This window comes from Quercus lobata, chromosome 2, assembly GCF_001633185.2.
Source record: "Quercus lobata isolate SW786 chromosome 2, ValleyOak3.0 Primary Assembly, whole genome shotgun sequence".
NCBI classification, from domain to species: domain Eukaryota; kingdom Viridiplantae; phylum Streptophyta; class Magnoliopsida; order Fagales; family Fagaceae; genus Quercus; species Quercus lobata.
In genome coordinates this window covers 90,300,915-90,372,843 of record NC_044905.1, presented here as the reverse complement: position 1 = coordinate 90,372,843, position 71,929 = coordinate 90,300,915, and the positions used below count along the sequence as shown (strand labels likewise).

At 33.7% G+C, this 71,929-nt stretch overlaps 5 protein-coding genes and 1 non-coding gene across 6 annotated transcripts; 4 read left to right on the top strand and 2 right to left on the bottom strand.

Annotated features, from left to right (window-relative positions):
* Positions 1 to 2,426: 2,426 nt before the first annotated feature.
* Positions 2,427 to 7,750, bottom strand: LOC115977132. The gene is made up of 3 exons (XM_031098810.1): positions 7,588 to 7,750; positions 5,241 to 5,593; positions 2,427 to 4,921 (listed from the first exon to the last, which is right to left on the bottom strand). Exons 2-3 carry the CDS (start codon positions 5,582 to 5,584, stop codon positions 2,548 to 2,550), a joined length of 2,718 nt encoding a protein of 905 aa, XP_030954670.1. The 5' UTR covers positions 5,585 to 5,593; positions 7,588 to 7,750; the 3' UTR covers positions 2,427 to 2,547.
* Positions 7,751 to 14,488: 6,738 nt separating this feature from the next.
* On the top strand, positions 14,489 to 14,562 carry TRNAR-UCG. Its single transcript has one exon. It is a non-coding gene; the product is annotated as a tRNA-Arg (tRNA).
* Positions 14,563 to 38,103: 23,541 nt separating this feature from the next.
* On the top strand, positions 38,104 to 41,888 carry LOC115977130 (monogalactosyldiacylglycerol synthase 2, chloroplastic-like). Its single transcript, XM_031098807.1, has 8 exons — positions 38,104 to 38,752; positions 39,559 to 39,731; positions 40,198 to 40,359; positions 40,456 to 40,597; positions 40,691 to 40,915; positions 41,000 to 41,062; positions 41,159 to 41,233; positions 41,339 to 41,888. Exons 1-8 carry the CDS (start codon positions 38,471 to 38,473, stop codon positions 41,597 to 41,599), a joined length of 1,383 nt encoding a protein of 460 aa, XP_030954667.1. The 5' UTR covers positions 38,104 to 38,470; the 3' UTR covers positions 41,600 to 41,888.
* A 3,772-nt stretch (positions 41,889 to 45,660) lies between these two features.
* LOC115977131 (actin-related protein 2/3 complex subunit 3) lies at positions 45,661 to 50,495 on the top strand. Its single transcript, XM_031098809.1, has 5 exons — positions 45,661 to 45,776; positions 45,928 to 46,033; positions 46,197 to 46,305; positions 47,053 to 47,322; positions 50,183 to 50,495. The coding sequence occupies exons 2-5, from the start codon at positions 46,031 to 46,033 to the stop codon at positions 50,323 to 50,325; spliced, it is 525 nt and encodes a 174-aa protein (XP_030954669.1). The 5' UTR covers positions 45,661 to 45,776; positions 45,928 to 46,030; the 3' UTR covers positions 50,326 to 50,495.
* Positions 50,496 to 53,385: 2,890 nt separating this feature from the next.
* LOC115977129 (ubiquitin C-terminal hydrolase 22-like) lies at positions 53,386 to 58,085 on the top strand. Its single transcript, XM_031098806.1, has 3 exons — positions 53,386 to 54,631; positions 54,858 to 54,982; positions 56,767 to 58,085. Exons 1-3 carry the CDS (start codon positions 53,673 to 53,675, stop codon positions 57,537 to 57,539), a joined length of 1,857 nt encoding a protein of 618 aa, XP_030954666.1. The 5' UTR covers positions 53,386 to 53,672; the 3' UTR covers positions 57,540 to 58,085.
* Positions 58,086 to 59,402: 1,317 nt separating this feature from the next.
* LOC115977128 (uncharacterized transporter C405.03c-like) lies at positions 59,403 to 66,118 on the bottom strand. The gene is made up of 8 exons (XM_031098805.1): positions 65,666 to 66,118; positions 63,176 to 63,565; positions 61,840 to 62,054; positions 61,372 to 61,442; positions 61,123 to 61,224; positions 60,480 to 60,597; positions 60,232 to 60,367; positions 59,403 to 59,694 (listed from the first exon to the last, which is right to left on the bottom strand). The coding sequence occupies exons 1-8, from the start codon at positions 65,744 to 65,746 to the stop codon at positions 59,587 to 59,589; spliced, it is 1,221 nt and encodes a 406-aa protein (XP_030954665.1). The 5' UTR covers positions 65,747 to 66,118; the 3' UTR covers positions 59,403 to 59,586.
* Between the last annotated feature and the right edge of the window lie 5,811 nt (positions 66,119 to 71,929).

Here is a 71,929-nt window from a genome sequence, read left to right as displayed (position 1 = left end):
CCGACCCAGCCCGACCCGTGGACACCCCTAGTTGCCATGGTAGTGAAAAAAATGCTTGAAAATTATGTGATTTCTCTAGGCTTTTAAAATTTATAAAAATTATTTATTTATTTATTTATTTTTAAATCAAGATTGCTATTTTTACAAATTTGTTCCATTCAGCTTATTTTAGTTAATTATTAATTCTCTTATATAAGTAGTGAAAATATGCTTGAAAATTATGTAATTTCCATATTGTGTGTATATATATCATCAAGATTGTTCATTTTTAAAAATTGGTTCTATTTATTATATTTTAGTTAATTATTAAATTGATTTTGATGTCATCACGGATTAAATTTTGGTTGCACCCCAGTCCAACCTTAAAACCCTCCTCACCGCTCTCCAATTCTTTGAACAGTTCAATTTTTAAAATCTTGATCAAGTGTCATGTTATTACAATTTGGTCTCCAATTGAACCTCAATCCGATCTTAAAACCTTACCATAAGCTCCTTTGTTTTTCTTGTCTAAGAATGGTCCAGTTTTTATTAGCTTGATGAAGTGTAGTGTAGGAGTGGTTTTTTTTTTTTTTTTTTTTTTTTGAGAGAGAGAGAGAGAGAGAGAAAGATAAGTAAAGCAAGGTGTTAGTTGATTGACTGGATCCCAAGGAAGAAGTAGTCTAGTCCCAAAATTTGGCAACCCAACTCAAATACTCAAGGATTTATTTAGCATTTGACCCGTTAATTGCCGAAGGCCCAAAGGAATTCACTTCATATGGAAAAGGAAACGTAGCTCCATAAATTCACTTTTTGAGAGTTGAGACATAAGTTTACTCCAAAAAGTCTGGAGACACATTCTTGCACACTTTGTCACAACTAGTATGTGTATCTAATGACAATTAGATTAATTTTCATGAATACTAGTGGTGGTCTCATGTATACGTAATATAATCCGATCACAAGTTGACAAATGTACAAATTGTAACAAAGTGCTTGGCAAAGTGTCTTTACAACTCAATTTATTCAAGTTGGATTGTGTAACTTGACTAAAATAAAAAATTGAAATTAAAGGTTAATAACCTGTAATCTATATATATAATAACAGATAGTTTCAAAAAAAAAAAAATATATATATATATATATATAATAACAGATGAAACTGAGAGAAACTCATATTAGAATTTCAAATTAGAGTTCTAATTTTGCGCCATGTGTCCTAAATTATTTATTCTTAAAAAGTTTTATTTCTTAATTTTAGAATCAAATGTAGGACCACATCATAAATATTCATTCAAATGAGCTATTGAGTATAAAAACCAAAGAGTTTAGAATAAATAAATCATAAAAAAAAAAAAAGTGTTTCACAATAATTTTTTTTTTTTTTTAAAAACATAGACAACTTATATTTTATACCTAATAATATCCTTACAAAATTTTTTAAAGAGTTAACAAAATATAAAAATGACTATCAATAGTATTAACTTATATATATAGGTATTATATTATGTATCTTATTGTATATCTTTAAGTGTATCCATGCATATACATAGGATTACAAGCTAATATGCATAATACTAAAAGATTACAATATGTTCTTTTTTATTAACTCGAATCAAATGGATAAAATAGATTCACAAAACAAGCAAGGCAGAGAGGCCGACATTCCAGATGAGTATGGTATGGGACTTAAGAGGCTGTTTGGCTAACCAAATTTGATAACTCAATTCTCAGTTTCTATAACTCATAACTCAAAAATGGTGGGACCCATAGCAAAAAGGTTGTTTGACCAAACGATAACTCAGTTTCCATAACTCATAACTCAATGGCATTTTCGTAAATAAATACACATGGAGGGACCCACAGCCGCAACTTTTGACCACCTTTTGACTTTTTTTTTTTTTTTTCACTTGATCGATCTTCAGTTTTGGGTTTTTTTTTTTTTTTTTTAATTTTATTTTAGCTTCGGAGAGTTTGGGTACTGGAAAGAAAAAAAAAATGAAAGAGAAAAAGTTACACCGACTGACAGGTATGGACCCATAAATAGTGTGAAAAATATTGAGTAATAAAAATTGGGTGATGATGCCAAATGGGTGTGAAAAATTGAGTGATGAGTGATGAGTTATGAGTTATGAGTGATGAGTGATGGAAATTGAGTGATGAAAAATTGTTGGCCAAACAGGCTCTAAGTATCTCTATAGCTTTCCTGCCTTGAAAAAAGTCAAATTTTATAGCATGTTCCAGTGACAATGCAATCCGTGGACACACTAGAAGTATAATCAATATTAAAGAAATTCATCATCCTTCTCATAAATTATTGATTAGAATCAAAATCCAAAATAGGTGTAAGTTGATCATTTTCCCTAAATATACCACAAAGACACTACTTGACTAGTCAAAAAAAAAAAAAAAAAAAAAAAAAATCAGCAAATGGGTTTTGGAAAAGGGCAAAACTAAGAACATAAGAAACTATCGATAATCAAACAGACTGGCTTGAGACAATGTTAGAAAACAGTAATGACATTATTACCAATGTACAGTGTCATACCTACTAAAGGAAGTACACAAGAACTATAAGTCTGCCTTGCATGTAGATTTATTATGTCCCAGTTCCTTGCATCTAGTGCAAGAAACTGGCCTTTTGTTGGACTCTCCCTCAGGTTTGGTACTGGTAGGCTCTCTATGTTGGCTTGGCGGCCGGGAGGTGCAAGGAGGAAGTACTTGCGGAGAATCTAAGGCAGTTTTTCCATCACTCAAAGGCTTGGGAATAGCAGATACAGGGTTTATGGATTCAGAATAAGTTAGACGGAAGCTATCAGCTGTGAAGTACCCTGAACAATAATCATACACATTCCTACCTGTAGAATTAAAGACAGCAATAGCATGGTGGCAAGGTAGCCCAGTTGCTTTCCATCCTAGACAACTACACTCCCATTTATCAATATCCACAACATTAATTAAATCATCGTGAACCTCAAATAGGGTATCAGATGAGATTAAGACTTTAAGGCCATTTGCTTTAGGAGTTTTTTCATGTAATTTGTCCTCCTTGGATGGAGTAAGTTTTGTAGACCACCTACTTGCTTCAATTTGACGAGTATGAAGCAACTCCATCATCTTACTCCTTAGCACTTCTATCTTCTGTATTATGGGTAACTCCCGCACTTCGTCTATCCAGTTGGTAAATAACTCAGCAACATTTACTGTAATATGATTATAGCGCTCAGCTTTAAATGCTGCATTCGTCCAATATTCTGGCTCAATTTGCATGACCCAATCATATGCTTTTGAAGAAACCCGTTTAATTTGCTCAGTACACATTCTAAAACCATCAAGTCGGACTGCTTGGGCAGCAGCAACAAAAGTGCCAGGCAAAGAACCCCTTCCATCTCCATGAAATGGGCCTTTCAAGTTTTTCTTGAAGCTTTCCATAAGGTGGTAAATTGAGTAACCATAACCAGCATCGTGAAATACTGCAAGTACTACCTTCTTTAAACCCTTCTCTCTGTCAGAGACAAAAGTTATGGATCGTGAAGTTGATATTGCAGATCTCAACTGCTCCAAAAACCACTGCCAATTATCATCATTTTCGGAATCTACTATAGCAAATGCAACAGGGAAAATACCATCATCCCCATCCAATGCAGTAGCTGTCAACAGAATCTCATGGTACTTTGATTTTAAAGATGTAGTGTCAAGGAAAAGAAGGGGGCGACAACCATTCTCAAAACCATATATTGAGGCATGAAATGATATAAAAAGACGCTGAAATCTTTTATCTTCAGCAGTGCAAAGCTTAACAAAACTACCAGCATTTGCCTCCGCCATCTTCTCACAAAGCTCAGGCAACTGATTATATGCCTCTTTATACGAACCCAGAAGTTGCTCCCTGGCATCCTCAATTCCGCGCCATACTTGAGTATAATTCAGCTCAATTCCAAAGTCCTTAAGAATGCTGTTAGCGATTTCCTTTGGTTTGTGATGTGGGTTATCTCGTAATTTTTCCTTAATGATACTCACCAACCAATTCTTTGATGGATGAGCTGACTTCCACGACTCCCCTCCACATGTATGTGATTTATTCATCTTTTTTATCCTGAATGATTGTGAAGATGAGTCCCAGGATGCATGAATCCTCCAAGAACAGCCTTGTGCTGCACATATGCCACTTGCACGATTAGTATCATTCTTCTTCAACCTGTACATAAAACGATGCGCAATAGCATATTTCTGCAGTGCATCACGAAATTCCTTCACACTTTTGAACTCCTGACCTACACCAACAATACCAGCTTTCCAAGATTCAACTAGTTTGTCTGGTGGAACATCATTTGAACTAGCAAGAAAAAGTGAACTGTTGGAATCATCTTCACAGGGTACTATATCTCCTTGTTGCTTCAAATCATCAGCTACTACTGCAATGCTGAGATTTTGGATATTCTTTTTTCTAGAGGTAATTTTCCTTTTTTCCTCAACATAGTCAGTGACAGCGACAATGGCAGGACCATTTGCACCAATTTTCCAGGATGCAGTTCGCCTACGTTTCTTAACAGTATCAGCGGGTGTAGAGCACATGTCAATTATGGTTGGGTCATGGGCAGTTGCATCAGTGGCAACAGCAACGGAACCAGAAGGACTAGAATTAGCAGCATCCAGATTCTCAGTGGCAGTATAGGCAGAAGAAAGGTTTGAATTAATGATCGCCCCAGTAGGACTTTTTGCAGTTGCTTTGACAGATCTAACAGAATCAGCAGGTGTTCCTCCAGGAAGAGGGACTGCAGCAAGTGGGGTGATAGCTTCAGGACTCGTGGAGGAATTAGCATTACTGGGTGCTGCAGTTGTATATGTTGCAACAGGGGTAGCAGTAGCAGCATGACATGCAGCTGCGGAGGTAGTACAGGCAGCAATAGGGGTTACAGTTTCAGCTAGTTTTATCCCACATGCCCTGCAAGGGATGACTAATGTGATTCAATGCAAGCAAAACTTGCAAATTTACCTCAATGACCAACCTATTATCAGTTACCATTCACCATATAAAGTACAGGAGGTCATTGCCATCATTTTATTAAAAAGCAACAGGATTTTAGTATTCTCCAGAACTAGTTGGGCAGAGATTATAAAACAAAGAATCAAAATTTGATCTTTCACAATAATAATTCAAAAAGAAAGAAACATAGAGCAAACCTGCTTGTACAAACAGGAGAGAATAAACAAAGCAGAATATATGGAAAAAAAGAGAGGGGTGGGGAGAAAGAAAGAAGTACCTGTTACCATTGTTCAAGGCTTCACGATCAAAACCAGTTCTCCCCATGGCAAAAACATCAGCAGTTACTGAACTCCCATGAAAGTCATACATCCTTTTGAGGTCTTTGTCATTAGATAAAGTGATTAGAGTTTGCTTGTTTCCAGGGAGAAAATACTTGATGGATAGGGATTTATATTCCAAATTCCACATTTCAGCTAATTTTAATTTCAGATCATCAAATAAGGTTTCACGATTGATATCTACAGCGTGTGCTTCTCCTCCAGTATATGACATTGATCCATCCTCATTTGTGACAAACTCACCACCAGATTGGCAAATTAATATAAGCTTTCCCCTTGCCATTGCAATGAACTTCAGTTTTAAAAAGAAAAAGAAAAAAATAAGTTAAAAACTTGTCTTTATAGTGCTTGGTGATGGTAATAATGACCATGTATATAAAGGCCCATCATGCATATAAACACTGGTGGTTATAAAATGCATCAATAAGTTTTCGTTTGCAAGAATGTTCCAACGAAATTGAATTTGTTCATTTTGTCTAGAAAATCTATAAATTCATAAGTTGACTGAAATATGAACGCATGACCAAACTGTCCAGAATATTTATTCATTATTAATTATAATGCTCTTTTTAGACAAGTGTATAGAAGGGGGGGAAAAAGAGTTAACTTTAAATTCAGAGAACAAAATACATTTAATTTTTTTTATTAAGTAAAATACATTTCAATTTATAATAAAACAGAATGGATAATGGAATAATCCACTTTCTATGGGACATCCAAAATCCAGATAGGTAATGGTTTATTGGAAGTGTATAGGCTATTGAATTGATGAAACTGCCACAGAATGCAAATAATTATATAAACAGTTCTCCACATAAAACAACAACATTAATAACCTTAACACTGATATATCAGGATCTATTACATGAAAGCAGACCAATGAACTCTTAGCTCAAATGGCATTTCCTTCTCCCATAAGAATGAATGAAGGGTGAGGTCATGGGTTCATAATACACTAGGTGCATGGGTAACTTACCAATAAAAATATAAATGAGTGAAAGCATCGGCCAATTGGTAATAGAGTCATAATTATTTTCAATTGACAAAAAATCTGTCAAACCAACTAAATGGTAATGACAGGCACAGCAAATTACCGTATATCTAGAATCAAGATACCAGCCCAATGTAAGAGGAAAACTAATTAACCAAACACATCATTACAACAGCCAAATTAATCATTAAAGTGGATTTTAGAAGGGCAAGGAGAAATTCAATAACGACTGGGTAATATTTGACACTCAAATTACTCTTTTTTTCTTTTATCTTTTTTCTTTTTTTTTTTTAATTATATATAACACTCAAATTATGTATTATGAAGATGTTTTGTAAATATGTAGTGAGAGGCCAAATGTAATTTCACACTGTGGACAAATTTTCCATTAAACAACATCTACATAATCCAGTATTTCAGTGATCAGTAAACTACCAAATATCATTGACACCATTTTCCTACTTCCTAGACATTTATGTTTGTTAATCTTAAGTAAAGCACAATATAAAGGTAAACAAGATTAGAACTTTTTTTTTATGGCTTGACACCTTAACAGTTAACATGCTAACATCATACCATGCAATGCACTGAGGGGTATATATGGGCAAACTACACTAATTCTGATAATTTACTTTCCTCACTACAAGTCATCAGAAAAAATATCATGTTAAAATTGAAAAGCATGATAAGCATCCCTTTTGTCTTTTTTGGGAAGGTTACACATAAAAAATGTGAAACCCAATTCAGTTTATCATCTAATAACCCAATCAAATGCAATACCATCACAAACACTGCCAACCAAACAAACTCAGATTGCATAGCCCCATTTCTAAAACACTGCACCACCAATCCAAAGCACAAACACATCATGTTACAGTACTAAAGTTACAACAAAACCCCATGTCTTTTTATCACTCTAAATCATATCAATGTCAAAATTATGCCAAAAAAGCAACTGGGTAACCTTAATTTTCATAGGTGATTAACTTAAATGTTAAATCAGCCCAGCAACAAAACCAACCAATCCAAAGGCTATATGATTATCCAACCAGCAATCAAAGAAAGACCCTTTTTTTTATCAAAAACCCATGAATTTTAGTCCATCAAATTCATGATATTGAATTACAGAACAGAACCACATTATAACTTTTTTGAAAAATGGATTAAACCCATGAAGAAGAATATCATTACAGGTAATTAATAATTAAACAAAAAATAATAAAAATAAAAGTAAAATATTGGGAAATATATATTAATATTAAATTAAAATCCTAATTTAAGAGAAGAAGAAATACCAGAAATGGTGTTGCAGGGACTTTGAGGTTGATGGAAACCCTAGAATTTGGGGCTTTTCGGAAATTAGAGAAAAAGAGTGAAAAGGTACGAGAATCGAAGGGCAAGGGTGTGTTGGAAAAGTAAGTGTAAAAGATGGGGCTAGTGTTGGAACAGAAATTTGATATTAGGGGCTCTTTTGGAATTTAAAGGAAATAGGATAAACCTTAGAAGAGAGAGATATAAACTATAGATGGATGGGAATACAGGTTTTACTTTTACTAGTCAATAATGCAAGAGAAAATAAAATATGATTTATGAGTAATGAGAGGACTACACCTTTTACTACACACTTTTATTCATAATTACCTTATATGGCTGACTATGATGATTATCTATTACTTTTATATATATGTACTATTTTTTTTTTTTTATTTATAGTCTATCATATTAAAATTGTAACACAAAAACTAATTAAAGGCTCGTGCATTGCACGGTTTTATGATAAAATTTTTAGAATATATGTAAAAATAATTATTATATTTTAATAATTATTATAATAAAATAAATAATTCTTATGAATAAATAAATAATTCTTATTAGTTGTGTTATAATATTATTTTTAGTTACATGTATCAAACTATTTTATATGAATTTTGCATTTAATGAATCTATATATGATTACAAACCTTTCTTAGGATATGCTTGGAATCTTTTATGACAAACCTTAAAAAAAAAATAATAATAATAATCAAGAAGAAAATTAAATTGAATTAAATAGAACCACATAGATTGTAAAGTTGCATATGAGTCTATGACCACTTTAAAATAAAATTTTAAAAAATAGCTATCATTTCAACTTTGATTTTACTATTTTAGTCAAATAAGTTTTATAATTACATAGGAAAAAAACCTTATTTTATAGTGATGGCTCAAGAGTAAAACTAATCAATGCACAAAAAAATTGATATTGGAAGAATGGTAACTTTTTAAAGATTATGAAATTCAGGAATTAAAGTTCCAAAATTTTGCAATTAAAAACCAAAATAAAAAATGATTAATGAAAATTTTTTGGGAATAAAAAATTATACTAATAATTAGCAAAAAATATTAATTAATGTTGCAAACCAATACATAATACTATGCATACTTTACATAAATAAGTATTAAGTGATAATATAAAAAAAGAGAACAACATGAATAAATCCAATTTGAAAAAATAAATTTTATTTTGTTTAGAAAAATTATATAAAAAATCCAATTAACTTAATAGTGGTGTGTTTAAATGATCCAAAAAAATAATAAAGCATATACTTTTGTGCCTAATCACATCTGGCAAATAATAAAGCATTCAAAATATTGAAAAGCAATTTAAATTCATGTATACTTGCATGAGATACGAACTTGTCAACCATTGTTGGAAAAAAACACCAAAACAAAGAAGAGAAATACATACCTGTAATACTTTGGATGGTAGGTTTGATAAAAACTTGTACTGACCCCCCCCCCCCAACACACTGAGGTCCCAAAAAAGGGGTCCTCAGGCCAGGCCGAGGACCAATCCCTCAAATTAACCCGGTCCGTCTCAACTTGATCGTAAAGAACACTGTGATGATCATTGTCCATACACTATAGCCTAGCTCTTTGGCCCACTCTCTACAAATTCATTGTACCGGGCTCGCTGGTTTAATGTTCCATGCATTTTGGGCTTGGCCTGAAAAATGTGGCCCTACAGATTTCATAGACATCAAATTGCCTAAGGAAAAAAAAAAAACAAAAAACAAAGGAGAGTTAGATTTCTAAACAACATAGAAATTATGAAAGAATGAGAATTATTAATAATAATGGGGGGGGGGAGAAAATAAGAAGTTGTTATGCCTAAGAATATATAAGAATACACCGAAAAATGGAATATATATAGAAAATTTTCAATTGTAAGGAAGTTAGATTTCTAATCACTCTAGGAATTATAAGAGAAGAAGAGTTAATTTAGGATATATGTTTTATCCGCAAAATAAAAATGTCATATAGATTGAATGAAAAAAAAAAATGTTGACAACAATGACATGAACGTAAGTAATAATAATAAAAAAATTTAAAATTTAAAATTTAAAATTTAAAATAAATAAATAAAAAAGGAAGAAGAAGAAGAAGTAGGTAAATGTGAATGATGCTAATAAGGAAATAGGATAGATTTTTTTTTTTTTTTAAAAAAAAAGTTATAATCAGTTTAGAATTTTAAAGTTATCTAAAGAAGAAGAAGAAGTAAAACTCAATGTAACTTATTTTTTAAAGTTATCTAAAGATGATTTATTTACAATTTAAAAAAAAAAAAATCCAGGCATCTAATTTGAAATTTTTTAGATAAAAAGGTGTCATCTGTATCAATTAACGTAGACCTGGGCCTCATGCGTATCAATTAGTTAGAACTCTACATTAACGTTAATCATAATTCTATATTAAATTTTAGTGTTTATCCAAAGAATAAAAAAGCGAAGGAAGGGATTGGATGAAGAGTTTGGATTGTAATCAACTTAGAAGTTATAGGAGAAGAAGATAACAACATAAAGAATTTATATTTATTAGCTAGATTGATATTACATTTTTTTTTTTGTTTAGGTTAAAATTAATATAAATATATATATATATATATATTCTTATGTGAAGCACTATTTTTTTTTAGAGATAAAAATGAATTAGAGTCTTGATTTTTTGAATTAGAGATAAGAATGAATTAGAGTCCTGATTAATCTAATATTAATCTGTAGTTTTTTTTAGACATGAATTTTAGTATACTATTCATTTTTAGTTCGTTAAAAATCTAAAAATTTAATAAAATTTCTATAATTTGGTAAAGTCACGTGAAACAACCACGACTTCTAAGCCCAACTTTTATTATATATAATATGATGTGTAGTCTTAGATTTTTTTTCATTATCTACAAAAAAAATATTCTCTTTTTTTTTTTTTTTGCATATAAAATATCAAACTTAATAGTTTCTTTAAAAAAAACATGAAACTTGATAATTGTGATAATTATTTATAGAAATTTATTGTGATTATGTTTGTATATGAAATTCAATATTTATGACATTTATGATAATGGTTTTGTTAGATAATGAAACTATTCGAGATAATTTAATATAATATTATAATAATTATTAATAGATTTTTATTATGATTGTGTTTGTATATTGAATTATTTGTTCTATTATTTAATTGGGGTTTAAATCTATAATAGAATTTAAGTCCAATTCAAAAATATATATTAGAATTTGACATGTAAAATTGTGAGACACAAAAATTTATGTGGTAAAATATTATAAAGTAAGTCAAAAGTCCTATTATAAATTATAGATTATAGACTAGTCCCTAATCAATGTATGACAAAATCAAATTAATAAATATTAATTAATGAAAAATACAAATTAAAATATTATTTTTTAACAACTTAATACTTACAAGTTACAACATAGGGGGAATTTGAATCTTAATTCTCTATATAAAAGAGTGTCCAATACAGGTTAAAATATCAATCATAATTTAATTTGAATTTTTGTTTAATATTAAGTTTCTTTATCCAAAAATACGATAAGTTCTAATTAGTTTAATCCACACTACCAAACCTACCCTGGTTGGGTTTTGTTGGATCATTAGGTTAGAGTTATTTTGTTTAAACTTGGTTTTACTCAATTATTCAAGCTCATTATTCAATTTTAATAAATAATTAGAGTTACACAATTGGTCTTAAGATTCCAATTTCATCTAAACTATATCTCAAAATAATCATTTACATTGAATTTCATTGTCTTGTTTTATATTGTATTGTATCACACCAGATACACCTATAATGAGAGAAAGGAAGAAAACTCTAATTATACTTTTTTTTTTTTTTATTGATAGGGAACCTCATCAATTCCTAATTTAAATCACAAATTTAAATCAAGTATTAAAATTCTAAATAAATCAAATAAATTAACTTAAAATGCTCATATTTTTTTAACTATTAATAGAGTGGGTTGGGTTGTGTTGGGTTACTTGGGTTAAAAAATTTCCCAATACAACCCAAGCTTTAAACAAATTTTAAGATCCAACCCAACCTATCAACTCATGCAAATCCAACCCAAGGCATTAGGATGTGTTAAATTAACGATTGTCCCAAAAATTTAAACTATTGAGATAAAGTAAATTTAATCATTTGACCATGTACTTTTAACACTCCTCCTCACATGTGGGCCAAAAATATCTTTTAATAGGTAAGGCTTAACCTGTGAAAATTTAAATGGGAGGTAAAGTGAATGAGACATTGATCGAATTTAGAACATCTTGGTCTGATACTATGTTAAATTACCAGTTGTCCTAAAAACTTGAGTTATTGGAATATGATAAATTTAATCATTTAACCACATACTTCTAAGAGGGTGGATTGATTTTTTGGAGTTTGTGAGTTGAATGCACACTTTTTTTAAAATAATAATAAATTTTATAATATTTATGGAGCACACACCTAAATATTACTAGTAAAAAAAAAAAAAAAAAGAAGTTATTCCCTACTTTTTCCAACTTTTGTACTAAAAGAACTTATAATTAGTAATTACCAATATTTCTTATAATTGCGTAATTTTAGTTTCTAATAAAGCTTCTTGAAAAAGGAAAAAAAAAAAAATTATTTTGATTAAAAAATAAGTAAATGCGTTTATATTGATTTATACTTTTTATTTATTTTTTATTTTTTTTTAAAAAAACCTCTAAACATGCACATAACACGTGTGGAGGGACTAGTGTTTACATTTTATATTATTTTATCAATATAGATATAGATGAGTATTATTTTTATTATCTTTGGACAAGTTATGAGTATTCAAAGTGTGTGAGATGATTTCTAGATCTCAATTCTTTGTAATTTTTATTAGCGTTATCCTACTACAAGTGTGAAGTAAACAATCGGTCATGCAAAGCAACTACTTGGCTATATTTTTTTGACAAAAAAGTTTTGTGGAAGATATGTCGTAACAAAAACGAAGAAAAGGGAAATGATGAATTAAGTTTTTTTTTTTGGTAGGATAAGGCATAGCACAGATTAAATAGTCATAAGTCTATTACAAAATACACCCTCCCAATTGAGGACTATTTATTCACCACGGTGGATTTTCAAATAAAACATAAGTAGAGTCATTGGAATTTTCAAGTTTTGATAAGGCATTCATATAACAGTTAGCTTCTCGGAAGATATGCTCAATCCGCTTATGAAAGAAGGTCATTAAAAGGTTCCTATAATCAGTGAGTAGAGGTTATAATGAATTATTTCCAATAAAATTATTCCTGAGCATCCAGCTCCATTATCAAGTTTGAAATTTCTAAATCCTTTGCTAGTGGAAGACCATCTCTAAGCAGGGGCGGCTCCACCTTAAGACCAAGGTGGTCCTAGGACCATCCTGATCTGAAATTTTTTTATATATAATAATTTAAAAATTTTTATTTGTCTACCCTTCAAAAAAAATTTGGGAACACTCTTAGTTATTTTTATGTCAATAAAATTAATTTTTGCTTCATAATTTGTTCTACATTTAGTGGATGAATGATTATTTAGTTGTGTACATTAAAAAAGATATAGCTTGTAGTATCAATAATGAGACCATCATGCACCAATTTTAAAATATGAAAACTCGTAGAAGACAATTGTAAACTTTATGTATTTGCATGTTTTTTTATTGTTGTTGTTGTCAATATATGAATTTATCTTTTTATTAGATTGCATAATTTATGCTTCTTAAAAAACAATCTAAGAAAAATTCTTGGAACCGCCACTGTCTCTAAGAGCTTATACCCATGCCATAACACTATTTAGATAATACTTGCAAGTCCTTTAATCCATCCACCAACATTGTCTCGCAAAAGCCTAACTCCTCCAGCCTTATTTGGGTTTCCAATTGAAGATCCATCTTTATTAAGTTATTTGGTATAGTATGATATGTTTATAAGTTATTTTTAAGCATTATCTTGCTAGGAATATAGGATTTTTTTTTCTTATTAGAGGGACATCACATTTTTGGATTAGACATAAGAGGCTAGTTTTTTTTTTTTTTTTCCCCCTTTTTTTCCCCTTTTTTTATATGCAAACCCTTAACCAAATGTCAAATTTTATTTACTTTTCCACTAGTGTTTAACAAATAAATATTAATGACTATTGTGTGTTTGGCATCCACAAGATGTCTATTTTTTTTTTCTTTTTTTTGGGGGTAAATAGGAAAATATATAAACAAACAAACTACCCAGCAGTCAAGGCAGCTGGGTCCAAACAAAGTTGATTACAAAATAACCCCGAAGAGTCTCTAATTAAAAGCTGGGCAATCTCCATAGGCGGAGGGTCCAGAATAACAAAATCATGCTAAAAGTGGGATCCTTTCTTAGCAAGCACATCAGCATAGGCCTTTGCTTCCCTAAAGCATTGGCTGATCTTCAAGGATGGGATTTGGTTTATGAATTGTCTAGAATCATCAAGAATTGGTGCAAAGTTAGTACAAGAGCTATCATCGTTAGAAAGTAAATTAACAATTAATTGGTTTAGCATCAACATCTAATTCAACATCAACATCAATATCAACATCTTTTTTTTTTCTTTTAATACTTTTCAAGTGGGAGGATGGGTTTGAATTCAGGTCATATTTGTTAAAGATGTCAAAAGATGTTTGTTGACATTAACCACAAAATGCCTACTTGTGATTAAGGAATTTCCGATGCAATCATATTGAATACAAATAGAATTGTGATTTTCCGATAAAATGCATATTAGGTGTATTATTTGGTTGCAATTTAATATGATCATCAGTGATAAGTATCTGTATTCAGTTTGTTTAGCCTCAATCCTCGTGCAGGAATTACTTTGAATAAAATAAAAGGGTTTGTATAAATGAACGTCAGGTAGACCGCATAGCGCAGTGGATTAGCGCGTTTGACTTCGGATCAAAAGGTCGTGGGTTCGACTCCCACTGTGGTCGCTATTGTTTAAATTTTTTTTAAAAAAAAAACCTGTGTGTCTCTTTACTTTTTTTCCTATTTGCTAGTATTTTGCTAGCTCTTCTTTTCTTGCATCTCTACGTTTGGCTCTGTACGTAGTGTCCCTCTTTCCTCTTTTTGTTTGTTAGTTCCTTCTTTTTTAGACAAGGGTGGTCCTACTCTACATGCCTTAAGCAATCCAATGAAGGAAAGATATGTCAGGAAACAAAAAATGTTAATTGTAATAGATGGCAAGTCAAAATTGATGGATAAATTAAAAGCAGCCCACTAATTTGATGGATTTGATTTGAGCCACACCCTCTTCGGTCAGGCTCAATAAATTGTAACCCACATAATGCCAGTCCAAATGCTCTGTGTAATTAGAGGGCCCAAACAGTCCCTTTTTGCCATTTGTGGTTGGGAGAGCCAAATCAACGTAAGCCGTAAGGTTTCTGTTGAGGTTTTTGTTTGTTCATTTTGTTTCTTTGTTTTTTTTCAATAGCATAATTAAAAAGCTATTAAGAGGACGTTCTAGCTTGCAGTTGTAATCAATTATTAATATAGTTTGCTACAACTACTCTACTAGGGCTCTTGAACGTCGGCCATGCGTTGTGCTACACCGCTTGTCTTCATTATGATGACAGTCACGCACCAATTATCATTGACAAGTGAGGCAATGGCTTTTTACAGGTCAATTTGACATTGATATTTTTACACTTATCCATTCACTACACCAATGACCAACCCGGGTTAGTGTGAAACTGTGAAGGTTCCTTGACATCAAAGTTGACACACATTGGATGAAAGGAAATTTTTTTAAATTATCAAACCTTTGATTGGAATATAGGGACTCTATCAAGGGTATTATGGGCATTTTTTCGTCCATTGATTCCAAGGGTTAGAGACTCTATCTGAAAAGGATGGCAACAGGGCTGCCTATGAGTTAGCTAGAGATGCAAAGCTGACGGGTCACTCTCACACATGGAAGGAGGTCTCTCCTCCTCTCATTCAACAGATTTTAATTGATGACATGTTGTAATTTTTTCAGGTTCTGTTGTAATCCAATTTCGGTTTCTGCTGTAATTTTTCAGGTTCTGTTGTATTCCAGCTTCTTTTCAATGAAATTGATATGTTCCCATCAAAAAAAAAAAAAAAAAAAAGGACTGACACCCCACGTCCCTCGAAGAGGCTGAGATTAGATCACCTGTCAAGTAGTATTTAATGTCATTGATGGAACTTGTAAGCATTAAACATTAAGAGGAGTGGGAATGTACTTTGTATGGAAACAGACATCAAATTGTTGATCAAGTTACTAACCATGTGACGACAGGACACCCTGATGTCAGGCATTTCAAGTAGCAATTTATAAATTTTCTTGTAACTAATTAGTAAGCTCGTTAGATGATTGCATAAGCATTGACCAAATAGGATTTAGACATTTGTCATATATCTACAAGGGTACGGTAAAGATGTGATTTCTAATTATGTTGTGTTGATTTTTATTCCGTGCCAAATTTGATTGTAATTTTTTCAATCATTTTTCCTGTATGTATGTAAGTTTAATTGTAAGGGATAAGTGTGAGAAATCGGTAAAGAATCAAGATTCAAAAGTTGAACAAGTGGATTTCGCAACTGGCTCGCGAGTAGCTCACGAGAAGCAACTCGTGAAAAAGCCACATGTAGAGCACATGATTGGAAAATGAAAAGTCGTGCTAGGTTGTCATTTTCGCAACTGTCTCGCGAGAAAGGCCAAGTTGCAAAGGACCCATGAAAGTCTTTGTTTGGCAAAAAGTTGTGTTTTGCTTTACCAAGTCTTTACCAAGTCTTTACCCACACTATATATACCCTCATTACCCACAAATTGTAAGGAGTACTTTTCAGAGAAAAATCCCTAGAAAATACATTTAAGAGTTAGAGATAGTTATATATACCCACAATCATCTACACATTCCCTTATGATTTTCCTCAACTCCTACCTCTCAATTTCTAAATCTTTGAAAGGTTACTAGCCCAAACACTTACCACACTCATTCTGAGTGTAAAGTGAGATTTTGGTACTGCTGGGAAGCATTGGAAAGAGCCATTCATTAGTGGATATAATCGGGCTGAATTGTGGGATCCGAAAAGCTAAAGAAGATAAGACTCCGAGAAGTCAGCTAGTAGCAAAGAGTGCTTTTCAGAGAGAAAATCCTAGAAAATAGACTTAAGAATTAGAAATTGTTATACTTACAATCATCTACACATTCCCTTGTAGTTTTCCTCAACTCCTACCTCTCCATCTCTATATCTTTGAGAGGTTGCTAGCCCAAACACTTACCACACCCATTCTGAGTGTAAAGTGAGATTTTGGTGTTACTGGGAAGTATTAAAAAGAGTCATTCATTGGTGGATGCAATTGGGCTGAATTGTGGGATCCGGAAAACTAGAGAAGATAAGGTTCTAAGAAGTCAGTTGGTAGTAGGAGATTGGAGGGCTCAAATACATGGGGTAGACTAGGCTTAGAGGGTCTTTTGTTATTCGTGTATTCTAACTTTATTCTCTAGTAGATTGATTTCGACTTGGAAGATCGTAGAAAGGTTTTTCACCGAGCTCTTCGGTTTCCTCTTCAATAACACGTCTCGGTGTTATCTTGTGTTTGCATATCTCTTTCTTACTCTTTAAGCTTTCATTTTATTGTTGATAATGGATGATTATGACTTCGGGTAGTGTTATCGGTTCATTGCGCTTATTTACTTTTGTTCTGCACTTAGTCTAAGTAGTGTAAAAATAATCTAGCCGTAATTTTTATTTGGGGGTTTGAACAAACTCTTATGTTTTAGCACAAATTCTAGCTTTCAACTACCAATGCCAAATAGCTAGTATAAGTACATTGAAGTTACTTTGTAATCAGTTTTTGAATATTGATTGAAATAAGTGTGAGAGCTTTTCTTTGAGAACTGTGTTCTTTGCAAAGATGCCTAACCTCCTATCAATTGTTCTAAGCAACTCACTTTCCATCTATTTTTAAATCATATCACAGCCCATCATACTTTCCTACTTCTCACATAGATTGAGCGTTGTGGTTAGTTTGTCTATTTTACCGATGGACCCTTATCCATTAATGTCTTTCAATGTCTTGTTAATGACCAAATGGGCCGGGAATAGGCTCCTATATACTATGCCCCTTGTTATCGGACATAATGTTAGACTGCTTTATTTAAATAAATGAATGGCCAGTTCATCTTTAAAAAAAAGCTGGGTCATTATTAATATAGTTTGTTGGCATTTGAGTATAGTTAAAGTTAAATCTATGCTGATCCAATTTTGATCTAGTTATATACACATCTTAAGGATCTAATTGAAAATCAAATTGTCGAATTTGAAATAATATAACAGTAGAATCTTAAATACGTTGAATTCATATCAGAATTGGATTCTAACCTAACCAAATAGGTTTTGTTCTGATCGAGACCCAAAATACCCCCTTTTGTTTTGGTATTGCCCTCATTAATTAAGAAGGGAAGATGCATGGATAAGGGTTTATAAGTACTTTACTTTAAGGGACCTAGTCATGTATAATGCATTCTTTTGGGGTAGGTCTAGGAGTTTGCTTAGAGCATTCCCATTAAGGATTGCATATGCTAAAAGATGTTTTTTTTTTTTTTTTTTTTATTTTTTTTATAGCATTTATAACCCAAAAACCTGCTCCATCAAAGATTGCATATGTTAAAAAATTTGCAATATTGCTAGAGTGCACTCTCTTTTTTGAGACCGCATTGTAGCATCATGCTATCATTTTTTAATACTTTTAATTCTCTCTCTCCTTAGACTCAGACTCAGACTTCTTTCTCACTCTCACTCTCTCTATCTTTTCTCTCTGCTTCTCACTGAGCTAGAATCTGAGACTCCAATGAGAAATTTCTTCAAATATGGGTTTGTGATTTGACACTGGTGAGTCCTGTTAGGATATATGTGGTTCACATGTTAAGAACATATGTCATGATTTTATGTAATTGGCTAATCCTTTGACAAAACGCACTTTACTTATATTTGGGTAGATTTAGGATGTGTTTAAATACTTCAAGAAATCATGTTTCAAAATCAAGTGTTGAAGCCTTCAAGTCTGTCCAAGAAAACAAGCTGATAGTGCAAATTCATTAAAACTCGACAGTTGGCTCGACAGCTGCATCTATCGAGCTTAAGAAAGCTGTTCAAGCCCCATGTACTCGACAGCTGCTCGACACCTTCTATCTGTTGAGGTTTAAGAATTTCAGAATTCTGATATGATTTTCTTGGGATCCGTGAATATGTCTTTGGGCTTTCTTTTCTCCTAACCCTAGACATATAAAAGGATTGTTTTAAGGGCCGTCAAACAGTTCACAAGTTGCACAAGTATTGAGCAAACTTTGTTCAAGCAAATTGTGACTGGAGATGAAATTCTTGCCCTAGTTCATCTCTTTCTCTTGAAGAAGTTGCTGTGTATGTGCACCATAGGATTTTGTGACTAAGCATCTTCTTGATCTTCATCGTGTGGATGAACTGAAGAATTTTGCAACCAACAATCTTTTTAGTTGGTGATTGAAGTCGCGTATTGGGATCCACGCAATTGGTTAGTCACGTACTTTGGAGTCGTGCATCAGAAAGAGGAACTGTCACTACAAAACAAGTCCAATTGAGTATTGGGGTAAGGGTTCAACTGTAGGTTGATAAGGTACTTGGGATTCCTTTACTTGTAACCGCTTATTGTGATAATAGTAGAGTTTCGAGAGTGGTGACCTGAAAATCACCCGATGGGGTTTTTGCCGTTAGGTTTTCCCCATTCATAAACAAATTACCGTATTATTTATTTTCCGCTGCATAATTAGTTTATTGATAATTTGTTTGTGTTACCATGCGTTTGCATAATAAATTAATTAATTAATAACTTGGCTTAATTAATTAATTAATTTCTATCACAGAGGGTCATTCAGTTTGTGGCCTATCTAGTTCGATCTCCGGCCTTCCAATTTGTTGAAGATGTCGGAGGCGGAAATCCATGCCGAAATGATGAAGCGGCATTCCGAGCTGTCAATGGGTTTCGTTAAACTCTGGCTTGGCGTTCACCGAACTCCGGTAATCAATCTGGGTTTTGTTTCTTTTTGCTATTTCTTTGTTGGATTACTATGGAGATGGTGAGACTTTGTTGGATTACTATGGAGAGGGTAATCAATCTGGGTTTGGTGGCGTTGATGTTCAGACGGAGCTTGGTGGTCAGCCATGGAGCACAGGTCGAAGCGTGGATCGAAGGAGTCATGGTCCAATTTGGTTGATTTCGTTTGTGTGTTTTTTTTGGTTGTGGGTTGTGGTCCGATTTGGCCATGGTTTGTGGGTTTTTTTTTCCTTTTTTTCTTATTGTAGTTGGTGGTGATTTGTCCAACGATGGATGTGGATATGGTGGGTGGATGTGGACTTTTTTTTTTTTTTTTTTTTTTTGGTGGTTGCGGTGGATTTGGCTGGTGGCGGCGATTGTGGGTGGATGTGGTGGTTGTGGTATACGTGGGTGGATGTGGTGGCCGGTAGTGCTGAGAATAATTGGGTTGAGAGAGAAAGAGGAAAAATAAAAAATTAATAAAAAATAATAAAGAAAGAATATTTAAATGGAATGTTAAAAAAAAAAATAGAAGTTTTGATGGAAGGGATATTGTAAAGTGATGTGTTATATATTATAAAATTGATTTTTAAAATTGTAAATGCTAAATTTTTTAGAATTGTTGATGGAAATGCTCTTATGGGTCTCAATCTCATCCTCGTCTTCTCTTCTTCCTACAAGTAATTAGCAAAGCACCAAGGATGTTTTAAGTAGTTTAAATAATCATGGAATATGGAGTACTTATCTACATTACACGTGCTTCTAAATTTTTTATCTCCCTTTCTTCTTCTTTGGTTTATAAACTATGATATCATAATCAAACATTGGCATTTTCCTCTTATCTTTGACTGTTTCTTAATATGCACGCAAGTACTACTAAATTGGTAAAAAAGTATCCGAGTGCGTAAGAAAAAGAGGGAAAGCTCTCTCTCTCTCTCTCTCTCTCTCTCTCTCTCTCTATGGAGCTTTTATGTCTTAGGGAAATCTATGTAGTAACAAGTGAGATCATCCTCATGTTAATTTAGGAGTGTTTGGTAAAGATGTTTAAATAATGTTATTTAGATGTTTTTGATATACATAGGTAAAAAAATATCTGAAAAAATGTATAATATTATTTAAAATGATCAAAAGTGTATATAATTTCTAGTCTCAATTATGTGAAGTAGTTCTAAAACTACAAATTATTTTATAATTTTCTTGTCATAACTGACATGACAGATCGTGAATAATTTTCCATTACTTACCCATAAAGTCACTATTTTTTATTTACCCATCTCACTTTATTACACGTGCGAATTGCTGTAAGAAGTTGCGAAAATATTGCGGTAAATTTCCCAATTACGTGCCTTACACACAAAAACAGGCTGACTATAAGCAAGGGCTCTTCGCCAGCTCAAAGATACTCCACATAGCCTATCGCACACATTACATGGGTCCCATATCCCACTCATTGGAATTATGTGTGATCTTTGCCAATATGCCCTTACTTTTGCATTCTATTATATTACGTTTACATCTCTAGTCTCTCACTTTAGGGTGCAAAGTCATTATTTCTCTTTATTGATTTTATTCCCAATAGTACATTTGTACCTATTATATAATCTTTTACAAGTAGGTATGTGATGTCTCACTCAATCTACATGCCCTTACCCAATCCCCTCCTCAAATCAATTTCGAGGCAACCCAGGTGGTGTGATGGGATGGGATTGAGTTTGTACTGCGGTGATTTTATCCAATTATTCAAAGTATACAAATTTGGCCCAAAATAGATATATATTTTTTTGAAAGCGCCCACAATAGTAATTAAATAAAGCTAATGTGACCTTATTCTAAACGAAAGTTAATTTTGGTTTATAATATGTTTGCGGTAGTCAAATAATACTGCAAGCTTCCTGTTTCCTTATTGTAATATTTTGCTTTGCTATTACAACTCATCCTTCTTGGCCTAAGCAAATTCTAGAGCTACTATGGTAAAACTTAAGGATAAAAGGATACCTTATTGTTATGGGTCGCAATCAAGAAGTTATGGGTCATAATGTTTCATGATTATATTTACTTTAACCTCAAATTCCATATAAGGGATCATGTGAATTTTCTTAACTACCAAATTGATAAAATGATATAACTATCCATGTACTACATAAGGAAAAAGTGCAGTTAATTGATTGAAGGTTATGTATGTTCCAGCTAATAATAAGAGTAATGTTAAAGATACAAATTATTTTATAAAAAAATTTACAAATTGTTGATATAGTGAATGATTAGTAGTAAATGAGAAAGTTGTGTTAATAGTGGGCCTAAATGAAAACCAATAAAAAATTAGACATAACATCAATTTGTAAAAATGTCATAAAAAAATTTGTGTCTGTAGCATTACTTAGCTAACAATGTATTTGTATTGAATTTATTCCTAAAATGTACGTAGGCTAAAAAAGAGGAGGGTGGGGGTTGGGGGAGGGGGGGGGGGGTTTAAATTAAAGTCTTATAAGTAAGGAACGAATGGAAAGTAGTCCAAGGAGGAACTCTTCCTTGGATATGACGAATGTGGTTCAAGTATGTATTCTAGCAATTAGAATGATCCTCCAAGAAGCTCCAATTATAGGGACGTGCTTCATGAACATACAAGAAGGAAGGAAACCCAAAAATATCTTAGGGAAAGCTGCTACCACCGCATTAAATGCACTGCAACTACTTTTCTGGCTACATTTATGTGCAGAAGATCTCTGAACAGTGCTGTCTTGGCTACCACAACTCACAGAAAGCCAAATAGGGTGTCTGATGGGACATGTACTCAAGTAAGGGCTCAGATGATCAACAAGTATAGGATCAAGATGGTTCAAAAGGAGTTATATAATGTAAGAGACCCTCCATGAGAAAATGATCAGAAATTTCATGAGAGAAAGCACTGTAGCAATCTAAATTGTATTTGTACCTAATTGTGATCAACTTATAAAAGGAGACCTCCTCGGATTGTATGTCCATTGATATCAGGATCTCTTATTGGTGTTTGATTGTCATTTAATTCAGTATTAGTCGTTGTCCAACTCATTAAGGCCTAGTTTTTTGACCCACTCTTTACAAATTCATTGTACTGGGCTCACTGGGCCAAGATCCTACATGTGAGAGACCGAGCCTCCAGCCCATTTTATAGGATGTTGGGCCAAATCCACATGAATGGGTGGAGTCTTGTTATTGCCTCTAAAAATGGAGATTCGACTAGTTATATTTTCCCCTTTAGATTAAGGGTTTTACAATGGAGTCACCACTTATTTAATTATTGGAATAAATAAGAAAACCAAAATTGAAAAATTCCTCATTTTATTAATTTGTAATTAAATTTACATTGATCATAGGAAAATTACATGTCTTTGGTCCTTGATACAATCTAAGATAAAGTACATGGTTTTGTTTCCTAGTTACAATCTAAAAATAAAAAATTACATGGATAAATATTTGATCTACTAACCCTTGATCTACAAATTCATTGTACTGGGCTCACTGGGCCAAGATCCTACATGTGAGAGACCGAGCCTCCAGCCCATTTTATAGGATGTTGGGCCAAATCCACATGAATGGGTGGAGTCTTGTTATTGCCTCTAAAAATGGAGATTCGACTAGTTATATTTTCCCCTTTAGATTAAGGGTTTTACAATGGAGTCACCACTTATTTAATTATTGGAATAAATAAGAAAACCAAAATTGAAAAATTCCTCATTTTATTAATTTGTAATTAAATTTACATTGATCATAGGAAAATTACATGTCTTTGGTCCTTGATACAATCTAAGATAAAGTACATGGTTTTGTTTCCTAGTTACAATCTAAAAATAAAAAATTACATGGATAAACATTTGATCTACTAACCCTTGATCTAAATTTGAAGGCTATGTTACAAGGTGGGAAGGTGTTAGACTCCCACCTTGCCCAGTGAAACCGGTCTTCTAGACTATGGTGGCTAACATTCATATCACATCATCTAATATATTATCAATCAATTTGCATGTTGAATTTAATGTGTGTGCATGTGATAAATCCTAATTCAATTTATTAAGCATGACATTTGGATTGAAAAATAAACTTTAGTGAATGTGTATGGATGGTGATATCCTAGATTCAAAATTTTAAAAAAATTATTAAACAAACATCTTTTTCATGTCTTTTTATGTGGATTTAAGATTGAAGCTAGTGTTATGTATGATCATGTGATGAACAACCAAGAACATATGAAGAACACAGAAGAACATTTAAAAACATTCAAATATATTCAAGAGAATTTAAATAGTTACTATCATGCTTTAATCCTAAATTCTCATCATGTTAACACAAAAAACAAGTTAAGGAAAGAGATTATATTTTCATGCAAGATCCATATGGTAGAGGAAAAGACTCTTGGTAGAGGAAAAGAAGAGCTAGAAGAAGAAGAGTGAGTCTCACTCAATACCTTGAGTCTCAAGAAAACCAAAATATGACAAGACTACTTAACTTCACTAGAACTCAAGAGAGGGGAAGAAAGGGAGTTTTTTGTGTGCTTTGGAATGGAAGGCTATTTAATGAGAGTTGACAAAAAATCATAAACCTAGACCTCATTTTAGCTTTGGGGGAAATCTAGTGCATTAAATGGAAAGATTGGTGGGAGTGAGGAGCAAACCAAAATTCGGTTTTCCCGTAGCTGCTGTAACAGCCTGTAGAGTCAATTTCAAATAATCATATCTAACTCAATTCTGATTGGGATTATCTCGTTCTTGTGCTCAAATTGAAGCCCCGGATGTCTAGTTTTTGAGAAAATTAACCTCATTCACAGATTCAAAATATTTTGAGAGATATTGATGAAATGGTGAGCAGATGTCATTTGTTAGAAAATGATTTCAGCACAATTAACATTAATATGTCTCAAATTAGCTCCCAATCAACATTAAATGGCTCCAATCACTCTCATTTCAGACTTAGTTGGTTCCAAATTTACCCTAATTAAAATATAATTACACAAATTACTCATTGAAAAATTAATGTTTAACAATCTAGTTAATTAGGTGTGTGCAACCCTACCATAAAATGTAGTCATAACCAATCAAATTATGACACATCATTGTTCTCAAATTGATTATACTTATAACCAATTGAAATCAATTGTTCATAATCACATATAGTCAGACTCAAATTATGATAGTGCATCTCGACCATTAGAACTTGATTTGATGATAACTTTCAATCTGATGGTTCGATTAGGGCTTATGACCAGTCGATTTGATCGTTACAATATCAAGATTATTTTGGTAAAATGAGATTAAGGATATAGTGACCAGAATCAAGATGCATATTTCCAATATGAAATTACCCTTTTATTCTCCATGTGAGATTAAATGTGGGTTGCAAAATGGGATGTCAACAGTACAACTTGGGCTTGGGCTGTGAAACGGGTCCTTACAATTGGTGTTATTTATGGGAAGAAATTGTGTGATAGTGAGTACGACATCTAACTATGGTAGGATCAGGTCCTCATCAAGAAGAATCCATGGGTTCTAGGCGACAGGATGACTTCCTTAACCTTGAATGCGAGCGAGATCAAGAAGGTAGCACAAACACCACACATACTGGTAAAAGTCATTCTCGGGTTGGGAGTCATGTCTCTTAAGAGTAGAATGAAAGAGCCATGCAAAGGGAGATTGACAATTTAAAGAAGAAGCTGTGCCATGCACAACGGAAACAAACTCCTTCCAGTTCTGACGTCTCCTCCAATGATGAAGAGGATACTAGTTACAGGCAAAGGTCAAGAACTCCACCAAGTGAGCCTTTCTCCTACGATGAAGAGCACCACCATTGGTGAAGATACAAGAGTTCGCCTTGTAAAGGCTTGGGAAGCAATGTTGAGTAAGACGTTGAATCAAATCTCCAAATCACCTTTCACATGCAAGATATAGAGGGAAAAAATTCCTCAGCGGTTCCATCAGCCCACGTTTACCATTTACAATGGTCGAACGAACCCTGTAGAACATGTGAGCCAGTTCAACTAGAGGATGACTGTCCACTCTAAGGACGAGGTTTTGATGTGCAAAGTATTTCCCTCAAGTTTGGGACGAGACTTTGATGTGCAAAGTATTTCCCTCAAGAAATTTGTCTGAAAAAACATTGTCACCCGGTTCGGGGTCCCTCGCACCCTCATCTTGGACAACGACCTTCAGTTTGATAGCAAATCTTTCAGAGGATATTGCTGTGATTTGGGAATTACGAATAGATATTCTACACCAATTTATCTCCAAGGGAATGGACAAGCCGAGGCTGTTAACAAGGTCATACTGAATGGACTCAAGAAAAGGTTGGATGATGCAAAGAGAAAATGGGTGGAAGAGCTGCCACATGTCTTGTGGACGTATCGAACCACACCTTGTAGGTCAACGGGGGAGACTCCCTTTTCAATGACCTATGGAGCCGAGGCCATTATTCCTTTAGAAACCGACTTCCCAACGCTAAAAACCTACTTATTCAGTCCAAGCAGTAACAATGAGTTACTAGAAAAGAGCTTAGACTTTATTGAAGAAAGAAGAGAAAGTGCAAAGGTTCAATTGGCATACTACCAACACAAACTCAAGCAAGCTTATGATGTCAATGTAAAGCTGAGGCCATTAGTGTCTAGTGACTTGGTATTGAGAAAGGTTTTGGGTACTGCAAAGAACCTAGCATGGGAAAAGTTAGGACCCAATTGGGAAGGACCATACCGCATCACCTCAGTGGTTGGTATAGGGCATATTTTTTAGAAGACTTAGATGAACATGTAATACCCTTGGAATGTATAAAACCTGAAAATGTATTATTATTAATGAAAGTTTCCTTTGTCAATATGTCCATTTGTTGTATAAAGGCATTAAATTTCCCATTGTTCAAACTTTATAAGTGTTAAAAAGATCATAAGTTATGTTAGGTCTTTCGGACCACATACTTGGGTGAAATTAACACTCAATGACATCTTTATAAGTGTTAAATAGATCATAAGTTATGTCAGGTCTCTCGGATCACATACCTGGGTGAAATTAACACTCAATGGCATCTTTATAAGTGTTAAACAGATCCTAAGACATGTTAGGTCTCTCGGACCACATACTTGGGTGAAATTAACATTCAATATTTGATCCCCCAGACCATATACTTAAGGGAAATCAATACTTGATGGTATATTGCTAAGTATTAACACTGGGGTACTTACTTGTCCTTCACTAATTGGTGAAACAGGTCCAGGATTACGCCTAAACTCCTTGGATTGTTGGTTTTGAACTGGCTAAAAGTCCTCATTTGTTTGTCTAAGTATTGGGCAGAATGTAGGATGTTTGCCCCTTCTATTTTTTACAAAGTAAGTTACTTACTTATATTAGATTCGATCTTCATTACAAAAGGATCAATTCATAGTGCAAATATGTGGCAAATCTTTTTGTTGCTAATATTTAGTCAAATTATTTAAGCTGATGACAAGTTGCTGTTATTAGATGTTATTAAAGAAACATTTATAATAGTTCAAGTTTATTGGCAATAGTAATAATCTTAAAGGCATATAAAATAAAAACACATAGAATAAGAAGAAAAGTATTTTCATTGATTAAAAGGAAGAAATATGTTACAAATGATGGCAACAAAAACAAAGACAAATCCTACATCTAAGCCTTGGATGGGTAAGAGTCCCCCTTGGAGCCAGCTGCTTGGAGATTGGCTTCTTCAGCATCCTTAGCTTTGGAGACCATATCCTTGATTGTGAGTTGATCTTCTGACTGGCTGGCTGGAGCTGGTGGTTACACCTCCTTGCCCTTCTCGGTCTCAATTGCAACCTTAGCATCAAGAGAATAATTTTGAATGATGAGAGGCTGCTCAGGAGGAGGCAAAGGAAGGGCAGTAGGTGGAGGAAGTTCTGCTGGAATCTCTCGGATATCCTCCGGGAAAAAAATATTCTCGGACCTCTTCAGATCAGAGTCTGCAAGGACTCCTACTCGGTCTATTACTACTCCTTAGGAGGCAAAGGAAGGGCAGTAGGTGGAGGAAGTTCTGCTATAATCTCTCGGATATCCTCCGTGAAAAAGATATTCTTGGACCTCCTCAGCTCAGAGTCTGTAGGGACTCCGTCCCGGTCCATTGTTACTCCCTAAGACTCGGTGTAGTAGTTCCTACACATTACGGCCACCTCCTCCGCCAGCCGAGCCTCAGTATCCATCACCACACGTTCATAGGATGTTCTTTCCGCAGCCTCAGTGGCTTCCTTGGCTGCACGAACCGCCTTTACAGCTACATCTTTAGCCTTCTTCAGTTTAGCCTTAAGATCCATAACAATTGCTTTTGGGTGGCCAATTTAAGCTATGTTGTATAGAGCTTTTTGCGTTGGTCCTCGGCTTAGGCTTCAGTGGTTTTTAAACCTGCCTCAGCACTCAAACATGCGTTCTTAGCTTCCTTCAGCTTTCTGGCCAATTCAACATGCTCCTCCTTAAGGGCTCCAAGGGCCCTCTCAACATTAGCTCGGGAGTGGACCTTAGCATTAACTTAGTCTCAAGCATTCCTTACCCACTCTTCGACCACGAAAACTTGTTGAGTGACCTGCATAATAATAGCAAAGTGATCAAGTACACATGTATATGAATAAACATACATTCTAACATTGAACTCAGAAGGGTGCTGACTGACTTACCATGGCAAGGTCCCTCTTCAGAGACATAAACATGTCTTATTGTCTGGTGCGTCTAAGGCCCTCCATATCTCTAGGGAGGAGGAGGGGCTGCTCTAGGGCCTTGGCGAGTTGGGTGGCATGTCCTCTTTGGGACCCCCAAATGGTGGCATCCTAAGGAATAGGAGCACCCCCCACTTCTAGCCGAGGAGCCTATGTGCGCGGCCCTCGGTGCATATAAATACCGGTCTCCTCCTTGCTCTCCGTGGAGGGAGCCCGTTTGTCCTTGGCATTCTCGGGCTGCTTTGTGCCCTTTTGAGGAATCACTTCCCCCTCCTCCGCTTCTGGCACCTTTCTCTTCTTTTTTAAGTCAGGGTTGGGGAGCAACCCAACCGTGGTTACAGGTGAAGGAGGAGGAAGATTTGTAGGGACTTGAGTTTGGGGACGTCCTTTGAAGTAGACCCCTTGTTCATATATTGGGCTTTGGGCTTTATCCGAGAATGTTGAATGATCCGAGGAGGGATAAATAGTTATTAAGGTTTCTAATTTATAATCTCATAAGTAAAGAACGAATGTAAGGTGGTCTGAGGAGGAACTCCTCCTCGAATATGACGAATACAGTTCAAGTATGCATTTTAGCAATTAGAATGATCCTCTAAGAAGCTCCAATGATAGGGACGTGCTTCATGAACATACGAGAAGGAATGAAACCCAAAAATATCTAAGGGAAAGCTGCTACCATCATATTAAATGCACTGCAGCTACTTTTCTGGCCGTATTTATGTGGAGAAGATCTCTGAACAGTACTGCCTTGGCTACCACAATTCTCAGAAAGCCAAATAGGGTGTTTGATGGGACAAGTACTCAAGTAAGGGTTGGATGATCAACGAGTGTAGGATTAAGATGGTCCAAAGGGAGCTATATAATGTGAGAGACTCTCCATAAGAAAAGGATTGGAAATTTCATGAGAGAAAGCATCGTAGCAATTTAAATTGTATTTGTACCTAATTGTGATCAACTTATAAAAGGAGACCTCCTCGGATTGTATGTCCATTGATATTAGGATCTCTTATTGGTGTTTGATTGTCATTTAATACAGTATTAGCTGTTTTCCAACTTATTAAGGTCTAGTTCTTTGACTCACTTTCTACAAATTCATTGTACTGGGCACATTGGACCAAGATCCTACAACTTGGGCTTGGGCTTGGGCTGTGAAACGGGTTCTTACAATTTAGATTAAAATTGAACTGTTATGATTTTATTCAAATTAACAGATTTTATATTTGATGGAAAAATTATTTTTTGAATTGGCTGTATAACAATTTATTCTCATGAATGTTTTAATTGTTACATTTTCATTCTTTAAATTCAATTAAAATGAAATCAAATGCCACTATTTAGAAGAAACCCAAACAATTTTATTTTTAGTCCAAACTTTAGAAGTTTATAAACTAAATTATGATATAATCAAACCACAGGGTTAGGTTCAAGTTATATTTCGTGTAACTCTAAGCAATGTTACACCAACCAATAATTTTTAATTTGATATAAATTTTGACAAATCTACCGTTAGATTACATTATCTTTATTTATTCTCCATGTTTGCAAAATTTTAAAGGTGATCAAAGATCAATAGCTATGTCATCAATCAATTATTTAAATTCAAATTTTTGTAGTTTGAAATAATGCATAAAACATTAGTTTATGGATCAAATGGTAAATTGCATTTGATTGGCATGAAATTTGGCATTTATGTTAAGAACATATAAAGCATGTAATTCAACGGTTGGATTTTCAAAATATGAATTCAATAATAAGTTATTGAGTGGTGTAATATTGTTTAGAGTTACACCGGGTGTAACTTGAACCCAACCCATATATATATATATATAAAGAAGTGTTATGTTTACAACAAATTATAAGTGGTAAGTTGTTATTGGTTATGGTTTGAACCTATCATTGAAATTACTTTTTTGTCTACCAATAACAATCTGTAATAATTTGTCATCTATGATTTGTTGTAAAAGTGTTGTAAAAATATTGTGGATATATATAGTATTTCAAAAAAAAAAAAGAAAAAGAACCGCATCAACTCCTATGAGAACCTATAAATGCAAAGAATGTGAAAAAAGGGAAAGTGACCATCTTCTATAAACAAGGCAACAAAAAAGTGTAACAGAGGCATAATCCATGAATATGCCTAATCATGTTTCCTTAAATAATGACTAAATGGAGTGGTTTTCTTTTCAACAAGGGTTCTGTTAGTACATTTTAAATTAAATATGTTAAAACTCAAAATAACTGAAGATGAATAAAGAGATGAGTTATAATAAAAGTTGTTAAAGAAAGAGTTGTTAAAAAAAGAGTTACTTGTATGTAAGTTAGATTAAATAAATTAAGAGAAGTTTTCTAAATTAATAAATAACATGTAGGTTATGTGAAGGGTTGGAAGACTATATATACGGCTATGCTATGGACTAATCTCATATCAAGAGTGAATGAAGAAAATAGTTAAAAGCAAAGTGTATTGTGTGAGAGAGTGAATTCTATAATATTCCTAAATACTTAAGAAATTTCGGGCCAAAGAAAGGTGTTCTTCTGGTGGAGCTTTGGGCTTGAACACTTTGTGCAGAAGTTGTTCTAGTCATACAACATTTGTTGGGCTGTTGTATCCTGGGGGAGACAAGTCAGAGAAGGTCTGCACCGGTTACAAAGTTTAGCCAACCAAGGGCTTGAATCTCCTTAAAGAGAGCGAGTGCCACGCCTCAGTCCAAATAGTGTTGTGTAATTTTTCTCATTGAATTAATAATATTCAGAAGTACTATTCAGTTTCTCATTGTGTTATTTCCATTATTATTGTGTTTGCACCAACAATTTTAAGGAGATTCAAGACATGGAGCCTACACAAGAGAAATCAAATGAACCTGTTGGAGATCTCAACAAGCCCTTTCGCTTTAAGGGAGCCCACTTCAAGAGGTGGAAAGGAAAGGTCCTCTTCTACTTGAGTCTTCTCAAAGTCGCCTACATTCTCACTAACAAGAATCCATCAAAAGTTTCTACCGATGAGATGAGTGAGGAAGAATATATTCTCCATCAAGAAAAAATAGATAAGTATACAAAAGATGAATATAATTGTCGCTCTTATCTATTGAATTGTCTTGCCGATCATTTCTATAATTATTATGATACAACTTACAATTCTGCCAAGAAAATTTGGAAAGCTTTACAAAGCAAGTATGATACCGAGGATGCTGGTGCAAAGAAGTATGTTGCTAGTAGATTTTTCCGTTACCAAATGGTGGATGGAAAATCGGTGGTGGATCAAGCACAAGACTTCCAAATGATTGTAGCAGAATTGAGATCCGAAGGCATAAAGATTGGAGACAATTTGGTGGTAGCTGGCATAATTGATAAACTACCACAATCTTGGAGGGAGTTCCAAAAGACTTTGCGGCACAAACAAAAGGAGACATCTTTAGAGACTTTGATCACACGCATCCGTGTGGAGGAGGAGGCTAGAGGACAAGATGCACTCATGACACAAGAGAGCAATGGTAATTCCACCACAAAGGTAAACCTTATTTCAGCCAATAATAATATGCCCAAAAATCATTTTCCTAGAAATGTTCAATTGAAGCCTAAAAAAAGAGCCTTTAAAAATAATAATAGACCTCAAGGAAGGGGAAACCCAAATAAAAATTACAATAAGAACCAAGGACCCCCTTCACAAGATCAATTTAATAGATCCTGTTTTGTCTGTGGCAAGAGTGGGCATATTGCTCGATTTTGCAAATTTCGGAAACGTGAATCTGTCCCGCAGGTTAACGTAACCGAAGAGCCTTTAGTGGCTATGATTACAGACATCAATATGGTGCAATATGTTGAAGGGTGGTGGGCAGATTCTGGTGCTAATAGGCACGTCTGCTATGACAAGAATTGGTTCAAATTGTACACTCCTTTTGAAGAAGAAAAAACTGTCATGCTTGGTGATTCTAGCAAAACCAAGGTTCTTGGGAGTGGTGAGGTTGAATTAAAATTCACTTCTGGACGTGTGCTAACATTGAAAGATGTTCTTTACACTCCGTCCATGAGGAAGAATTTGATGTCAAGTTTTTTGCTTAACAAGGCTGGCTTCAAGCAAACTATGGAATCTGATAATTATGTAATCACTAAAAAGGGATTATTTGTGGGCAAGGGTTATGCTTGTGATGGAATGTTTAAATTGAATGTTGAGAATAATAAAGCATCCACCAGTTCAGTTTATATGCTTTCTTCTATTAATTTTTGGCATGCTCGTTTATGTCATATAAATAGTAGATATGTGGGAATCATGAGTAGTTTAGGATTAATTCCAAGACTGTCAAAAGATTTTGAAAAATGTGAAACTTGTAGTCAAGCTAAGATTACAAAAAGGCCTCATAAAAATGTTGTAAGAAATACCGAATTGCTTGAGTTAATTCATTCCGATTTATGTGAATTTGAGAGAATTTTAACTCGTGGAGGAAATAGATATATTATCACTTTTATTGATGATTTCTCAAAATATACAACTATTTATTTGTTGAAAAATAAAAGTGATGCTTTTGAAAAATTTCAAGATTTTTTAAAAGAAGTTGAAAATCAATTCGGTAGAAAAATAAAAAGAATAAGAAGTGATAGAGGCCGTGAGTATGAATCAAGTGCATTCAACTCATTTGTTCAGTCTTTGGGAATTATCCATGAAACTACTGCACCATATTCACCTGCTTCTAATGGTGTGGCTGAAAGAAAAAGTAGAACTTTAATTGAGTTAACAAATGCCATGTTAATTGAATCTGGTGCACCTTTACATTTTTGGGGTGAAGCTATTTTAACTGCATGTTATGTTTTGAATAGGGTGCCACATAAAAAGTCACATACCACACTTTTTGAGATGTGGAAAGGACATAAGCCAAATTTGGGATATTTGAGAGTATGGGGTTGTCTTGCTTATGTAAGGCTTTCTGACCCTAAAATACCTGAATTAGGTATAAGAGCTACTACATGTGCTTTTCTTGGTTATGCGATTAATAGTGCAGCCTATAGATTTTTTGATCTTGAAAACAAAATAATTTTTGAATCTGGTGATGCAATTTTTCATGAAGAAAAATTTCCTTTTAAATTGAAAAATAGTGGGGGTGAAGAAAATATTTTGTCACAACCTAGTTCTTCTACATCACATTTACAAAATCAAGAAAATTTTGAAATGGAACCTAGAAGAAGTAAAAGAGCTAGAGTTGAAAAGGATTTTGGTCCTAATTATTATGTTTTTAACATTGAGGAAAATCCCCAAAATTTAAAAGAGGCTTTAACATCACCTGATGCTATATTTTGGAAAGAGGCTGTAAATGATGATATGGAATCTCTAATTTCTAATAGAACTTGGAAATTAGTAGATCTTCCACCGGGTTGTAAGACCATAGGTTGTAAATGGGTCCTTAGAAAAAAGTTGAAACCGGATGGATCAATAGATAAGTTTAAACCTAGACTTGTTGCAAAAGGCTTTAAACAAAAAGCTGATCTTGATTTCTTTGATACATTTTCTCCGGTAACAAGAATTACATCTATTAGATTGTTAATTGCTATTGCTGCAATTTTTGATTTGAAAATTCATCAAATGGATGTAAAAACTGCTTTTCTAAATGGGAACCTAGAGGAAGAGATTTATATGGACCAACCTGAAGGCTTTGTAGAGCCTGGACAAGAAAGCAAGGTATGTAAGCTAACTAAATCCCTATATGGCTTAAAACAAGCACCTAAGCAGTGGCATGAAAAGTTTGATTCCTGCATGATTGAGAATGGTTATAAATCAAATGAATGTGATAAATGTATTTATTCTAAATCATGGAATAATCTACATGTTATTATTAGCCTCTATGTGGATGATATGTTGATTTTTGGCTCAAATATGCATGTTATAAATGAGACAAAAAATATGCTTAAAAGCCATTTTGATATGAAAGATCTTGGTGAGGCTAATTTTATTTTGGGCATGAAAATTACAAAAACATGTGATGAAATATATCTTGATCAATCACATTATGTTGAGAAAATATTGAGAAAATATAATTTTCATGATCACAAAAGTGTAGCTACTCCTTTTGATTCTAGTATTCATTTATTTCCTGTGAATAATGATGATGAGATTTTTAATCAAAAGGATTATGCTAGTATCATTGGTAGTTTGCGTTATGCTACTGATTGTACTAGACCTGACATTGCATATGCAGTAGGAGTGCTTAGTAGATTTACTAGCAAGCCTAGTAAAGATCATTGGCTAGCTATTGAGCGAGTCATGAGATATTTAATTGGTACCAAAAACTATGGTATATTTTATAAAAAGTATCCTGCTGTGATTGAAGCTTTTAGTGATGCCGATTGGAATACTTTGTAAGGTGATTCTCTCTCTACCACTGGTTATATTTTTACCTTAGGTAGTGGTGCTATTTGTTGGAAATCTAAAAAGCAAACAATAATTGCTAATTCAACAATGGAAGCTGAATTAATAGCATTAGCTTCAGCTAGTGAAGAGGCAAATTGGCTTAGAGATTTGTTATATGAAATTCCACTTTGGGAAAAGCCAATTCCACCTATATTAATTCATTGTGATAGCACTGCCGCAATTGGTAGAGTTAAAAACCGTTACTACAACGGTAAATCCAGACCTATAAGAAGAAAGCACAGTACCGTGCGATCTTATTTGAGTAGTGGCATCATAACTGTGGATTATATTAAATCTAATGATAATCTTGCAGATCCATTTACCAAGGCCTTGGCAAAAGATAGAGTCTGGAATACATCGAGGGGGATGGGACTAAAGTCCATAGAATCATGAGCCATGTATGAGGATACCCAACCTAAAGGACCAGAGATCCTGAGAATTGGGTTCAATGGGAAAAACGAATCATACGATGGTCGTAAGAAATGCACTATTCTTTTTTTTTTTTAATTATTTATTCTGTAAATAATTTTTAATTGTTCATCCCTATGATGTAAGTGCATTTATCCTGTGATGTGGAGAGGTTGAGTAAAAAACTCTTAATGAAATTTGTAGCTCGTATGAGTGGGGTGTCAAAATTACAGGAGCACCCTTGACAAAATTTCACCTATGTGAGTGTGGGGGTGGGGCCGCTCTCTATGAGATTTGGACTTAATCTCAAATACACTCATGAAACTGGGATCAGCACACGGCCGTAAAGTGCTAGCTATAAAAGCTCATGTCAACACCTGGATCATTATGTGTGAGCATCAATACTTTATTTCCCTTAAGCAGTCATAGTTCAAGTCGGAGACCACTACTGACTCTGGAGTAGAGATTGTTGTTTCACTAAGTGAAGGTTCAATGCAGAGCACATCTTCATGATGCATAATAATCCCTCTTTGCCCGGTAATCTCTCATTTTCCAAATTTAATATTAAAATGAGTGGGGGAATGTTAGTACATTTTAAATTAAATATGTTAAAACTCAAAATAACTGAAGATGAATAAAAAGATGAGTTATAATAAAAGTTGTTAAAGAAAGAGTTACTTGTATGTAAGTTAGATTAAATAAATTAAGAGAAGTTTTCTAAATTAATAAATAACATGTAGGTTATGTGAAGGGTTGGAAGACTATATATACGGCTATGCTATGGACTAATCTCATATCAAGAGTGAATGAAGAAAATAGTTAAAAGCAAAGTGTATTGTGTGAGAGAGTGAATTCTATAATATTCCTAAATACTTAAGAAATTTCGGGCCAAAGAAAGGTGTTTTTCTGGTGGAGCTTTGGGCTTGAACACTTTGTGCAGAAATTGTTCTAGCCATACAAAATTTGTTGGGCTGTTGTATCCTGGGGGAGACAAGTCAGAGAAGGTCTGCACCGGTTACAAAGTTTAGCCAACCAAGGGCTTGAATCTCCTTAAAGAGAGCGAGTGCCGCACCTCAGTACAAATAGTGTTGTGTAATTTTTCTCATTGAATTAATAATATTCAGAAGTACTATTCAGTTTCTCATTGTGTTATTTCCATTATTATTGTGTTTGCACCAACAGGTTCAGAATTCTAATCCTATCTTTAGAAAGCAAAAATTAGGGAAAGCAAAAGAGTCTGGTACAAAAAAGAAGGAAAATTATTGGGTGTTCCTAAAGTACAGTGATATGATATACTTTTTCCTCTTACATTCATGACAAATCTCATCATAAATTAACTTATGTGATTCAACTAAGGCTGCGTTTGACAATATGTAAAATGTTTTCTGAGTGTAAAATATTTTCAATTGAAAATATTTTACGAAAAGGAAAATATTTTCAATTGTTTGTTTGTGTTTTGGAAAATTTGTTGGAAAAATATTTTTAGTGTTTGGTATTGCATGTAAAAATCTATTTTCAGAAAACCCAACAACCACAATCACCACCATAAACCCAGCCACCACTAGCCACTACAAACCTAGCCACCATCAACCACCATATAACCAATTAATTTGAAAAATCATAATCAAAATCAAAACCCATTAATCTCAAAATCAATATCAAAACCATCTACCAAAACCCATAATCCACCACCATCGAAACCCATAAACCACCCTAGCCAACAATCCACCACCCCCAATTGACCACCATCAATGCTTAAACTCACCCCCAACCCACCACAATTGAAACCCATAAATCACCCCAACCACCAATCCTCCAAAACCTAAGCAAAAATGTTATTTTACAATTTAAAAAAAAAAAAAAATTAAGACAGCGACGGTGTGGGTGGAAGAAGGATGGGTCTGATGAGTGAGAGAGAGGACGAAGGTAAAGTAGATGAGAAACTACCTTCATCGGCAAAAGGGCTTGCAAGCACGACGGTGAGGCTGTGGGTCAGGGACTGGGATGTGGTGAAATCGGGGTGGGTTTAGCAGTATTCATTAGAGATGGGTTTGAGCATGACGGAGGAGCTGAGGCAGCACGATTAGACCAACAATGCGTTTGAGCGGTGCGATCTGACTAGCAATGGGTTTGGGTGGATCGAAGGCTAGACTACTGTTGCTCTCTCTCTCTCTCTCTCTCCTTTTCTGTTTTCAGTCTGTAAAATTATATTTGAAGGTAATTTGAATGTGTAAATTATTTTACACTTGAAGCCCTCTTATTTTATAGTCAAATTATTTAATTTTCCCTTTGACCAAATTTTTTGAGCATCCCAAACAGCAAACATGGTGTAAAATATTTTTCCGACTTCCTTTACAATCGAAACAAACACAACTTAGACTTTTTTTTTTTTTTTTTGGTTGGAGATAAACACAGCTTAGACTTAAAAAGAAGGAACACTACATTACCATACACGAGTCTTAAGAAAAAAACATGGGTACTTCAGTATTTGTTACTCTTCCTGACCTCAAATCAACGACCCATAACTTCCAAGAAGTGTAACTAGTCTTTTCAGCTCAAAACCTACCTACCATTTTTGTCTTTTCCCTCAAACGCAAATACGCAAAACCACAAGACTACCAAAAGCAAAAATCATAATAAACTTTGGGTCTGGTAAGGATACACGTTAAACTATTTATTTTTAAAAATATTTTATTAAGAATTAAAGAAATTGTCAATACTTTCTTAATTTAAAAAAAAAAATTTCAAAAATAATTAATTATTGTGTGCCTTGTCCACATTAACAAAATCTATAAACTTTTATGGTTTTGGGTAGTGAAAAATTCAAAAGCATTGTTCTGTTTCTAATTTTTCTTAAAGCATTGTATAAAGATTCGAATCTTTCGATTAGAACATTCCAAAATAAAATGCGAATCTGACGGCTGTAAAATTCCCAGCATAATTCCCAGCATATAAGTCTAAGCTATCATTTAGCCACTAGCACCAAAACTTTGCCAACTCGGAACCTCTTTAACCTTAAAAACCAATTACACCCTCTCTATCCTATACACACACTCACAAAAACATAGACACATTTCGTTTATTGAGTTGTTGTACTTATATATCAATAATCAAACTATTTTTTCTTTCTTTCTCTCCAACGGAATCTGTTTTTGCTCTGTTTTTCTCTGCCGGAAAATTCCCATTCCCGGTGGCGGGAAAGGGTGTTTGACCGTTAGGTTCAACTGGGTTTTCGTTAAAGTTGGCAGATTTTTATCTGGGGTTTGGTTTGGTTTGATTGGGGGGGGGATTTCTACGAAGATGGTGATCTCCGTGGCGACCCCCAGGAAGTCGATAACAGAGAAGGTGTTCCAGAAGGTTGGAGGGTACTACCATGGCAGCAAAAGCAACCAAAGCCAGAGGAGGTGCTCGAACGAGACTGACTACGATTATGACGAGGATAGCACCGTGGAGCTGGTGCAGATTGGAGCAGAGAGGACCAAGAACGTGCTCATTCTCATGAGTGATACAGGTGGAGGACACAGAGCCTCTGCTGAGGCCATCAGAGACGCCTTTCAAATTGAGTTTGGCGATGAGTATAGGGTAATTTGGCTTGAATCTCATCTGGGTTTTCATGGATTTTTTTTTTTTTTTTTTTTTAGGTTAAAAAAATTGTGGTTAATTACAGCTCTTTCCTTGATTTACTTTTCGTTGTTGATCTGGTGGTCTTGTTTGGAAGTATTATGTTTCTTTTCGTGGAAGAGAGAAATGTTTTATGCAGAACATGTGAATGGCTTGCCTTTCTGTTCTTATTGGACTTTCTTGGATTTATGTGTTCTGTTCTTCTCTAAAAAGTAAAATTGTTCAGAAGCCAGATATTTTCCCTCCATAATTTTTTTTTTTTTGGGTACATAGAGATTATCTAAAATTTTGTCCATCATGTAGCTTTTATTCTTCTTGGACTTTTCTGCCTCTCTCTTTCTCATTGTTTGTCAAATCAAGAACCTTTACTGTTCTTTTAACCTTCAAGATTTTCAATTCAGGTTCTCTGTTTTCATGATTCAAAATTTGCCAGAATTTACCATTTTTAAAAAAAAGGTGAGCATGATGATCTCATCTTGTTCTAATTCTTCTACTTACCAGCTGTCCTAATTCATGATCTTGGGATTTTCTCCAATTTTAATGACTTTTTCCTTTGCTGTTTTAATTGTTATGCTGAAAGTGGAAATTTTCTATTTTTACTTGGTTAATTTCCTTCTTAATGTTAATGAACTTTCCAGTTGGGTCAAATTAAAATTTTTTCTAGTGTTCTGCTCCATTAACTCATATCATCTGAAGCCTCAATCTGAACGATAATCTATTGCTTTAATTTTTATTTTCTCCTGACTGTTGGTATCTTCTGATTTTAGATATTTGTGAAAGATGTATGGAAAGAATACACCGGCTGGCCATTAAATGACATGGAGAGATCATACAAGTTCATGGTGAAACATGTACAGTTATGGAAGGTTGCTTTCCACGGTACCTCTCCTCGATGGATACACAGCTTCTATCTTGCTGCCATTGCTGCCTACTATGCCAAGTACTTGGATCCTCTTAACCCTTCTACTTTTCATTCTCATTGTTACCTACAGATACTATAGTACATGATAAATAATTTATTGCTTTCAAGTGGATTGTAGTTTCCATTAGATTTCTTTTTACTTTATGACATGATACTATTGTTTGGTCCCCATAGTCTAACAAAAGTTTAACCCTACTTTTATATATATTATTAGTTAATGACAGATCTTTTATTACTGTCACTTATGTGCATGTTGCTGCTCTCATCATAATGATGGTTCTTTATCACCCACCTGCTGATTGATCGATTGGGTAGAAGTTGAATTATTGAGGACATAGTTGCTTACTTTTTACTCCAAGATGAATTATTTCCCTTAGTTGGAGAACATGATTATAACTTTTTAGGTGTACAATATTATCAATTTGCATATTATATTTTTAGTCCAATTAGTTTTTCTAATTTTTGCTATATTGTGTGATTGAAGAGAGGTGGAGGCCGGGCTAATGGAGTACAAGCCAGACATCATCATCAGTGTGCATCCTTTAATGCAACATATTCCTTTGTGGGTTCTTAAATGGCAAGGCCTCCAGAAGAAAGTGGTTTTTGTCACTGTCATCACTGACCTAAATAGTTGCCATCCTACATGGTTAGTTAACAAACCCTTTTGAAACTACATTTATATTTGCTGCCCATTGATCATAGTTCACTTTGCATTGCATTCTAACTTTGAAACTGCATCCAGGTTTCACCCTGGGGTTAATCGGTGCTATTGCCCATCAGAGGAGGTAGCCAAGAGAGCGTTACTGGATGGCCTTGAGGAGTCTCAAACTCGTGTTTTTGGCTTGCCCATCCGGCCTTCTTTTGCCCGTGCGGTTCTTTCCAAGGTAGGTGTATGCCTCTTTGGTATTATAACTCTATGCATGCATTACTGGCTGGAGTTTCTGATTTTTACTTTCTTTGTTTTATGTCTTGTATAGGATCAATTGAGGGAAGAGCTTGAGATGGACCCAGAGTTGCCTGCAGTTTTGCTAATGGGAGGTGGTGAAGGGATGGGACCTGTTAAGAAAACTGCATTGGCTCTTGGGGAATCACTTTTTGATAATGATCTTGGAAAACCAATTGGGCAATTAATTATTATATGTGGCCGTAATAAAACACTAGCTGCTACTCTTCAATCCGAGCAGTTTAAAATCCCAGTAAAGGTAATGGTTTTCACAAACTTGTTTGGATCAAGACAATGCATTCATTTTGAGCATCGATTAAATGCTTGTTCCTCTTTGATATAGGTGAGAGGGTTTGAGACCCAAATGGAGAAATGGATGGGAGCTTGTGACTGCATTATAACAAAAGTATGTTAATAAATCCCTGCCATCTATTTGCTTTTATATCGCGCATATTGCCAAGCCCCTTACTAATTGGATTCTATGGGTTTCTATGTTTCATAGGCTGGACCTGGTACAATTGCAGAGGCATTGATCAGGGGGCTTCCTATTATTCTCAATGATTACATTCCTGGACAAGTTAGTCATCAACCTCATCACTTGTGCAATTGAGATAGATAACATGTCTAATTTATTTTCTAGCTGTACCCTCATTACTAATACTTTCCTTCTCACTTTGCTCAGGAAAAGGGCAATGTACCTTATGTTGTAGACAATGGTGCCGGTGTCTTCACCCGAAGTCCTAAAGAAACTGCAAGACTAGTGACTGAATGGTTCAGCACCAAGAAAGATGAACTCAAGATAATGTCAGAGAATGCATTTAAATTAGCACAACCAGAGGCTGTCTTCAACATTGTGAGGGACATCCATGATCTCGCTTGCCAACGAGGGCCTCTAGCGAATATCCCCTACATGTTAACATCTTCATTCACAAGCCTCATTTAATTGACAACAATTGTGTCTTGAGGCACTTCCAAAAAAAAAAAGTGTCTTGAGGCTCCTCCACTCAATCAATTACTTAGCCCAAAAAAAAAAAAAAAAAGGTTTGCCTCCATGGTATATTGCAATGTACAGTTAGTTAGCTTTGGAATTATCATTCTTTGGTCTCAGGGGCTTGGTCGTTAATGTGAGTTGTAAATTATGCAAAACAAGCTCTCGTGTTTTTAATGATTGGGATTTCTTTTAGGCTAATTTTGGGAGAAAATAGGATCATGTGAAAGTTGATAATGTTGTATTCTGTATTTCGCAGTGTTACCCCCTTTTGTTTTTTTCTGCCCCGTAATGACCTTAGCTTGTTGTGTACCCAAAATTTTTGTCCTGTCCTGTCCGTTATTAAACTTCTTTGTCCATCATGATTTATGACTCGTCTTCGAAAGCAGCATGATGTGAAGTTTGCTTTTCTTCCAATGACCTGTTTGCTTCAAAGCTAAAGTACAAAACTCATTGAGACTAATAGACTATTGAAGCAAGTGATAGAGGGCTTAAGAAGCAAAAAAGTGAAGTAAATATGCCTAATCTTTTATGCTTTGAATTGTCAAGCCAAAGATTTGTTTAGACACCTTGCTTGAACTTGCTGGGTTTAGTCTAGCATAAAATGGACAGATGGAATAAATTGTTCAACACGGTGTGTGCACTTGCACCGAAAGCGTGAATCTATTACCATTCAATGGTAGTAGATTGACGCTTTTAGATATGAAACCAGGTTGACTGGTTGTTATCTTGTTGCACTCAATGCTCTTAAAGAATGTTAGTTTTGACTCCTAAAACCCTGTTAAGTATTAATATCTTAAGAAATATGGTTCAAGATTGTGGAAAAAGAAGACGCAAAGACTTTGTCACGGGTCAAGATGCACCAAGTCTAATATGAGCTCAACATGGTCATAGACTTGCAAGTTAAGGTTTACATGTACATAGGTTTTTAAAGGAAATTGTTGCACACCGTACACACAACGTTTGAAAATCGTGTTTACGATTTCATAATTTAATGAGAGTCATGTTTTGAACTCATGGTGGTATAGACAACGAACACGTCGGTGTGTAATTAACAGCGCTAGGTTTTTAAATGTAAAGAAAGAAGCCAAGCTGCCATTTGGTGTTGGGTGTGTGTGACTAAGATAGTGACAGCATGACAGACTGTAAAGACTGGGCAAACAAGATCGTGCCATGTGGCGCAAGCGAGGCTACCAAAAATCCAGAGAGGTCAACAACAAGAGTACTAGGGTAGCACATGAAAGATAAGTCAAAAAAAAGAGAGAAAAAAAATATTTGTGCAGGTCCACCACTTGGGGTGTTTGGTAGAATAGTTTGAGATATAATTTTTGTAGTTTTTTTTTTTTTTTTTTTGGAAATTTGTGTAAATAAAAAAGTGTGAAAATATATGTAAATATGTTTGAAATGTGAAAATTGTTGCTCAAACTCAGATACCAAATAGGTTTGACTTAAGGTGTATTTGAATTGAAATGAAAAATTAAAATTATTTTACTATTTAGTTTATTTTTGCTATTATTTATAGATCTCATTGTACTTTTTGACATTATTTATGGATCTTATTAGACTATTTCAACTAACTTTTTCCTTTATCTATGATATTTTCAGTAATAATTTTTCAATTTTAGTAAAATAAGCAGTATCCAAATACATCCTTAATTTATCTTCATGGGGGTTTATAATTTGAAAATATAGATAGCTGCTAAGGTTGAATAACTTTTTTATGGTGTTGGTTTCTGCTTGGACTTACTTTGCCTCAAGTTATGATATATCAGTTGACACCACGATGTTTTATTATAGAATATGACTATATGTATCGTATATGTTTTATTAAAGCGAAGATTACAAAGGGAATACCTACTCTTATTTGCATATTCGACAAAAATCAGAATGACTGAAAAAAAGAGGGAATGAATCTTGCTATCCTCTAGTCAACAAGGCTATTATTGGCTGAATAGTTCACACCATTAAAAATGATAAAAAAAATTATTATAAAAAGAAATTGATAAAAAAATTAAGGGCAAATATAGAGAGAGAAATACTTGGGTTGATGCGGAAACTTGTCACAAACTAAGAAAAACTATAAGATTAATTATAAAGCCAAGTATGAGAATCAGATTAATTTAGTGCATATAATAAGGGGTTGGATTGAAGCTTTTCCCTCGCTAATTGGCTCTAATTGTAAGGTGTTAATGCTTGTAATCTTGTACTTAGTTTAATCTTGTTTATATGAGTATTGAAGTTTGATTCAAGTTTCCTATTGTTAGTTTAATCTAAGCTTTAATCTGTCTTTCGTGAACCTTCGAATCAACAGCTGTTTAGATGAACTAGGCTTCGAATTAATTTGTTTGCATTCCAATTTAGTTACTTGAGATCCAATGGCATTAGAAATAGATTAGCACTCAACCCTAAAACTTGATCACTTGTAATTTCTTTTGCTTGCTTCATTTTCATTGTTACTTGTGTTTTGTTTGTTTGTTTGTTTTATTTATTTATTATTATTTTTTTATACAAAGATAGAAATTCTAATCTAGTATGCATAATCTAAATGTATATGTATGTAAAGCTTCCTCCTGAAAACTTAAACCCCGGCTCTTGCCCCCCTCCCACACCCCACAAGCACTTATACTTATGAATTAACCATCGCACCAAGGATTTGCGGTAATTATTTACACTATTTGTTAAAAGTCCACTTAATTGAGGTAATATTAAACCCTATCTATAATCCTCGGGGTCAAATTCTTCACTTTGAAACTTGAAATAAGACATTGAACCATCTTCAATTAATACATAGGGCAGCCCCACTTACAAAGATCTAATCTGAATCAAACATCATGATGCATAAATCAAGGTTTGAATCTCTTTTATTCTGTTATTGTAACTATTAAATTATTCAAAATAGGAAAAAAAAGAGATGGACTAGTTTTTTTTTTTACTTTTTTTTAATAGGTAGATAATAGGGGAGGTGCCTTCTCTTCCATTATTGTAACTATTAAATTATCTAAAACAAAGAAGAAGAAGAAGAAATAGGCTAGTTTTTTTAATAGGTAGAAAGATGTTCTTAACATGATAATATTAAGGTCAACTATTATCCAATTCTATGGATTAGTAGGAATTTTTTAAGTGATCATCCAAGAGTAGTGACATCTTTTATGATATTTTATGTTTGTGGTTTGAACCTTATCTTCCCTCATTCTCTATGCACTTATCTAGGGAAGTAGGCCCCATTTAATAATATCATTGATTTTTTTTAAGAGTAATGTTATAGTCATAAATTTTTTTACAATATTTTTACAAATGGTTAAGGTAGCAAATTTTTTATTGTTTGTATTTGGGCCCACCATTTACGTAACTTTTTAACTTACCAATACCACTCACCACATTATCAATTTGTTAAAAAGTTTATAATTCTAGCATTTTCTTCGTTTTAAAAGACATTAAAAAAAATTAGATCTAAAAATTAAAAGAAAATATGCAAGCTTAAAAAAATTAGCTCAATAACAAAAATTACCAGTAGTAAAACTAAAAAAAATTAAGCCCAATCAACTAATTTTACCTAAAACAAACAACCCAGCCCTTTAAAAATTTTTGAATAAAATTTGATTCCTACTCATAGTAGATACATGCATCAAAGATACACAACAAAAAAAAAAAAAAAAAAAAAAATTCTTCAGCGACTACAGTAGCAAATTCGCTCACACAACTCCAAGTTCTAACTCTGTCCTTACCTAGCACAAAAGATTCTAAAGATTGGTCAAATTAGATATTTTCCTTACCTAAACCATTCTTAAAGCATTAGCATCCAGTGATGCAAAATGCCTTTTTATCCATTTTAGATTTTACTCTAAATTCACCCAAAAAAAAGACTCCACGCATGCATCCTGCTAAACGACATCAAACGACAATTTTCTTTTCACCCTTTTCTTGAGTGGATAAAACTAAAAACACATGTCGTTGCGCAATGGATACGGTGTCGTGTCGTGCACTCGAAAATATAATAAACTATTAATAATTATCAGAAGCGGTTCCATTGATTTCACCCACCAATCACGTCAGAGCATAGCACCGATCCGCTGAGCTTTTTGTCACCTTCGGTGGCTCCGACCCACTTCCGATCCATCAACTGAAAACTCAGGTAATCTCATCCCCTGAATTCCAATTTTTTTTTTACTCATTCTGTTCCATTGCACAATCACTATCATTCTTCAAATACACCATTATTTATTCATTTTCACAAAATACCCACTCAATCTTTTGCTTTCTACTTCATTTTTTTTTTTTTACAGAATCAGTCTGTTTTTGTTTGCATTTGGGAAAAAATTTGATAATTTGAGCTTCAATTTGCTGCAATAAGACACCAATTCATCTGGGAAACAGAGAAAGAGAAGTATGGTATGGCAATCGTGCTTAGCTTGACAAAGTCTCAATCTTGACGTTTTTCCTTTTTGGGTTTCTGGGATTCTTTTATTTTTTGATCCTGGTTTGCATTGAATATTTATTAAAGTGGGAATTTTTCGAAATTTGAAAATTTTTAGAGAGATGTTTGTCATGGCAGGTATATCATTCTAGCTTTGTGGATGAGGAAGGAATTACTAAAGCTTGTGGGTGCCCTCTGCTTCCTTTAAAAAGCCATATAAAGGGTCCTGCTCCAGCTTCTGGTCAAGGTTTTTTACTTAACCTTATCATTTAACTGTTTCAAATGCTTCATTATTTGATAGTGCAATTATAAACCAAGTTTTTATACTCCCATTACATGCTAGGTTAGAAGGGTTGCTTTGTATTCACTAGAAGTATACAGGTTTCTCACTATTGATATAAAAAATGTGCATATTTTTTTAGGGTACTTGAAATAACAAATCAGTAGTTGCTAAATGCTCAATATTAATTATGAAGGATATGACCCTAGTCCAAATGCATACATTTGTTTCGTACATTATGGAAATGGTGGTAAAAGATGATGCACTTTGTGGGTTCAAGACTCTTGAGGAATCTTTTCCATTCTTTGGGTTACATATAGGAAGATAGAAATAAACTCAACAATTTTGGGTTGCTGCCAGAAAATGCAATATGTGCATCGACCAGACCTTTGTGACTTCAAATACCAGGAATCATTATAATCCCTCCTATGGCACTCCAACTGCCCATGAATTGGGTTATTCCTAAATATCATAAGGGGTATAACAAAGATGAGAGAGTTGGACAAATGGGCACTAAATACTTTTTGAGAGGACCTCCCCAAATCACTAGTATGGCTATCAAACTCATGAGCATCAGCATGTAGGTTCTAGATCCAAGTGGTGTTATCACGCCCTTAAGCTAGCATGGACGAAAAACAATATATGAAAAATAAAAGGACTAAGAGTAGCATGTACTTCCTTATGTCTTTAATATTGAGGTCTCTGTGTATGCAGATAGAACTGACATCGTAGATGAAGCAATTACATTCTTTCGCGCCAATGTCTTCTTCAGAAACTTTGATATTAAGAGTTCGGCGGATAAGCTCCTCATATATTTGACATTTTACATTAATGTGGCTTTGAAGAGGCTTGAAGGTTGCAGAACTTTGGCCGAAGGAACTAAGGCAATCATCAACTTGGGTTTGGAAAAGGTTCCAGTCCCTGGAGAGTCCGGTTTTCCTTTTCCAGGCCTTTTCCCCCTTCCGCAGTCTCAGCAGGAAGCAGGTGAAACTCCTTGTCTTTGTGTTTAGTATATCAATGTATGCTAGAGAGCTTCTTTGGCGTGTTGCTTGCCTTAATTATCATATTGTTTATTCATCTAAGATGGAAAATTCTTCTATTGGCTGACTTCTGTTCTTTTTATCTTATTATAGTTGTAACGTTTTTGAAAACCTTAAGAAATTCAATTATTTGGATGGTTTATAAGAAATTCATGATGTAGCTTCATACCAAATTTGAAAAATTCATCAGCAATTTTAGGTCACAATGCCTAGACTTATTATGAATCTAGAAAGTAAACATCCTAGTTTAATTTAATTATTTATTTTTTTCATATTTAATACTCACGATGGTGGTTAATTCAGCAAGTAGTTTAAACCTACGATCTGATTTCTTGTTTTGTCAACTCGTTAATCTAGCCGGAATAGTATATGTAGATAGAATCATACATTCATTTTTCACCATTGTGCATTTCCTAGTGTAGGGACTGAATTTGGATTGGACCCAGTATAAGATTGGGTTTTAGCCCAACAAGTCCAAACAATGAATTTGTAGAGCGTAGATGAAAGAACTAGTACTATTTCAAAAGAAAGACAATAAAAGTTGCTGAATTAAGATTGTTAAACGAAAGTAAAATAAGAAAATCTGTCCTCGGTACGGCTTGAGGAGCTTATATTATAATGTCTTGTTCATGAACAAAGTTACAAGAGTTCATAATATTATTACAAAGATTTCTTCAATTTTTCCGATCCTTTTCTTTAGGCCATCTTCCCATATTATATATTACAATCTTGGTATCATCCCTACCATACACGTGTAGGTTAGATTCTAGGAACTCCTTCTTGTCCCATCCAACACCTTCCAGAACCATCAACTAATAGCTGTAAGGCTGCTTGACCACTGTTTAGGTATCATTTCCACATTAATGCGACCAGAGAGTTAGTTGGGAGACATTTAATGTGGAGGTAGTAGTTTTGAAGATATTTGTTGCCTCCCTTTGCTCATCCTTATCCAATGTCCGACTCTTAGTTGTGATGCAACTTTGAAGGATGTCTGGGATGATAAGGCATTCTTATTGACCTCAGATCTCCGTTTTCGAGATGACTTTTCTCCTCGGACGTATTTTGGACTATCACATACAATCTTTATTTCATCTTCTTATACCATGCCTATTATAACCTTATTTGACCATCCTCGAATTGATTGATATCCTTGGATTGGGCCATAGGCCCAATTCAGACAGTTTCAATGGTTCCTTCTAGATAACTGGCCCCCACACCTAGTTATTCTTTCAAGCTCCCAAGTTTGACAACTTATTTTGTGTCCTTCTGGCTGAAGCAAGTCCACCTTTCCTGCTTTCTTTGGCATTTTCTTTATTGTCTTTATGTCACTACAATTTGTGGTGAGAAAATAATGCTCTATGTTTCTAATACTGATAATTATTCCTTTGTGCTTTAATGTATGTAACAATTTTATGGGAAGCCTCCTCTTGGATACTATTCAAATATCATAGCTTTAAGTTTTAAATGTAGATGACGAGGAATGTAGTTTCTGGTTGGATACAAGCTCTTGCTGCTAATTTTGCAACATTTGCTACACCATCTTTAAACCTACATCTCAATTGAAAAAGTAATATTGTAAAATAGTTTAACTCTAAAATGTTGCTTTTATTCACAACCTGCATGGGCCCTCTTTTCTTTCTGCTGGTTTCGCATGACATGTTGCTTGGAGATAAAATTGTCTAATTAGGGATCAATGTGATATCAATGATGCAATTGATACCTTCATTACATGACCATCACTTGAGATTAAGTGTTCGTTTGGGAATAGCTTATTTAGCTTTTTGTTGAAGACTTTTTGTTGAAAATATACTAAAGTATACTTGTATCTTGAAAAAATTTGAAAAAGTAAGAAAAGACGGGAAAAAGTGGGGTTTTAAGAAATTGTACATAAAAGTTAAAAGCTGATGCTAAACTCACCCTCAACCATTTGTTGGTTATCAAATACCTCAGTTTTATGTGAAGGCTCTTTGTATTTTCTTTCATTGTGGAAACAACAAATTTTTCTTGAGTGAAGTTCATTATATAGATACAGTTTTCAAATCTAGGCTTAGCTTACTGCCTTTTTTGTTTGATGGGGCTGATGTAGTGGCTTCAACTATTGGCCTTAAAATATTGGCTTTTTTACTTTCTTGTTTCATAATTTACTTTTGATGGAATCTGTTCGTGAGTTGCTTGTGTGATTTATAGTCATATGGCACCTCCTCCCCTTTTAAGAGCAAGATTGAGGGTGAAGTATAACATTATCCATGAGACTTTTTGCATCCTTCTCGGGTTATGGAGTTGGGGCCTTTGTACATTCTATTTCATAGTTAGGGCTTTAATATTTCAACATGGGACTAATGTATCATTTCTCCACCAACATGTTGATTTTTGTTATTTCAAAGTGATCATAATTCATAATACACCATTGAATGTCCACTTCATAGAGATTTTTATCAAGAAAATTTCAAATCTTTTCTGTCATTTTGATGAATATACTTACATAAAACCAATGTGAGATATGAAAGTTGAATGTTGAGTCAGCCAATGGCCCAACTGGCATGTTCACCCCTTTAGGTAGGGTATGTCTGGGCTTCGCATTCCCCCCAAATGCTTTACCTAGTAAAAATTAAAGGGCAGATGAATGTTGAGTCTTGAGACTAGACAATCGTATTGATGTTTGAAATGTTGACATATATGATCAGACTTGTGAAATTTTGGTTTTCAACGTTTCGTCTTCTGCTTAAGAACATCCTCAACCATGTGAATGATTGCTTCAGACTAAAAAAGTTTTCCATTCTTATTTTTCTAATTATTGAATGCAGAGCTGCTGAGGAATTATTTGAAGCAGATAAGGGAGGAAACAAGTGGGAGACTATTGAGTGTTGCATATAGACCCAATGGGACTCCAAATAAATGGTGGTTAGCTTTTGCCAAGAGGAAATTCATGAACATTATCGTCCCTTGAAGTGTTTCTTGTAAAGACTACCCCATCTAATGAAACACGCGTGCTTTACTCCCAAGCATTGTCTTCCTTTTCGCTGAAGAATCTTGTACCAAGTAATTGAAGTAGTGGAATGATGCACCTTGTGCTATATTACAGTTCCTATAAATGACCAATTTCTTTATTTTTCTCTGCTGGATTCATGTCCTTGTTCTCGTGCTGTCTTGTCTTGCAATTTCTTTATCTTCTTTTCTTCCTCTTTTCCCACGTCATTTTCCCTCTCTTCGCAGGGCCCAAAAGAGGAAATTTTTATGGTAGGCTTTTCAAAAGTGTGGAGCAAAGTCTTTTAGGCTCAAAGCTACTTTTTGATATCTGTTCCTTAAAACCAGTGGTTTGTGGAATTATTTTCTTTTCTGACACAAGTAGTCTTTTTATAGGTTCTGTTATCAGCTGCGGTATTTGCATTATTTGATACTTTTCAGAGATGCAACTTATTCATGTTCTTCTGCTGCCTTCATGCTCATCTCCTTCATAGGTTTTTTTTTTTTTTTTTTTTTTTTTGAGAAACATCTCCTTCATAGGTTGATAGGGCATGAGATTGCATATGAATGAACCATTGTCACAGCATTTAGTCAGCAACCAAAGGATATACATGAACGAAAAGTACGAAAAATCTAGACTTGTGGGAAATAGTTTGATATATATGGTTAATATGTATTGTACACAATGTACAATTGTACAGACAGTTGGACATGATTTAATGAGGAAAAATTGAGAGTTCCAACCAATAGATAAACAGTTATTGAACCAGGTTGACCAAATGCTTGGACCGGTTGGTTGCTTGGCTATTTTTCTCTTTACATGCCCACTAGTTTCCTTCAAAGATAATGTAACCGTGACTCGTGAGCATACTGGCACAGCATGCTCCATGATGTTATATTAAAGCTTGTTGTACGTTACAAAAAAAAAAAAAAATCACTTCAATGCTCTATCTATGAGGTACGAACATATGTTGTAAGTGCTCCATCTGAAAATTAAAATAGTGACAAGGTCATGACTCAAGATCCCTTTTAACTTGGGGCCTGTTTGGATTAAGGAGGAAAGAGGAAAAATGGAGGGGAGTAGAGTAGAGTTCATAACTCAATCCAAACGGACCATTATGTAAACACCAAAATAAATTGTCCATAGGTCCAAAAAATTGTGGTTGGAGATTTGGAGTCAAATGAATTTTTCTTTCCTTAACAGAGACAAGACAAATGTCGATGACTTTGAATTTCTAAACTCTAAAGTCTAAACCACGCACAAGCTTGTGGACAGAGGAGGATGATGCGTAAGTACATGAGCAAAAGAAAAGTTTGAATTTTCAAAATTTTTTTTTTGGGGTATAACTTTCTTCTTGCCTTAAATGAATGTCTTCAATTTACTTAAACGAATATGACAAATTCCAAATAGAATTGAAGGATTGATGTGTGTATTTAGAGTTCTTCTAGTATCACTAACTTAGCCACAATTTTTGTCATAACTTTTTTACATAGAAAATTATGATTGATTTTTTTTTTTTTTTTTTCACTTTCATATAGACCTACTATTTTTTTTTTCCTATTACTCACGGCCAGTCATGTGGGACAATTGTGACAAAAGTTGTAGCTAAGTTTGTAGTACTAAATTTTTTTTATGGATTAATTCAGGTAGAGTACTTTGTCTTCTAAATAGGGTTGTCATTCGAAGCTAGCTAATGACAACCATATTTGGAATATTATATCTAAATTTGGGAGAATCTTGATTTATTTTGTTTACTTGTGAAGGTGAGCTAAATTGTCTAAACTCTAATCCAAGTATAAGGTTGTGGACAGATGAGGATGATGCAGAAGTAGCTAAGCAAAAGAAAATTTTGAATGTTTGATCTTTTTTTTTTTTTTTTTGGTTATAACTTTCTTCTTGCCTTAAATGAATGTCTTCAATATACTAAAATGACTTTGACAGATTCCAAATAGAATTGAAGGGTTGATGGTGTGTGGATAAATTCAAAGTGGAGTACATTGTCTCCCAAAAATAGGTTGTCATTTGAAGCTAGTTAATGACAACCCTCTTTAGAATTTATTATCTCAAAATTTGGGAGAATCTTGGTTTTGTTTCGTTTGCTTGAGAAGGTGAGCTAGAATTGTCCAAATTGTACTTATGTTCTTGATGGGTTGATGTGTGGGTTAATTTAGCAAAGATACTTTTCTAAGCCTTTTTCCTTTCATTTTTCATTTTAATTGAAAGTTAAAAGAGATACGATTATTGAAATGTTACAAATTAGATTCTTTATTTAGAAAAAAAGAAGAAGAAGAATTATAAGCAGAAAAAAGGGTTTCAAATTGAATGTCTTCATTCAAAATATCAAAAAATACTATTTTTCATTTTTTCTTTGTTTTTTGTTTTTTTGTTTTTAAATAACATTGATCTAAATTATTGTATAAGTGTTAGGTACACCATACCCCCCCATCAAAAAAAAAAGGTACACCATACCCTACCATACCATAGTACCACACTTGAATGAAAGGATTAAAAAGTAGACTCCACCAGATACAACTCACTGTACTATCACCTATAATGAATAATGATGACCTTCCTTAACCTAGGCTGAGGGCAAGTTTGAGCAAAAGAAGAAGCTCATCACCAACCCAAACACAAACACATCAAGGCTAGTTGGGCCCACATCCACTAGACAATCCACACAACAACCCACTCATATCCAACGGCCCACATTAAAAAAAGCAAAAAAAATATATTTAGTCTTTACTTTAATCTACCTTTGGCCTTTCACTGTACTTGAAAAGTATACCACCTCTCAGCTCACCAGCTACGGTTCAAGATTCAGTACCACTTTAAGAACCAAAACCCAAAAATACCAAAAAAAACATAAACCCAATTTCTATGTGTTTTTCTCTCCTCTCTTTTTGGATCAAAAACATCAAAAATATATATAATTTTATATTGAAAACTAAAACTAATCATTAAATAATTTTTTAAAAATGTTTTTATTTTTAATTTTTAATTTTTAATTTTTTTTTCTCTCTCTCTTTCATCAATACTATAAAATAGAAAGAATCCAATAAATCTTGAAAATCTAAAAATCCCAACAAGCTGAACAGATTTTAACAGAAAGAAAGCAAATAAAACTCTCACCAGATTTTATATATATAATCCTCACCATCACACTCAATGGTCTCTCACTTTCACTCCTCCAATCTCAGCCGTTGATTTCACCGATCGATGAGCCTTATGTTCTTGGAATCTAGGGCTTCATCTTCTTCCTCCTCCTCTTCTTCTTCTTCTTCTTCATCATCGTCTAACATCTTCAACCTCAATCCTAATCTCCATCTACAATGTCTTCGAAGATCAACAGCAACAACAACAATCATCGGATCAACGGCCAGATTTCTCTCCAGCCGTGTCCCCACCTCGCCGATTTCCGATCCCGGCACCGGTCCAACCCGTTCCGAGCTCTGCAGGATTGTCTCCGGATCAAGCCGCCGGGAGGCCGCGCCGCGATCCGCCGGGACCCCAGCGAGGTCCCTCTCTGCGGCGCGTGCGGCGACTCCGGCGGCGGTCGCACGCGCCTTTACGCTTGCGTTTCCTGCGCCGCCGTGCACTGCCACGCGCCTCCCGGCGGCGGTCCGTCGCACGCGGCGGCGCACGCGGAGTCGGCGAGAGGAGGTGGCCACGAGATCGCCGTCGACGTCGATCGCGCCGAGCTCTTCTGCTGCGTGTGCCGCGATCAGGTCTACGATCGCGACTTCGACTCCGCGGTGGTCCTCGCTCAGACCGCAGCGTCGACGCTCCACGCGCCGCCTCACTCCGACAAAACGCCGACCACGATCCGATTACCTCAGCCTGAAAACCTAAGGAAACGGCGGCGAGTAGATTACCGGCCTTGGACTCCGGATCCGAGAGAGCGATCCTTAATGGGAAGCTCATCTAGTCCCCTAAACGGCACTGTTTCCGATTCCGATTCAAACTCCGATTCCAGATCCAACGATTTGTTACCCTGGGGATTGCGCGGACTCAACAATCTCGGAAACACGTGCTTCATGAATTCGGTTCTGCAAGCTCTGCTTCACACTCCGCCGCTGAGAAACTATTTCCTCAGCGATCGGCACAACCGATTCTATTGCCAAAAGAAGAGCAATTGCAATGGAGACGGCATTGCGAATCGGAGAAATGCGAGCAACAATGAAAAGAATAATAATTCGCGGATGTGTTTGGCTTGCGATATGGACGCCATGTTTTCGGCCGTTTTTTCGAGAGATCGGAAGCCTTACAGTCCTGCAAAGTTTTTGTATAGGTTCGTGAAAATTGCTTGATTTTGAGATATGGGTTTGGCTTGAATATGTGCATTTTGGTTGACGGGTTCAATTTTGTAGTATTTGAATTTTGAGTTTTGACCCATGTGGATAAAAATATTTTACCTTTGGACTTAAAACTTTACTGATTTTGCAGTTTTTGTTTAGAAGGTAAAAAAAGAAGTAAATAGCTTGTTGATGTTTATGATCGCTGTGGTTGCATTGCAGTTGGTGGCAACATGCTGCAAATCTGGCAAGCTATGAGCAGCAAGATGCTCATGAATTTTTCATTTCAATGCTAGATGGGATCCATGAAAAGGTCGAGAAGGAACGGCGCAAACCACATAGTCAGGGTAAATTTTACCCTCTTCCAATTTCTTTCATATCAAATTTTCATGTATTTTTTGTGTATGTTAATACTTTCTCAAACAAGTGAAACAACCCATTTTTGAAAAAAATTAAAAATAAGTTGTACCCAAATAGGCACGCAAACATGTTCTTTACAGACATTTGTAGTGAGACTGAAAAGTGGTATGATTTGTTTATATGTGGCCTAATCAATTAACTGTGAAAATATCTTGGCAGGAACCGTGTAACATATTTGTTATAGTAAATATGATCAGGGAATTTGGTTGTTGTGGGGCCTTATATGTAGATTCTGTTTAGCAGCATTGTGGCCTAAGACCTAGAATTTTGTACTAGATAATTTACTTTGGATTTTGAAAATTTTGTTAATATAAGGTCAGAACCTTGATATAAGATTCTATGGATTGCCTTATTTAGACCTAGAACCTGGATGGTCTAACTTTGCAGTTGGATTATTCCTAAAAATTAATATTCATCTTTAGCTCCCAAAAGTTGCAGTGAAACATAGCCAATAGGTAGTTATTCTGAAAAACTCTAGACGCTTCATTGGTCATGTCAGTTGGTATATTGTCCATGTTATTATTGGTGTTGCAGTAACTAAGAGGTGGAACCTTTGGATAACTTGATATCCCTTGATGTAATTCTCTTCATAAATTCATTGGACAAGCCAATGGATTTCTAACGCATGAATGGAACTTGCTGCCAGCATATACTGCAAGATGATGAACTAAAGTTCTATCAATAAGCAGCTAGTGTCACTCTCATACATTAATAGTTTTTCTTTTTAATCTAGATGATACTGTTAAAGATTAAGAAGTAACCGTAACATTTAACTGCAGGGTCTGGGTTTAGGTCTCCTGTTTGTCGCTCTAGGAGTTGAAAAGTGCTCACAAATTAGGGCTAATTGTCAACCTCAACCTGCTGGCTTGAAGGTGTTTTCTGCTTCATCCAGTAAGTCAACTTTTCCTAGCCAACTTGGTTTGATCATAGGGTTTTCTCATCTTGGATAATTCTCATGTTAACTCCACCTGTTGGTGTGTTTAGGGTTGTATTACTCAGCTGATCCCCTGGTCTCAGTGAAAGGAAGGTTGCATTAGGTTCAGAGCCAGCATACTGATAAAAAATATAGACAAAATAAAAATGAATTTCCCGGTCATTGGTAGTATGCTGTTTTGAAGCTTTAACTATCTTCTAGTCATATCTTGAGAAACCTAACCCTAGGACTCCACTAGTAGCTATGTTGCACCTCTCCGTCTGTTAATAACAATAAGTTGGTGTGCTTCTGTAACTTGTGTTCCGGTTGCACATTTTGGAAGTTGAAAAGGGTATTTAAAGTAAAGGGTTGCGCTAATGCTACATTAACCTAGGAAGGTAGTGGATGCATATGTTAATTATGAGCAATTTCTTATAAAAAATTGTTGGTGAGAAAATTGAATTTGACTGATTTTCTGACTAAAGAAGAATTAAGTCTCTAATGGCTTACAGTTAAACTTATGGTAATGTGGGTATGAAGGATATGCTAACATGAATCATATAAATTCATTCAAGATAGAATTAGTATTGTATTTAAAAGTGGATCTTATGTTATACTTTCTGAAGCACTGTTTCTTTTTTATATATACATTGCTCACCGGAACATCATTGGCTACAGTTAATCGTCAGATGTTTATTTGTTTCCTTGTTATATGGCTGGGTTGTTTGTTACTGTTTCGTTAATTATGTTAGAATATCTTAATAACCCCTTCCCATTCCCATTTCTTTTGTAGTGCAGGCAATGGAGACTGTTGTATTGCTCATAGAGTATTTTCCGGTATCCTGCGATCTGATGTGATGTGTATGACCTGTGGTTTCACATCTACAACATATGACCCATGTGTAGACATCTCACTGGACTTGGAGCCAAACCAAGGGGGATCTGCAAAGATGGCGCCCACAAAGTCCAATCATGCTTCCAATGGTGAGGCGGATTGCCTAAATTCAAGTCAAAACAGTGGGATATCTACCCTTGTGGGATGCTTGGACCGTTTTACAAGACCTGAGAGATTGGGCACCGACCAGAAATTTTTTTGCCAACAGTGTCAGGTGAGGCAAGAGTCTCTCAAACAAATGTCCATCAGAAAGCTTCCATTGGTTTCTTGCTTCCATATCAAAAGATTTGAGCATTCCTCAACACGGAAAATGTCGAGGAAGGTTGACCGTTACTTGCAATTCCCATTTTCATTGGACATGGCGCCCTATCTCTCATCTTCAATCTTGAGGCGTAGATTCGGGAATAGAATTTTCCCTTTTGATGGGGATGAGCCAGAGGCCTCAAATGAGTTGTCGTCAGAGTTTGAGCTGTTTGCTGTTGTCACTCATACAGGTAAACTAGATGCTGGACATTACGTGACTTACTTGCGGTTAAGCAACCAATGGTATAAGTGTGATGATGCTTGGATAACTCAAGTCAATGAGAACATTGTGAGGGCCGCACAAGGATACATGATGTTTTATGTACAGAAGATGCTATATTATAAAGCAAGTGAGAAACAGGTTGCTGCATGATATGGTGAAGCAAGAATTGATACCTATATTAATCGCACAAAACGAATGAAAATTGGACGAATTGTTGAAGTTATGGTTATCATTTGATTGTGCATCAAAGAATGCCATGGCTAGTTTTGTATTGCTTGAAAACAAGTCATTGAGTTGGCATTGTCATTGGCAAATTACGAAGCAGCTTCTCCTCCACTTTGCCCTCTAGAGGACATTTTTGAGCGGTGAATTTAAAATTCTCAGTTGGAGCATTAAGCCTGATTTTTTGAGGCGATGTGGCAGTTGGGAAAATTAATTTATAGAGGTATTTATTTCTTAAAAAAAATGATTTCTGATATTGAATTCTGGTGTTGGTAGACTGGTGGTTTTGTTGTCATGGATTATGGCTGAAAGTCGCAACACTTGAATATGTACTTTAGCAGTGTACTAATCTTCTTATACTTGGCATAGTCATAGTCATAGTCAAAAATCAGAGTTTAGAGATAAATCTCTAGCATAATTTCCAGTTTCAATATCTTTCACAGCCTGTTACAGTCTTGTACATATATCAGGTTGCCTTCACAAAAAACTTGGCCAAGTTAACCATAAGCCATAGAGCTGCACCAACTATTGTCGTTAATCTTGGTACTTATATCAGATTGCTTTCATGAAAAACTTGGTTAAGTTGACCCTAATTCATCAGGCTCTGCACAATTTCTGATGATTAACTGATGGTTATACTAAATTTGCTGTGACAGAATACGATATACAAACAACCAGACCTTCAAAATTTGCCAGGAACAAACGAGGCTCATGGCTTCATTGTCATATACTAAAAGCTTTCAATTTTCACATCCTTGGTTTTGCATTGTTCATTTTCGAGGGAGAAAGTATTGCCGACTGACCTTGGAGAGTTTCAGGCATCTTTATTCTTGAGAAAAAAAAAAAATACCAAATAAATTCAATGAAAACCAACCATTTCAATATACAAGTAATAGGTAAGACTTAGTATAGTATTTAAGTACTATTCTTTAAGTTCAGCTTTTAAGATTCTGTCATGTGGATTTTTATTTATGCAATAAAAGTGTATTTTTAAGTTGTCATGTAGATTTTTATTCATGCAATAAAAGTGTATTTTTAAGTTAAGTAGCCCGTGACAAAATCTTTAGAGGAAAAATTTAAAGAACAGTGTGTGTGTCCTTGATTTCAATTATCTAAGCAGACCATCCCAAGTAATGTCTCTTTCAAGTTGAAAGAATATTTCATACTTCTTATCAAAAAAAAAAAAAAAAAGTAATGTTTCTTTATATTATAATATAATTTAAAACTTTGTGCATTGGAATTCCCGAATCATTTTAACGTTAATCAAAATCCAACTTTATGTCTTATCAAAAAAAAAAAAAAAAAATCCAACTTTATGTGGGTTGGGGCCTTGGGTAACCATCATTCTTGAATGGATCAAAATGAGGCTTGGCATGATTATAAATTTATACTAGTATATGTCTTTACAATAAAAAATGATAATTGATTTAGTTTATCAAAAAACTATAATTGATTTACTTTTCCCAAAAAAAAAAAAAAACGGGTAATTGTTTTTTTTTTGGATGTGGCAGTCTAGAGTTCGGTGAGTGAAATTCGTGTAATCCTCTATCCCATACACCAAATAATTATAGGGATAAGTTCTTCATAATGGTCCCAAGGTATTGGCTATAAATGCATAGCCAATATTGTAAGGTTTGTCTTCTCAAAAAATAAGAATAAATAAATAAATCTCTCTCTGTCTCTTTCGTGGGGTTTGAGGTTAGACTTTATTTTAGTACATGACATAAACATAATCTTTGTTGATGAAGGCGAGTGAAAGACCAATTTTTTATTCATACCAAAAAGAGAGAGAAGAAAATTAAATATTTCCCCTTGCTCTATTTCATTAGAATATACAAAAGTTTATCCTCTCTATGCCTAGAACATATTGAACAACAATAAACATCAAGACTAACTGGTGAAATTGAAAACCCTACAGGCTACAGCCTCACATCATCGAGTGATGACGGGGAAAAGATAAAAAAGAATGATATTTCTAAAAAGAGTGACGGATGAAAAATCTCTTCAAGGAATTCAAAATTTGCGATCCTAGCTTGGGTGAGAACCAATCCGATAGGTTGGCAATTACAAATCCCAGGAATACCTACAACACATCACCAATTCATGGATAAATGGTTAGTACAATACATAAACGATTTTCAGGTTTTTTTTATTTTTTATTTTTTTTATAGCTAAAGTGCAAATTATACTCTTAAAATTTGGAGTCTTTGAATTTTATACTATATAAGTTTCAAAATTTGGATTTATCTTTTGAAGTTATATTCAGTTTACACAAGCAATCTTTCCATTTATATATTATATTAAGTGCGACATAAGGTTGCTATGCGTGTTTAGTTTATTTAATAGAATTATGTCACGCGACATAATAAAAATAACATGACATTATTTTATTAGACGAACTAGATACATGTAGTATGTTTTATGTGACATTTATAAAAAAATATGAGCCGTTGATGTAAACAAAATATTACTTTAAAAGATAAAATTCAAATTTAAATACTTAAAAGTGTAAAATCCCAAAATTTCCGAACTTGGATATAGTTCGCACTTTAGATTTATTTATTTTATTCAAAAGTTAGAAATCACTACACGCAAAAGTCAACTATGGTACAAATCTAACCTGAATTGAGCCAAGAATATAAATTACTGAATAATGTCGGCCATGGATCACCATGTCCTCCAACATGGCAAGTGGTATGGTAAGCGAGGAACCTAGCGCTGTCACTAGTGGAGAGGTCCAAACAACACCTAATGCCCTGGGATTATGATATAAAATAGTCAAGATACTATATATTTATAAAATAAAAATATTTGCACAAAAGACAATGAATCATGATAGATATCTTTGTTTTGTTCCTCCCAACATACCAGAAATAATCAGAGATGAAACTCCCAACAAAGCAATTGGCAAAAACAACTCCAATTGTTTTAGCAGAATCAGGAATCATGAATTTGGGTTCAATTCCTAATGCACTCAAGGGCCACACTGAAAAGGGACATAACAAATTAAAACATTATAATCAATCCACGCTAAAGCCACTGGTTGGAACCAATATTATAAAGAAATTTTTTATTTTAAAACAGTTTCAGTTTATAGCATCCGCTTCTGATAATAACTTTTTATCATCAAACTAAGACACCAATAAGTTTTTTATATAAGCGAGAATTGAATTCCAAATCTCTTATTCAATCATCAAAGACTTTATTAGTTAAACTAACTGGAATCTACATATAAATAAATTTGGTTGCCATAAATCACCAAAACAACCCCAAAAAAAGCATGGTATCTTTATTGGGCATACCTATGTTGAGAGTTGCACACAATTCTTTGTATATGGCAATACCATTTTTATTATATATCAATGACAACATGTCACATTTACAGTCATGAAAAATTTTAAATCCTTAATGCTTGTTTGAGGAAAGCACTTTTGCTGTGATAATTTGGATAAGTTACATGTGCTGAGGTTAATGGAAAAAGTTAAGTCAGAACACAGAATCTTTGTCTTACCTAGCCACCAGAGAGAAACAAGGGCGAACAATCCAATATATCCAAAGAACTTTTGCATATCCACCTTTTCTCCTTCTTCTCCAGCATATTTTTTAAGGAGCACTGCAGAATTGGTATTTTGTCAATGAATGATTACAATAATAAGAACTACAATCTTTCAACTACAAAAATATATATATATATATATATTCTTTTCTTTTATATATTTTCTTATTTATATATATGTGAATAAAATAAAAGATGTTTGACCTGCGAATAGTCCATCGGTCATAGCTGAGAGCAAAGCAAAAAAATCCCCGAGAATAGAATGGTTTCTGTCTCTGTGAACCCAGACACAGAGGGAGAAAAATCTCATAACTAGTTGCTCTATAAATAAAACATCGTACAAAACAACAAAAAAATATAGCAGCCAATGTAAAATAATAACAAAAAATTAATAATATACCCACTAGACTTATTGAAAAAGACAAAACTTTGGTAAAAATGATATTACTTAAGTCAAAATAAATCATATCAATAGTTGTAAAAATTATTGTGTCCGTAATAGTTCATATTAGTATATTACTAGTAAACTTCAGTGACTTGAATTTTTTTTTTTTTTTTCCAATTTTTATTAGTTTAAGCCAAGTACCAAAAGAAATAGTGAAGTTCCTGGTAAAAATTAACCTGTTATCCAAACGATTAGCAAAAGATGTGGACAAGAATGAAGAAACTTACAAGGATGTGGTTGACTGGGATTCTTTTTCCCAAGTCTTGCCGTATATAGTCATGGCAACACCAGCCATGCTGACGAAAACAGAGACCAAATTTACTACATTTATGGAGTCTTCTCCCAATAATGCACTGATTAGAAGAGTGAAAAGTCCTGAAGTGGAGAATAATATTGTTGTACTGGCAACGCTTGTTCTTGCAAGTGCCGCATTCATACAATACTGCAAAAAGTGAATAGAATAAATATTGAGAATGTGACATCCAAACAATAACATAATCAATGACAATCACATGGATAAATTTCCAATAAAATAGGAGAATTATTTGTATATAAATGATTTTGTAAGATTAGTATGTTATAAATAATCTATGTACAACCAGACTAATACTTAAAGGCTCTATCTAGTTGGGTGGAGGGGTGAAAGACTCCTTTATTTAGTTAAAAAGAAAAGTAAGAAGATAGAAAGTATAATTTTTATAATTTTACTTATATGTTCTTATTAAAAAAATTCGTGCATAGTAAAAAGAAAAAAAAGGCAGCAATCACGCCTGGTTTGTAGTTTAAGGAAAAAGGGGGAAAAAAGAAGAGGCAACAACCAAATTATGAAATGAAGGCTTGTTAAGTCATTTGTTTACAACTATTTTTCTTCTCTCCATTTCCTCCTCAAATTGAGAAAATTCATTTATGATAGGCCCAAAGAGAACACATTGGGTCCCACCAAAATTCCTCATTTTTTTCCCTCTCAACCAAACAACTCAAATTGTATTTTCCTCCATTTACCTTTTTAACTTTTCCATTCTCCAACCAAACCAACTATAACTTTTGATTTTAATTTTATAGTTGTCCTTCTTTTACTTTGAAATGTTTGGCTTCATATTTTTTACTTTAAAAAATGTCTTTATTGGCAATTGATTGATGGACATTGTTGGTATGATATTTGAAATTTATGTCACATCATAGGTTTCATTTCATTAAAGTGATATCAATTTTGTGAATTTCATTATTTTTTATCCATCAAAAAATGGTAAAAACTTTTTGAAATTTTTTAAAATGAGTAATACTACTGCCACAAATTATTTTATAATATTTTTACAAACTATTGATATGACCAATTTTTACTAGTTTTTATCTGAACTTACCACTAATATTATTTTTTCACTTACTAATAACTACTCACTACATCATTAGTTTATAAAAATTGTTATAAAATAGTTTGAAATCTTAGCATTTTCATTTAAAAATATATATATATATATATATATAAACATTTTTTAAAACAAAGTAAAAAATTAAGACCCAAATATGCAATTTAACCCACACAAAAAAGAAAGGGCCTCCAACCTCTGAGAGAAACCAGATGGGACCAATGAATAAGCTTAGTGTAGCAACTTCTTTCGTGCTAAGCTTTCTCTGATGTATCAATATGTCCACATCGTCTTTGTTATCAAAAGCACTTAGTTTTCCTTCCTTTTGAGAATGCAAGTCTTTGACACATTTTTCATCAGCCAATGGTTGTTGTTGCTCAATGTCAAGATTTCCATTCTGGCAATTATTAGAGGGAGAATCAAGAGTCATGGAGAATTCATCCACATCATTACCATCAGTTTGGTAAGAACGTCTTAGAAATTTCTGTAAACAATCCCTAATGAATGCTATTGGAAGATAAGCGGCCAATAGAGCGATTCCAAGATATGTTACAACAAATGGGTGCTCATAGTCCGTGAAAATATCCTGTCAGAAATGAAAAAAAAAAAAGTCAAATGAAAACTATAAAAACTCCAGTGTTGAATTATACATGAATGAGCTCAAATGAGAATCAAAATGAAGAAAATATTATTTGGAATACGCACTACATCGGAATAAGTCTATCATATCAATTGCTAATATAACAAAATTAGTATAATGGTAGTAGACAAAATACCGCATCTACAAGTTAATAATTGCAATAATCTATTATATCTATTAGCAACAAAAATATCATTACAATAACTTGATATTAATTATTTTACAATTTATTGCAATGATAAACATAGAGTAATTATCTAATACAACGAAAATATTATTGCAATTTTTTGATCTGAATTATTTTTGTCCATTATTTATAATTTATTGTAATAAGATTCGTGAGATAATATCCTATTGTTACAAGCTATTCAAAACAATAAATTGTTTATTGCAACATATATGTTATTGTATCAAGGTTGTTATTGAAATATTTGAAATTTATTGCAATTTTTTTTTTTTTGCACAAAACTATTATCTTAGATTTTATTACAATACCCCGCATTAACTATTGCAACGACTCTTATGTTATTGCAAAGATTTTTTCCATTGTAATAAATATTTTTTCTTGTAGTGTGTTTATACTTTCCACAGCTAATATAAACCTATTGGGTGGAAACAAGGTTTTTATTTATTTATTTATTATTATGATTTTTATATAATAACAACAAAATTTAATCCTATTAATTGGAAAAACAGTTTATGACAGATAAAGCTTTCATCTATACAAGCACTGATCAGTGGGCCATAATAAATGGCCTAGCTAGTTGAGTGAACTTGATTGCTGTGTTACAAAATGATATTTTGCTTGAGTTTAATTCTAATAAAGACAATGACAGAGTATCATTTTGCTTGAGATTAATTCTAATGAAGACAATGGCAAAGTTAGGATTTGGATTTGGGGAGCAAAATTTATATACAAATGTACGTTCATGCAATTGAAATATGAAATCCACAAAAAGACAGTATACTCACTATATTTTGTTTTTTCTGTTCAGAAGTAATTTAATTATAAGTATGATAAATATTAATATATCAATAACAAATGCATAAAAGAAAATCACTAAAAACTAAGGAAAAAATTATAATTGGAAAGGGTGCAAAGTTGTGTGTCACATCCCATTATTGGGAAAGCCACATGCCTTCTATGCTTGGCTAAACCTTAGACCACATGCATGATGGACACTAGTCATTACATAACAGATCTGTTTGGCAAAATAGTTGTTGGGCAAGGTGATTCCAATCTCTGGTGAGCTTTTTCTCGTGGGTCTATTTCGCATGTAACTGATACATTACATTTTTTTTTTCAAGAGAAATATTAATGAATACTCTAAGTGCAAAGTTGTGTGTCACATTCCATTATTGGGAAAGCCACATACCTTCTATGCTTGGCTAAACCTTAGACCACATGCATGATGGACACTAGTCATTACATAACAGATCTGTTTGGCAAAATAGTTGTTGGGCAAGGTGTTTCCATTCTCTGGTGAGCTTTTTCTCGTGGGTCTATTTCGCATGTAACTGATACATTACATTTTTTTTTCAAGAGAAATATTAATGAATACTCCAAGTGCATTTTTTAGTGAATTATTTTAAGAAAGTATTTATGAGAATAAAAAAGTAATTAATATTTTGACAATCTTTTCAATTTTCTATAAAAGTATTTTAAGATTTTTTTAAAATGATTTTTAACAGTTGACTGTTAACATAATATTTTTTTTAAAGGGACAGTTTTGTAAATACCAATTACAATTATTAGGGGGACCTCTGGCTCCGCCTTTGAATCAAGACATGTATGTACCTTGAACAACATGGAGAACTCAAAGTCATTGAGATCATACAATTTTAACATCCAAACTGATCAAGGCTGCTATGACACACTAACAAGGTCATATGGGAAATTTATCAAAGAATAGTGTTACCACGAGAGTACATTAATGTACACTAATACTTGAAATCTAATTCCAAAAAAAAAGAAAAAAAGAAAAAGAAAAAGAGCAATGAAATCTAGTTTTGAATGAGAGAGAAAGAGAGAGAGAGAGAGCTGACCTGGGTGACTTCTGCAGAGGTAACCCACAAAAGTACAACAGAAATGATCAGAACCACCCCTCCTTTATATCTCCAACTCATTTCTCTACGTACTCAAAGGTAGTATCTAAAAGAAAGTAGTGCTAGCTGAAAGTTGAAACACTCGATCTCTCAACAGCTAGCTTCAAATAATGAGGTAGGTTGTGCTTCTCAGCTAGTAATGAGAAAATCTAATAGACACGGAGGGGTTATAAATATTGTTTTCAAGAATTGTACTATGCATTGCTAGCTAGCCACCTGAACTGAAAGAGGCTTCGGCTCTAAGGATATTTCTCTTAAAGTAGCTAGCTAGCCACACCACACTGAGGAAAGAATGATTAAAAAAATAAAAATTGGCCGAGCTGTCACTACCTTTGTTATGTAGTGGTGCAGGTAAATTCTAGAATAATTTCAACTTGGAGTCTTGGACTAGCCAGCCAGCCAGCCTCACGAATCAACTTTTTATAATATAAACGGTGAAAAAATGGGTGAACTTTGGACCCATAACACTGCTTTATTTCTAGTTTTCTACCTTATTTTTACAATTCTCCAGTAGTTGTAGACTTCCTCCCCTATGTTATATAGCTAGGCAGGCCGCCGTCAATTTTTAAGCAGGCATGCATGAATATATATATATATATATATATAAAATTTTTTTGAGATAAAATAATTTTTTTTTTTTTTTTAAGATAGTTTTAACCTATAGATAATAACTCTTTATTATTAAATTAAAACACCAATCGGTTTTTGGTATAGCCGAGATTGAACCCCAAAGTTGAAGAAATTGGGTGTATTCATAATATTATTGTATTAAAATTTATAGTGGATATAATAAGGAAAGTGGTAAATATATATATATATATATATATTTTTTTTTTTGAGAAAGAAAGTGGTAAATATTAAAAGGTAACATAAAATAGGGAGTTTTTTTTTCCTCCCATGAATAATAGGTAGGTTGTTGATTAATTCACATATTCTAATTAGGCAGGTTAATAATGTTTCAAAAAAAACAAAGGTAGGTTATTAATAGGTAGGTTGTTGATTAATTCACATTTTCTAATTAGGTAGGTTAATAACCTAATTAATTAATTACTACCACTAATTAATAATGCTAGTATTAATAAGTCAATAATGGTAGTATTTAATTAGTTAAGTGAACATGTGACAAGTTTTTATTGGTAGAGCATAGAGTAGAGCAGGAAAAGTGGGACAGAAGATTTGAACTTGGTTAATAATGTTTACAAAAAAAACAAAGGTAGGTTATTAATAGGTAGGTTTCATTATTATTATATAGAATGGTAATTAATTTAATATGAGGTCAAAACAAGTTAAACTCAATCTCCCATAGTATATCCTATTTAAATTAATTAGGATATTCCAATCTTTATTTTTCATTATAATTATTGAGTTATCAAAAAATTAGAATGTTCCGATATTGTTAACGAATAAGCTAATTACATAAATAAAAATAAAATAAAAATTCATTTTTATGAGTTATAATACACATTTACCAAAGAGAAAAGAAAAAAAAAACAATAATTCGTTGCTGCAATGAGTGAGCCATTAAAATATTACTATAACTTAATTAGTATTTTAATACTTAATTAACTTGTGATTTAAGGTACACATTAATAAAATACAATTAATAATTAACAATATCTTGTATCACTTTGATACTAAAATTACAAGATTCCAAACACTAGAACTCGGTGCAAAAGCGCGTGATTGTTTTTCGTTTCTTTATTTTATTTTTTGGGTGTGAATGTCGGACTCTTAGGTGAAATATGTGGGTCCTTTGGTAAAAAGAAGAATAAAAAAGAAAATATTTTTTTACAAGAAAAGGAAGGAAGAAGGAAGAAGGAAGAAGGAAGGAATGACATCCACATGAAGAATCACATAAAAATCAAAATCAATAGGAACCTTTAGTGCATGCGGCGGAGGGTAGTGTGTGAATGCTAAGAATTTAAGATTACATTCACATCTATTCGAAGACCACTGGTTTCATTTTCATACACTAGGATGAGAAAATATTCCACGTCTGGTTTACAAATTAGACCATGTTTTGGACCCATGATGTTTACTCTCCACTATCAATGTTGACTTGAGAGTTGGAAGAAAGAAGAAATGCCGTTGCAGTTTCCAAATCCATTTTGACTTCTACTTCCTCTATCATTCTAATCTTCTTTGGTTAAATTATTCATTTTCCTTCAACCTTTTTTTTTTTTTTGGATAAAAATATAGTAATTCAACTTTGATCTTGATCTTTCAAATGTTTTATATTTCATTCTCACCACGTTTAGTAGTCTTTTGTTTAACATGTCTAATGAAAGTGACAACAATTATATATATGAAGGAAAAATTAAATGAACTATATTCTTTTCATTATTGAATATTATAATGTTTTCATCTCTAAAATATGCATTCCATGCCATTAAACATGCCGACACAAATAGAACATAAATAATATTTAAGAAAAAAAAAATTTATCTATCATCTTTGAAGTTTGGATACTCAAATAATAATAATAATAATAATAACTTGTCAAAAAATTTTATATTCTCTATAAATTAAGAGTCAAAGTTTAGTTTATCATTTAACTATTAGTTGTTTTAACTTAACCTAAAAGTTTTAAACATGATAGGTAAAGAATATTATTTATTTATATTTTAATATTTATACTTATTCAATAATGAATGTTAATATATAGAAATTAAATAGTTCATTTTCTCTTTTTTTTTTTATACTTTTATTTTATAGATATGATAAGATTTGAAACTACAGCGTCTAATTTATAATGATTATTCTTTACTATTTAGTCAAGATACCGATGGATTGGTTTTTGTCTTTTTATTTTAGAGATATAATAAGATTTGAAATTATAGTGTCTAATCTATAATAGTTACTCTTTTACCATCTAGCAAAGATACTAATGGATTGTTTTTGGTCTTTTTATTTTATAGATATGATAATATTTGAAATTATAGTGTCTAATCTATAATGATTTCTCTTTACCATCTAGCAAAGATACCAATGGATTGTTTTTGGCATGGACTGGATTCTAACTTAAGTTTTTTATTCATCAACAAAAAACTTTAGTTGTTGAGTTAACTAAAACCTACCCAATATTTTTAACTAGATTAATTTTTTAAGAGGAATATTTTGGAAATTTAAATAAAAATTTGAAAAGTTTTAGTGTTGATTGCTTTTTTCTGAAAATGTGTGCATTTATTAATTGAGTTAATCATTATGTGATGGAAAGAGTATTAGTCACTCCCCATTTTAGTCAAGCATAATAAGGCTTGTAGTTTAGCAATTTCCACAAAATAGCAATATAGAGCAATGTCATGATTGTCATCCCTCAGTAAGTTACTTACGCATACAATGGAGATTTTTTTTTCTTGATAAGAAAATGGAGAAAAATTAATACACCTTTGAGGGATAATGTTTATTCAAGGAAAAGGATCAAAAGAAAGACCAAAATTAACACTAATAAAAATAGTGTATATATATTAAGAATGTAATAAAAAGTATAATTTTAAATATAATAAATTAATAACAAAGAAAAATATATGTGACCGATCCTATTTAACCTGTTGAAGATTCTTTCCTATCTTAAAATTTTGAAATTAACACTTTATTAGTATAATATGTGACTACTGCAATCATATTAATAATATAAGAAAACAAAATAGTTCTATAAGTCTATCACATTAGTATTTGCATGAAAGGTAATATAAATAATATATTGACTGGCTTTTAGAATTTCAAATGCTAAACAAAAAAATCAAGATCAAGATAAATTTTCTTTTTTATAATATAATTAATCAAGATAAACTTAGAATCCCGTACATGCATGATTCACATATAGACTATTAACTAAAAATCATATTTTGACCAAATAGTTGTTTGTGACGAGTGCACATACATCATAAATTGGGAAATTTTTTTTCTTAGAAATGATTAAAAAGAAATGTGAGAATCAACGCACTGCACAAAATGGACCCCCACCCCCACTACGTACGTTGGTGTTTTTTTGTTTTTTTGTTTTTCTGAAGTTTTCTTTAATATTTTGTTTTAAGCTTGAAAAACAAAGAAGCATTTTTCTTGCTTGGTTGTAGATCTGCAGAGTTTCAATAATTCATATTGAACACTCCAATCGCAAATGCCTAACTGCTATCATTGAATGGGAACGCGTAGACGGAATTTCAGTCCAAAGCCATAGTTTTGCTGAGAGAAATATCTTCATTAGGGTATATACTACTTTTTGTCATAACTCATAATCTCCAGTTGTAGCTTAAAACAAGTACTATAATATATTGAACATTAAGAGATTGGCTCAGTGGTTTCTAAAATTTTATGATATCTATGAGATTCAGGGTTCGAAATATCATGCTCGTACCTTAGAACTACTCTCAAAAGATTCTTTCCTATAATAATCCGTTGTGTATGGGACAGAGAGACTGTACATACTTGAAGGAATAGTCAAATACTCGAAGGGGTTTGAAATTCTGGATACACTTATTTGTTAGAAAAAAAAGTAGTATTATATATCAAGTCGCATTTTGCGTTAGTGTAAACAAACCGAACGCACAAGCATATGCACCAAGGGAAAAATACAAAAAGAAAGAAGAGAAACAACTAGGCAAGTTCTACCAACATATTTAATACCTTAATACTTTCTCTTAAGCGCGTTTAAGCCAACACTGTCCTTATTTGCTCAGCTCATACGCATGTGATAACTAGTAAGAGAGTTAACTTCGATAAAAGTCAAGGCTTTATAAAATTGTTTTGTTGAAAATTCCTTGACATCAAGTTGCTCACTCATGTTGCCAACAAGGTCTAATGTGCGTGGCCGTGGGTGCTGTCCTGTTTTGCTGTGCCTGTGATTATTCTATGTTTCGTTTTTCCCCCATGGGTTTCCTTGTACCACTCAAATGACCATTTTTGCTAAACTCTATCTCGAGGTGAGGTGGTGAGAACCTACCTTCTACACATATAGTGAAGATTACCGAAGATTTGGGGCCAATAAACCTTATGGAATATGACAATGTAACAAAACTATATATTAAGGATAACTACAAGAGCAATGAAGAGGATTATGGAGTAGATTAGGCAGAACATGGTTGGACAAAGGTTAATATTAAGCTTAGACACTCTATTCTGTTCCAATCTACACTTGAGGTCCCCGATCTTGATAATGAATGAGTCTTAATCACTGTCAAAATAATCAGCATCATCTGTTAAGTCCAACAGTCTGAATTGCAAAAATCAAGCCCATTTTCAAATCCCATTTAGTAACTGTCACACTAAAGAGTGTGTTTGGGATAAGCATTTAGCTTTTAGCATTAGCATTTATGTACTGCTTTTTAAAACTCATTTTTTTTTTGTCTTCAAACTTTTTTAAGGTACAAATGTACTTTAACACACTTTTAGAGCTAGATAAGTTATTCTCAAACTAGTACTAAAGCAATGTATGCTGCTTCCACTCTAGTGTATGCCAATGGGAGGGTGGTGTGCACACACTTAGGGACAAGAACCTTAAAATCACTTTCTTTCCATTTCTATCGGGTGATTTTGATTTTGGTCAGCTCCTAGTTGGCCAGAATGGTTTACCAACCTCTAGAGAATCAATAAGTCCTCTAAAAACACCCTTACACCGTCATTTCAAACAAGGAAGAACATCCCTAAAAATCATAATGAAACCTTGTTGGATTCACTCTCTACTTATTTTTCTCTCCTCGCCAAAATAGTAGGGAAAATTCTTTGAGAGTTAAATTGAGTTTTTTGGTTTTTCACCACTAGTTAGCTAAACTCTCACTCTTGGATTCCATCTAATACAACCGGTTCATCATTTCCTTTTCTTTTTCATTTTTTTTTTCCATTTCTTGTCTTGAAATTACTAACCTTTCATTTGAGTCTTGTTAGATCTTTCCATCCTTTTTTTTTTGATTAACACTCAAAATTGCAAGTGAAGGCTAGTTACAATTAGGTGGTCTTAGGTGCCTAATACCTTCCTAGAACGTACTCTAGCTTCAAACTTAGTCTAGGCTAATTAGACCTTCACATGTATGGTTTCAAGTAGTTCTTGGAACTACAACCAAGTGGCAACTAATGATTTATAAAAAGGAATATCGAAAATTCGAGTGGTTAAAGCTGAAGTAGCTACTTTCGAAGTAACAGAAAGAAAAGCAATGATTGGAGTAGGAAAGTCAAAATTGAAAAGAGGATTCCTTACTTTTTTCTCTC

Bases quoted from the DNA above. Each gene is read 5' to 3' on its own strand.
- LOC115977129 (XM_031098806.1), top strand. From the start codon at position 53,673: ATGTCTTCGAAGATCAACAGCAACAACAACAATCATCGGATCAACGGC. The intron at 54,632-54,857 runs GTTCGTGAAAAT...GTTGCATTGCAG, and splicing joins CCTGCAAAGTTTTTGTATAG to TTGGTGGCAACATGCTGCAA. The intron at 54,983-56,766 runs GTAAATTTTACC...TTTGTAGTGCAG, and splicing joins GCGCAAACCACATAGTCAGG to GCAATGGAGACTGTTGTATT.
- LOC115977130 (XM_031098807.1), top strand. From the start codon at position 38,471: ATGGTGATCTCCGTGGCGACCCCCAGGAAGTCGATAACAGAGAAGGTG. The intron at 38,753-39,558 runs GTAATTTGGCTT...TTCTGATTTTAG, and splicing joins AGTTTGGCGATGAGTATAGG to ATATTTGTGAAAGATGTATG. The intron at 40,360-40,455 runs GTTAGTTAACAA...AACTGCATCCAG, and splicing joins AATAGTTGCCATCCTACATG to GTTTCACCCTGGGGTTAATC.
- LOC115977132 (XM_031098810.1), bottom strand. From the start codon at position 5,584: ATGGCAAGGGGAAAGCTTATATTAATTTGCCAATCTGGTGGTGAGTTT. The intron at 4,922-5,240 runs GTACTTCTTTCT...CATCCCTTGCAG, and splicing joins GCCTTGAACAATGGTAACAG to GGCATGTGGGATAAAACTAG.
- LOC115977131 (XM_031098809.1), top strand. The intron at 46,306-47,052 runs GTTTTTTACTTA...CTGTGTATGCAG, and splicing joins TGCTCCAGCTTCTGGTCAAG to ATAGAACTGACATCGTAGAT. The intron at 47,323-50,182 runs GTGAAACTCCTT...TATTGAATGCAG, and splicing joins GCAGTCTCAGCAGGAAGCAG to AGCTGCTGAGGAATTATTTG.
- LOC115977128 (XM_031098805.1), bottom strand. From the start codon at position 65,746: ATGAGTTGGAGATATAAAGGAGGGGTGGTTCTGATCATTTCTGTTGTA. The intron at 63,566-65,665 runs GTCAGCTCTCTC...CATTTCTGACAG, and splicing joins CCTCTGCAGAAGTCACCCAG to GATATTTTCACGGACTATGA. The intron at 59,695-60,231 runs GTTAGATTTGTA...GATGTGTTGTAG, and splicing joins ATATTCTTGGCTCAATTCAG to GTATTCCTGGGATTTGTAAT.